The sequence below is a fragment of the Carya illinoinensis genome, chromosome 15 (assembly GCF_018687715.1).
Source record: "Carya illinoinensis cultivar Pawnee chromosome 15, C.illinoinensisPawnee_v1, whole genome shotgun sequence".
Taxonomy (NCBI): domain Eukaryota; kingdom Viridiplantae; phylum Streptophyta; class Magnoliopsida; order Fagales; family Juglandaceae; genus Carya; species Carya illinoinensis.
In genome coordinates, this window is record NC_056766.1 from 22,314,765 (window position 1) to 22,386,853 (window position 72,089).

The 72,089-nt window shown below is 36.1% G+C and overlaps 1 protein-coding gene across 3 annotated transcripts; it reads right to left on the minus strand.

The window, feature by feature from the left end:
• Positions 1-10,740: 10,740 nt before the first annotated feature.
• On the minus strand, positions 10,741-56,103 carry LOC122295991 (myosin-15). Of its 3 annotated transcripts, none has more exons than XM_043105304.1 (39): positions 55,945-56,103; positions 55,615-55,743; positions 55,374-55,520; positions 52,974-53,119; positions 52,689-52,845; positions 52,306-52,364; positions 48,340-48,496; positions 47,989-48,138; positions 46,999-47,135; positions 46,310-46,456; positions 46,108-46,209; positions 43,199-43,256; positions 42,979-43,080; positions 42,689-42,726; positions 42,470-42,596; positions 42,200-42,373; positions 41,687-41,818; positions 37,168-37,277; positions 36,898-36,958; positions 36,620-36,797; positions 35,386-35,591; positions 30,000-30,119; positions 29,815-29,913; positions 19,730-19,951; positions 18,487-18,626; positions 18,113-18,224; positions 17,940-17,990; positions 17,749-17,838; positions 17,416-17,586; positions 17,041-17,193; positions 15,830-16,009; positions 14,540-14,674; positions 12,602-12,672; positions 12,407-12,506; positions 12,264-12,320; positions 11,910-11,966; positions 11,722-11,802; positions 11,559-11,641; positions 10,741-11,342 (listed from the first exon to the last, which is right to left on the minus strand). In XM_043105304.1, the coding sequence occupies exons 1-39, from the start codon at positions 55,948-55,950 to the stop codon at positions 11,219-11,221; spliced, it is 4,569 nt and encodes a 1,522-aa protein (XP_042961238.1). In that variant the 5' UTR covers positions 55,951-56,103; the 3' UTR covers positions 10,741-11,218. The 3 variants fall into 3 exon arrangements, with proteins under 3 accessions (XP_042961238.1, XP_042961237.1, XP_042961239.1); XM_043105303.1 differs by having other exon boundaries at positions 17,416-17,592; XM_043105305.1 differs by lacking the exon at positions 55,945-56,103 and adding an exon at positions 55,812-55,832 and having other exon boundaries at positions 17,416-17,592.
• Between the last annotated feature and the right edge of the window lie 15,986 nt (positions 56,104-72,089).

The following is a 72,089-nucleotide window of genomic DNA, read 5'->3' on the forward strand; positions in this document are numbered from 1 at the left end:
TATTCTAATGACTTTAATAATTTTATTGGAGGATCCTAAACATCTTATATACATGTTATATTATTATTTTGAAGATATTTGATATTAGTTTCAAACATATGAAATTTTATGCAAAGAGATATTTAGATAAGCCAAAGTGTGGATATTCTTGGCTAAATTTATGTTTTGGTTAAATTCTTTTCATGTGATCTTGAATTAGAAGCTAATATATGTTTTAGGACATTTTTTTAAACCATGTAATGGTTTGGTTTGAAAATCATATATTTATAAGTTATAGATCAAGAGATTTATCAAAACTAGTTGAGGAAAAAGTTTATGTTTTTGGACTAAGTGTAAAACCAAAAACTCCAAATGTTATTTTGTGATTTTGGTGACTTTACTTTGATGATTTAAAGCATGGTTGATGTTAGGATGATATTATGAATATGTTAGAAGTAAGATTTGATTTTTGAAATTCTTGGAGATATTTTGATTTAAGGTCAAAACTTGTGATTCAAGTGCTTGGATTTTTTTACAAAAACGTTTGGTGTTGATTATTAGCTTTTTCTAAATGGATATTTTAAGTATGGTTTTGAACTTAGGATTGGAAGATGTTTGTTGCAAAATTTTGGTTTAAGCATGAGTTTTGAACTTGAAAGGAATTGCAACAAAAATCAAGGGAAATGGCCTATGGATGTTTCGGCCATAGTGTGTTCTTCATAGTTGTGTTTTGTTTTAAATTTTTCTGAGTTGATATTTAAGTTTAGGACAAAATTTACATGAAGAATGTAAATTTTAGAAACTTTTGGAATTAGTATGCAAAATCCTTAAGTTATGGGTAAAACGGTCATTTTCCCACATGTAGAGAGTAAAATAAAAATTTTACTCTTTAAGTTAGTATTTTTCATATTTCAAATATTTAGTGATTTAGTTCTAACTTTTAGAATCACTAATTACAGTTCCTCGTGGTCGCACTTGAAGTTTTATAAGAAACGCGGAGATCGAGGTAAGTTAGCTTTTAACTTACTAGCAGTCTACTGTGTATGTGTGCTAAGTAAAGGAACTACAGTGTATGTATGTATGTTATCATATATGTCATGCCATGCCAAGTTATCACATAATTGTCTATTATCCAGAATTTATTCTGTCGTCAATTTTTATCTGTTACATAATATATTCTATCATGTATTACTGTACCTTACAAGTACGTCATGCTAAGTATGACATCTATTACACGTATGTCAAGTCATGTAATATTCACTGTTGCAAATATGTCATGTTAAATATGTTGTCTATTATATGTTATGCAATGTTACGAAATATTTCTATCTCAAGTTGGTCATGTATTTCAAGTTATATTCAAATCACGTTATGTTACGTCAGAGCTTCAGTCATTTCGTATTCCAGTCACGTTTCATCTTGATTACTTATGTATGGGGTCACAGCAATTGTGACACATACACTACGCGAGACACAGCAATTGTGTCACGTAGAATACATGGGGCCACAACAACTGTGGAGTATGTATTTAAGCAGTTAAAGAATAAGTTTTCGTAGAATACATGGGGCCACAACAACTGTGGAGTATGTATTTACACGTAGAATAAATGGGGCCACAACAACTGTGGAGTATGTATTTTTCATGTTAAGTCAAGTTTGTGTAGAATACATGGGGCCACAACAACTGTGGAGTATGTATTTACACGTAGAATACATGGGGCCACAATAACTGTGGAGTATGTATTTTTCATGTTAAGTCAAGTTTGTGTAGAATACATGGGGCCACAACAACTGTGGAGTATATATTTTTCATGTTAAGTCAAGTTTGTGTAGAATACATGGGGCCACAACAACTGTGGAGTATGTATTTACATGTAGAATACATGGGGCCACAACAACTGTGGAGTATGTATTTTTCATGTTAAGTCAAGTTTCAGATCAAGTTCATGTCAAGTCAAGTTCAGTTCATGTTTCAATTTAAGTTATGTCAATTATGCTATATTGTACGCCAAGTTATGCTTTAATTACTTATGAATTTGATTATGCATTTATGCTTTTACTGTCATGCATGCATCATTAGCTTGTGTGGAAGTTTTTTTGTTAACTTACTAAGATTTGTAATCAAATCTCACTTTGGTAGTCCCAACTACCATTCCCCCCGAATGGTAGATCTTGTTACAGGACCTGAAGGAGAATCAGGAGCTGATCAACTAGACACAGTTGACTAAGCGACGGTGCGATGTCAATGTTAATATAGTAGTTAACGTAAATTACTACTTGTACAATGGAGTTGCATCTTTAGTATTTTTTGGATCATAACCATTTTGGACTAGTGTTGTGATCTACTCAATGGGTCTTTATGTATGAAGTATGTTTTAAACATTTGGGATATTTTCAATTTGGTGCATAGTATTGCTAAAGAAAAAAATTATCCGCTGCGAATATTGCATAATGTTAGATGCATGTTAGGAACATTGCATCTTATATGTCATGAACGGGGGCAGGTAACCTTGTGTTGCATGTCTCGACGCTTCAAATGTCCATCCGATCCCAAACGGAATTTGGGGGCGTCACACTCTCAACCCAAAACAAGTTGGATACGAGTGCCAAGTTCAGGACGAGACGCAACTCTGGGAGTACGGGAAGCTGTTCACACAAGGGATGAGGGAAAAAGGTCATCTCAATGGGATTGAACTCTCAGGGAACTAGGCCACATTAATTGCTTCATCGGAAGGCAACACCACATTAAATGGGATCTAGTAGGGGGCACCCATCCACCCACTCACAAGTCATGGGCCTCTGACCTCGAACGCAGGTATAAAAATGGCCCCTAGGCACCGAAACAGGGGTTGGGCTCTCAAAACTCTGCTTGTTACAACAGCCTTGGACTTTCCCCTTTGACCTATACTAACTTAGCATTGGAGGCTCCACCCGGTCAACACCTCGGCCACCGGACTTTAGAGTTGCTTTGTATTTGCAGGCTCAAGATTGAAGGTCCAAGTTGTCGAGGGTGATGGGCTCCAAGGTGGACTGAGTCTTAAAGATCCCTTGTAAGTTTTAAATGGGGCAATCACAAGATCAAGAGCTAAGAAGAGCAAGGAAGCAATATAAGGATTGGTGCAATCCGAGACGTGTCTAGCAAGAGCGCAACATTCAAGATGGGCTTGAAGAATGAAGAACCAGTTTTGATTCATTTGATAAAAGCTCTGGAAGAGGGCAATAACATGACTTAAAGGCGTTGGGCACTTCAAGGCTTTCAACTTGTTTAATTCATTTAAATGACTTATTTTATTAGTTTAGAATAATTAGATTTATTATGAGAATGACTTAAAGGTATGTTGAAAAACTTATTATTTTGTTGAACTAGGGTTTCAAGAGGGTCACTGTAGCATGGCACTATTCACTCAGGGGTATTTTTTGAAAATTAGGCATTAATTTGGCCTAGTGTTATTTTTGTTAGGGAGTATTTAAACATCTTTGGCTGTCCGTTTCAAGTTTAGACAATATTGAATTTTTACTGTGAATTGAGTTTACTCTTCTTGTTTTTTATTGAACTTTTGAACTTATTAAAGGTAAATCACAACTTTTGTAGCGTTCCTTCTTGTAATCCGGGTTCTTGAGACGAGTTCTTCAACGGGTCTAGATTCTAATATAATCTAAGTTCTTGAAACAAGTTCTCAATGGGTCTAAATTCTATATCCATTGACTTGATTTTAACTTTCTTAGGTAAGTTTTCAAATTGATTGTCGGTTCAAGAAATTCCAATTCCGCGAGTACATATCATTTGGTATTCAAAGCAAGGTTTCCAATCAGGTCTGATTCTATCTTTTAATTCTTGCATCTTTAAATTTAATTCTAGGGCTTCATTATTCTAGGATAAAAAAAAAAAAACAAGGGGCTGCCAAAATTCCATCTTATTAGGACTGCCTTGTTTCATCCTAGTGCTAGCCAAATTACTCTTTATCTTAGGGTTCTAGGGTTTGGCTGAAATTTGTTTTGTCCTAGGGTTTTGAAATTCTAGGGTTTCTTGCATCTCTAAATTATTCAATTACTTCCTTGTTAATTTCGTGTGTTTGAATTCAATTATTTGATTTTTCACAATTGAATATTGTTATTTGTGGTTGAATTAGTGAGAAAAGAAAGGAAAATAAAATAAAATAAAATAAAGGAAAAGGAAAGGAAAGGAAAGGAAAATAAAATAAAATAAAGAAAATAAAACAAAATAAAGGAAATGAAAAGAAAATTTCAAAACAAAATCGAATTTTTTTTTTTTTATTAAGCCTTATCATCAAAAGTGAGGAATAAATATCATTATAGCTAGTATCTTGTCATGTGATTACTCTTTTCCTCACATAATTTCCTTGATTCTCATGTCATTTTATTCCTTCCGTATTTCTCTTCTTCTTGTTTCTTGGATCTAATTACTAGTTGGAATAAAATAAGGTTATATTGCCTTAATTAAGTTCAATTAGTTCTTAAAAAACTTGAGTGTGAAAACTCTTGAGGTAAAAAGCAAGAGAGTGTGAGATCATTATCGGGAAAGAGTCAATTAAAAGTGAAACACGAGTGAAGTGCCATTATTCGAGCGTAAACACGTAAAGGAGTGTGTAAGGATTTTTTTTACCACTACCATTCTTTTTGTACAGTGCATACAATATCTCGTAAAAGTGAATCAACACCGAATGGGGTGGCAGACAATTCATTCTTTGTGTTATAGTCCATGCAACAAAAGTTTGAAAAGTTAAATTTAGCGTTGGGGGAAGTGAGAGATAGGATGGATCAACGAGATACATTGATTAGAAATCTGCAAAGTGGGGAGATAGGAGGAGACGTGAGCCTAGTATTGAACATGAGTATAAAAATTATGAGTATGGTGGGTCTCTCTTGTTGTCAGGCGTGTGCTCTCAATACACAAAGTAGAATGGATGATACAGAGCAGCAAAGAGAGAACATTTTTCATACTAGATGCCACATTAACAACAAAGTATGTAGTATGATCATTGATGGAATGAGTTGTACTAATATGGCTAGCACTACTCTAGTTGAGAAATTGAATTTACCTACTTTGAAACACCCTAAACCATATAAGTTGCAGTGGTTGAATGATTGTGGGAAGGTTAGGATAAATAGGTAAGTGCTAGTTTCCTTTTCAATTGGAAAGTATAAGGATGAGGTGCTTTGTGATGTAGTGCCTATGCATGTTGGCCATATTTTGTTGGGGAGGCCATGGTAGTGTAATAGGAAAGTGATCCATGATGGGTTCAGGAACATGTATAGTTTTGAAAATGATGGAAAAACAATCAAACTTGCTTATTTAACTTCAATACAGGTCCACAAGGACCAACTGAAACTAAAAAGTGAGATTAATAAAAAAGAGAGTAAAAGTGAGATTGATAAAAAAAAAAAGAGTAAAAGTGAGGTTGAGCGAAAAAGAAATAGTGAGAGTAACATTGAGGAAGAAAGAAATTGTGAAACCTCAAGAAAAAGAGGGAATGAGTTGAAAAACAATTGTGAGGCTGAGAGTTCAAAAAAAAAGAGTGAAAGAAAAAGAGAGAGTGAAGAGGAAAAAGAAAGTGAGGAAAAAAGAGAATGAGGCTGAAACATCAAGAGAAAGAGAGAGTGTAAAAGAAAATAGAGAAGTGGCTAAGAGTCAAGAAAAACGAGTAAGCCACGAGAGGAAAAAGAAAGAGAGATTGTAGACAAAAAAGGAAAAACAAAAGTGAGTTTTCATGCTAAGGCAAGCTTTTATACTAACAAATTTAACGACTCGTTGTCTAATGTTGTTGTTTCTTTGTTGTAGAGATATGAGGTCATGATTTCTAGCGGTGTGTTTAATGGATTGCCACCTATTAGAGGAATAGAGCCTCAAATTGATTTTGTGCTAGATGCGAAAATTCCTACCCAACCTTTCTTTGAAGAACATAAGTTCTTGACACATTTAAAAGAAAAATGTAAGTTGTTGACTAGAATGCATGCTAAGTGGGAGGAATGTATTAAGACTTTTCCTCATGAATCAAATACACACATGGTAAGGAAAATCTTGTGGTTGATGCATTATCAAGAAGGTATGTCCTTATCTTCATTTTAGATGCAAAGCTATTGAGATTTGAATATGATAAAAAATTGTAAAGTAATAATGATGACTTTGCTAACGTGTATGAAGTACGTGAGAAAGCATCGTTTGGTAAGTGTTATAGACTAGATTAGTATTTGTTTAGAGAGAATAAATTTTGTGAGCCTACTAGTCTTATGCGTGAGTTGCTTGTACATGGTTGTAGTTTGTTGGGACATTTTGGTGTAAAGAGGATTTTAGACGTGTTGCATGACCATTGGTGGGAGTATTGTTTCCCATTCATTGAGTTTACATACAGTTGGAGTGATCACTTTAGTGTAAAAAAAGATTTTAGGAATATTGCATGAACACTTTTGGGAATATGGTTTGCCATTTGTTGAGATTGCATATAATTGGAATGGTCATTTTGGTATAAAGAAGACTTTAGATGTATTTCATGAACGTTTGTGGGAGTATTATTTGTCATTTATAGAGTTTGCATATAATAGGACCATACATACTACTACTTCATATTTTCCTTTTGAAGTTGCTTATGGTTTTAATCCACTTACTCCTTTAACTTTGATGCTTTTGCTTATTGATGACAAGAGTAGCTTGGATAGACTTTATCAAATTCTTGAGAAAATTAATTATACTTCATATCTAGTGGATCTTCCAAGTAAGTATTATGTATCTGCCATTTTCAATGTTACTGATCATTTTCCCTTTGATGTAGGTGGAGATTTGAAGTCAAATCCTTTTGAGGAGAGAGGACATTATGGGCTCCAAGGTGGATAGATTCTTAAAGATTCATTGCAAGTTCTAAATGGGACAATCACAAAATCGAAAGTTAAAAAGAGCAAGGAAACAATGCAAGGATTAGTAAAATCCGAGACGTGTCTAGCAAGAGTCCAACATTCAAAATGGGCTTGAATGATGAAAAACCAGTTTTAATTCATTTTATACAAGCTCTAGAAGAGGACAACAACATGACTTAAAGGCGTTGGGCACTTTAAGGCTTTCAACTTGTTTAATTCATTTAAAGGATTTATTTTATTAGTTTAGAATAATTAGGTTTATTATGAGAATGAAGTAAGGGCATGTTGGGAAACTTATTATTTTATTGAATTAGGGTTTTAAGAGGGTTATTGTAGCACAGTACTATTCACTTAGGAGTATTTTGGAAAGATGAGGCCTTATTTTGGCCTAGGGTTATTTTTGTTAGAGTATTTAAACATCTTTGACTGTCCACTTCAAGTTTAGACAATATTGAAATTTCATTATGAGTTGAGGTTACTTCTCTTGTTTTTTAGTGAACTTTTGAACTTATCAAAAGTAAATCACAACTTTTGTGGTGTTCCTCCTTGTAATCCGGGTTCTTGAGACAGGTTCTTCAACGCGTCTAGATTTTAATATGATTTAAATTCTTGAAACGAGTTCTCAACGAATCTAAATTCTCCATCCATTAACTTGATTTTGAATTTTTTAGGTGAATTTTCAAGTTTATTGTGGGTTCAAGGGATTCTAATTTTGCAGATTCATATCAGAAGGCTTGACCCAAAAGCTTACGAAACACACCGTCAACACTTAGCATAACAATGTTTGGCCTGTTTTAATTGGATTGGAGTTGCTATTAGGAAAATGTTTTTAATCTTGAGGTTGTTTCAGTTGCTATTTTGAAGATGTTTCGTTGTAATTTGTTGTTGGTTTTGCTAATCCTCTATTATAATATGTTGTTTTGGGTATCAATATGACTGTGAGTACATTAATTGATATTGTTGAAGGATGAACATTTTGTCCTTAATACAAAGGTGTTGTTTTAGTAACATTTTGTCTTTCAATATTTTGTTAAAGGATAAACACTTTAATTGATGATGATACCTTCTTCACCACATTGTTGGAAAGTGGTGATGGTGGTATTAACAACCCCTTATGGATACTACAAATGTTGATGTCCAAACAACACAACCCCAACACACACAAAAAAAGACACCTAAATAAAAATCCCGATAGGATGTTATTTACTATAAAGAAAGATACTCTCCTCATTTCAGTTTGGCTTAACGTTAGTATAGATTCCATACGGGGGGATTGACCAAACTTCCACACAATTGTGGAGTAAAATTTGTTATTACTACTTCCCCTATAAAAAACCTAACAATCAAGAACGAACTATACCCTCTTTGACCAATCGGTGGTCAACTATTCAAAAATGTATCAATAAATATTGTTGTTCCATGGCCCAAATTGAAGGAATGCATTCAAGCGGTGCAACCGAGCTAGGTAATATTTAATGGTTTTTTTCTAATTCTTATTGTTCTAATTATTAAGTATTTTTTCCACTAATTGTTCCACTATTTTATAGATTGATGAAGCTAAAATTTTGTACTGAGAGACCTAAAAAATCAACTTCAACATGAATCATTGTTGGAGTCTTTTGAGGCACCAACCGAAATGGCAAGCACACGTGGAAAGCATAAAAAGAAAAGACAATGTCTCACGTTTAAGTATTACTCCAAACTCAACACAATTAGAGAAATACATGGAAAATGTGCCCATGGATTGTGAGAGATCTCCGGGCAAAAAGACTGAAAAAGAAATAGACAAACAAAGAAAATGTAAGTAAAGATAAGATAATGAATTTAATGACGCCTTAAGGCAAATAAAAGATGATAAGCAGACTTGTGTATTGGAGAGAAGAGAATCAATAATGAAATTTGACAATAATGGATCTAAGTTACTACTTGTTAAGAAGAGAACTTGAAATGAAAATCAAGGCACAAGAAGATAGGTCTAAATTAATAGTTCTTAAGAAGAGAAAACTGATATGGAAAAACTAAATTATGTGCAATAAAAGTATTTCCTTAATCTTCAAATGGAAATCATTGAGAAACAAAGAAATAAGACCATATCTTGTAAATAGTTGTATGTTTGGATTTGTGCAGTTTTTGATAAATTTGTTTTAATTGTGTGGTGACATGTTTTAAGTATTGTTGTATGGCTAGCCGCTATCAAATGGAAATCATTTTTTGTACCTCTTGATAGAACTGTATTTTGTTAGTGGTTGGTTGCTAGTTGGTGGTTTCGATTGGGTTAATTTTGTTGTTGGTGGTTACTGGTTTTTGTTGTTGCTTTTGGTGGTGAAGCCGTTGAAGGACTTGTTGGTGATTGCTAGTTTTTGTTCGTGGTTAGTTTTTGTTGCTGCTTGCTAGTAGTTGAGCTACTAGAGGACTTCTTGGTGGTTGCTAGTGCTGCTGCTTGTATTCCATTTTAGTGGTGCTTGAAATTTGTATTGCAATGAACTTGAAGGAATTTGTATTAAGTTTATGAATTTATATCAAAATCAACTTTTTGAAACTTGTATTAAATTAATTTTAATACATGGAATTTGTATTAAGTTAATGGCACAAACTATTTTTTAAATGTTAATATTTATTGATAATATTGGGCACATGTTATAATATGTGCTATTTTTTAGCACACGGGATTCATTTTTGGTGTATTATAAATTTAGTCATTTTTATGTATAAAATTGGTAAATTTGGATACATGAAATTTGTGTTTTTGGACATAGATTAAATGATGGAATTTGTAGTGAGTGCTAAAAGCAAAATCTATTTTTAAGAAAAAAAAAAAAGCAAAAATTAACAACAAAATAATAATATTACTATTATGACTCAGATGCATAATCTAATATGGGAGTTTACGACAAAGTCAATCTCCAAACAAGTGTTTTTGCATATACATAAACCAATGCCAATACTCTTACAAAGTATTGCTGCCTATTACACCCTTGAAAAAATGACTCTACAGTGGCCAACTAATTTTGTCACAGAATTTGGTGAGAATAATTTGAGAAGACAAGTCTTTTGAGAAGTATAGGTTAGGTATCAAAAGCTTAATTTCCCGTTAACCAACCGACATTTTTCTCTCAATTTTCCACCCTACCAAACACAAGGTTAACAATAATTTCATAAAATATATTTTCGACCAAGACAAACACAACAAAAATAGCTTCACAAATGAATTTGACCTCTTGATAGTTATTTCATGGAAAAATATAGTTGTAAGCACAATTGTGCACCAATGTGATGTGATTGGTCAAAAAGTAAATTTTATTCAAAAGTGTTAATTTAAATTTTAAGTATGAATAAATCAGTATTGGTACACAGATTAGTACGCAACTGTGCTTGTATATAGCAAAACTCTTATTTCATAGACATCAGTTTCACGTTGACAACATATATCTCCCAAATACAAAATTTCCATATATTTTTATAATCTCCCTTAAGGTGTATGGAAAGCATATCACGCACTGTTACCCAGAAATACAATATGATAATCATCAAACAAATTTAACGAATCCGCACAAAATACCTAAACAGTTCCATTCTTTCCATGCAGTAGGACTACATTAAGCAAAAATCATGATTTTTTTTTTTTTTTTTTTAATGAAGGGAAACCTCTTCAAGGCAGGACCTTTGGACCTACATCTGCAGAGTATACCCTGGTCCCATGCACCACACACTCGGAAGTTTCCCTACCCAAAACTGGTTAAATTGCTTTGGTTAAATCGCTGGCTTTCACTACGGATATGGCCCTAAATGATTGTTTGCACCCATGAATTTTAGATCCAAACTTGCCTCATGACAATAGTAGGAACATCTCCCATGGCATTTGGGGTTATATGTATTGAATGGCAATGATACTGAAATAACCAATGAAAGACTGCCCACCTTAAAAATGATATACAATATATTGCATATTTACAGCAAAAAACCAATTCTGTTCTAGAATTAATGTACGTAGAACAGAAAACTATATAATTGCACTTAGAATACAACATATAATTCCTGCGTTAATATATACAAACTTAAAAGGACAACTTCATAGAAAAAATAATGAATAAAAAGAAGCCTTCTAAGTGAAGAGAACAGTCATCCATTCCATCACAAGCCTGGATGGCTAGTTGCCAAACCAACAGTACGGAGGAGAGCTACTGATTCAGTAATCAGCAACAACTATCTATCTTATGACTAATTGCTTAGATTTCCTTCTGAATGCTAAGTAGGGAGAAAACCTCTGTCCTACGTGTAAAACAATCTCTAAAGCCTACAATGAATGCATATCAGGCTAAAATAAATGCTATACGGCAATTTTTGCAGCTTTGAGGATTGCAGAGATTATTTACTTTTGATGCGGGACGAGAAATTGTGCACAAGGATACTCGGACAAGAATGTTGGAAGTTCAACATCTGAAGTATCGATAGCAGGAATCGCAATATCTATATCTTCAGTAGAGAATGGAATGCTGTAATGTGAGAGAGAAATTTAGACTCAAGTATATAACGATGCGGCACAAAATTTATTAACCTAGTTGAAAAAAAGGCTTTGACAAACATTAAATTTTGGTAAAATAACATTTTTATCAAAAGGAGCGAATCATCCATTGCTGATTTATTTCTTTTTAACAACAATTATGTTATACATACACTGCCCATATAATTGGGACAGGCAAGCATATTACCTCAGATCATCATCCAGTAAGAAGGAATTAGAGGTCAAATTTTGATTGTCTCTGTTCAAGATTTCTCTCATTTGTGCAACCACCTGCAAACCCAAAGGATTCAAAGGCATACACAACTCATATTAACCAAATTTACTGAACTAGAATGGAAAATGAAACTTGCCTCGTTTGACACACTCTGAGTACCGTATTTGTCATCCCAATACATGGTACTTATTCGATAGATTTGCCTAACAGTTAATGCCTGCCCAAGGATCACAATTTCAATAATTTGTTTATGGTTCAAAATGGTTTTTCCAAGTTAAGAGAGGACAAAATGAAGAAATAGATGAAAGATATGTGACATATTACCGGACAAAGATCCTGCATTATCTCTTCCAAAGATTTTTTCCTTTTCTGATGTATTACCTAAAAAAATTCAGTAATACATTAAGACGTTGTTTGGTTACGCAGGACAGATGAGATGTGATGAGATGAGAAGTTTTGTTAAAAGCTGAATAAAATATTGTTATAATATAATTTTTTAATATTAGTTTTATTTTGGAATTTTAAAAAAATTGAATCATTTATTATATTTTGTATGGGAATTTGAAAAAGTTGTAATGATTATATGAGATGAGATGAGATAGTTTGGTTTTTATTATCCAAACCAGCCTAAATAACATATCTGCAAGCTTGTAAAATTAAAAAACCCATCACTTATACCAGAAACCCAACAGCTTGTCTAATATAATTTAGCTCATGCCAAGACGTTCCTGCAAACTACAGTTTAGAAAATTAATCAGGCCCTTAAACATATAAATTCAGCTACTGGAACGGCTCTCATGTCAAATCAAGATTGTATTTACCTCCTCTTTTGCACATACAATCCACTTCTCCAGTTCTGCTAGACCAGATTTCACATATTCTCCATTTGAAAATGTGCAACATTCACGTCGGAGGAGAAGACTACATCAAACCCAACCAAAGAAAAGGAATAACTCAATACACAAACTAATTATTCATCCGAGGACATAACAAACAACACAATAAACGATGATTACCTGTTGAAAAGTGAGATATTGATGAAAGAAAAAACCTGGGTAATTAGCTTACGGATGAAAAATGAGGGTACCTGAATGAGCATTTGTCAGAAGGCAAAAGAAACCAAGTTCTTAAATGCTGTACAAATGTCTTTATGATGCAAACCAAATTGTAGAAACTCTTCAACATCTAAACTTGTCTGACAAGTTTTAATATCCTTCACTTATTTTAGACACTTCCACATCACAACTCTGACATGCAACAGAAGCTGCCAAATATTTATTACTACAATTCTAACACTGATATTTGAAAAAGAGAAAAACTAACACAATCCAGCAGATTCCAAATCAGAAAAAGTGCAACACAACAGAGGTATAATGAGGGATAAGGCAGAGAAAAACTACCGTCCAGCAGATTCTAAATCAGAAAAAGTGCAAAGCAACAAAAGTTTAATGAGGGACAAGACAGAAAAACCAATACTGTCCAGCAGATTCTAAATCAGATGAAATGCAATGAAACAAAGGTTTCATGAGGAATGAGGCATTAGATCTATACACGCATTGACTTGGGACTTTTTTTTTTCCAAAAACGAAACAACCTTTAATTAATGCAGCAGTCTTCACAAAAGCTTTTCAGCCAAGCACAAATTGACTTATAATTTATGTCCATTTATGTCCATACGGAGCATGGCTTTATATATGTTAAAATAGAACCTTAATTGTTGTGTTCCTACTTATTTGTGTTGTTCCAAACCAAATATTTTGCTAAAATATTTTTTCAGCATTCCGCACCTGCTTGTCATTTTTTACAGGCAAAAGAGATTTTATTAATACTAATAGAAGAATAGGCATAGCTCAAGTGCACAAAGACATTACAAGAGAAAACTTCAAGCTAGAACTAGTATATGGAAACCATCTTCCACACAACTGCAATTTGCAAGATGCCATAGAGACCCCCTCCAGATGGCAAGAAGATTTATTGTCAGGATCTTCACCAAAGAAGTTCTCCATACAAAGAAGGCAACCTTAAGAGGCATCTCATTTATCCAAACACTTCTCAAAGGAAAATGATTATCATCCTGATTTGTGATGACCTCAGAATGAGAAAACAATGGAGAATTTTCCTTTCCTAGGAATCAAAATTTTATCTACCTCTTCGTTTCTTATTCCTATGGAGTACAGTAAGTTGAAGAATTATGAGTAAACGATTCCCAACTGATGATAAAATGCCACATTGGTTTGGGGGCAGGATGCCACCAGCAGGTACTCTCCCCAATCATCCCATCTCAGTGTACAATTGGAAAGCACCAACACCCTTGCTCCAATTTTATTTTCTACTGTGCCTCATCCCACACGTTGGACAGAACTTAGCTTAGCCATTTCTTCCAATTCAACAGACCATGCACAAAGTTCCTGAGATTGGGGAGTATGAGGGCTAGAAACTCCTGCCAAAAATACACCGACAAGCACTTGGTTAAATTTGCAATCTTTTGCTGCGTCACACATCTGCATCCTCCCTCACCAACATGGATTCCGGCAACAACACACTGCCTAGGCATCATTGCCAGCCGACAAACATTTCTGTGTGAACCAAGGGGGCTGCACAATCAACAGTGTTTGCAAGAAGACACGAGGTAGATTTCTGTTTGTATATTGATTGACCTGACATCATCAGTGATCATGTACATACCTATGTCTAAGGTTGATGCCCGTGCATAAAACATCTCATGTGAAAGATATGAAGACCATATTCAATCAAATTGTCTTTGTAAATAATTGTGATTAGTTCTTTGAACTACTGTTGTGCTAAAGCATGTTATCTAATACAAGTAGATATGGTGAAGAACAGACAGAAAGTGAAAATTATGCTCCCAGATGTGTTCATCAAATAGACAGATACAAACAATAAGCATATATAAAAAAACAATAATGACAAAGGGAACGTTGCTTTGAACATACATGATTGCAACGTAATCGACTCATAAGAGAATCCAAAAATTTGATGATATTGTCCCACTGACTACTAGGTAGTTGCTGAGGAACACCTCCAGGTGATCTAGATGATTTTCCAGCATGTACTCTTACTTTGGGTGCCTTAATAATTGACAAAAGATAAAAAGACGAATGTAAGAGGTGACTTGCAAGATTTTGCAGGTTATCATAATAACAAAAAAGAGAGAAAAAAAAAAGGCCAAGTAAAATCAATCGTATAATGTCAAGACTAAGCCTTGAAGAAACTGAACTCGTATAATGATAAGAAGATTTTTCCACCAGATTTCCTCAAAACATAAATAATACATTCCTGCAGATGTCCTCTGTCATTAAATAAAAAAATCAAAACTGCAAAACAAGCCAACCTAGCAATACGCTAAGGGATTGCTAAAAGTTTATTTTATGGGTAATGATACACTTACCACTCTTTTACCACTATTTTACCACTTATAGTGTATTTAATTTTTTATCATTTTCTTTTAAGTATTTTTTTAATATCCTTAGTCATTAAGAAAAAATTTTAAAATATATAATTTTAGTTATAGTCACTTGCTTAATCATTAAGTAAAAGAAAAATTTTTAAAAAAATTAAAAAATTAAAAAAAGTGGTAAAAGAGTGGTAAAATAGTGGTAAGGCTATCATTATTCATTTTTTTAATATCCTTAGTCATTAAGAAAAAATTTTAAAAATATATAATTTTAGTGATAGTCGCTTGCTTAATCATTAAGTAAAAGAAAAATTTTTTAAAAAATTAAAAAATTAAAAAAAGTGGTAAAAGAGTGGTAAAATAGTGGTAAGGCTATCATTATTCTTATTTTATAGCCTTCTAATAACCTAAACTTCTAAACGCAATTCAATTAACCAACTCAGAAAGATAAACTCATGTATGTGAATTAAAAAAAGGTAGCACATGTAGACTAATGTTAATGTAAACAACTAATGCATGTCAAAATATTTGATTTGGAGTAAAGCATATCAATAACACCGGGAGCTGTACACCTTAGTTTTGGGTGCTTTGTAAATCCATTACCTATATAAGATAATCACTATATGAAAATACTAACAAGTAATAGCCATTTGCAGCCATCATTTTAAACACAGTTTTCCATTTGCACTGAAACTGTCACTTAGATTATGTATTAAGCACCAAAAAATAAAAATGAGAAAACAAAATAATAATTAAAAAGATAGCTGACATATGACACACATTGGCACGTATCATTCTACATCAAATCTGACATAATGAGAACAATCACCTGAATGCATGAGCCCAATAGTGGAGATAATTCTTTTTTCAAATTGTCACGGATCAGACCAAAAATCTTCTCCACACAAGCAGTCAACTGTTGTTTGAATAGAATAGCAGGATATCTTGCTTCTATATGTGAAATGCCATCCTCAAATCCACCAATAAATTTGAAAGGAGATTTCAGACCCTAAGAAAACAGATTTATCTCATACAAAAATTATTCAGCATGTACAAATGGTACAGCAATATTGAAAACCAGAAACACACAAATCTCTATGCAAGAACTAGTTCAGGCAATGAGAGACAAAACTTGTCTTCATTCACCATTAAAGGTACATGAAGTTCTAAGCTAAACATAGAAAACTTACATTTACAAATACAAAATCAACTCTATAATACATATCTGTTATCCTAAAAAAGCATGTCAAACATTCGAGAACCAGCATGTCAATATCTTAAAAAAGAATAAGTGAATAATAGATAGCTTTAATCATTAGTAGAAAGACAAGCTACTAAGTGACTTATAGAAGTATCATGATATGCACATAATGGAGTAGCCAAAAATGCTCAAGTTTAGCCCCAGGCAATCACACTCTCTGCTTCTTTAAAATAAAAGAAGGCATATACAAATGGAAACAATTACAATACCTCAGTCTAAGCCATTAAAATGTGTATTGGTTGAAACCTACCCAGTTCAACCGTTCTTGTAAACTCTTTAGCCGGATGTGGTCTTTCTTGTCTTTACTGCAGTCCTTCCAACACCCAGCTCCCCCATCCCTCCTCTTCTCTTACATCCCTCCTCTTCTCTTACATCCCTCTCCCATGTCTTTTATAACTTTGTTTTCAATAAGTCATTTTAAATTTGGACTTATTAAAAAAACAAAAAACAAAAAAACAAAAAAACAAAAAATAAAAACAAAATACATTAAACATATCAACAAGCTAACAATTTGAAACCAATTTAGCAACAATTCTTTGTTGCTAAATTTGCTATACACACATAACTTAAACGCATACAAAATTTTCTATAAAGCCATGTTTGTCAAATATATATATATATATATACACACACACACGCATATATACACATAATCTCTTCCAGAAGATAATGTACTCATGAATATTCACCAATGTTCAATGTAAATATATGTATATGTAATCACGTAACTTAAACACATAAAATTTGCTATAAGGCCATGTTTGTCAGCATTAACTCACATGCCCAACCCTGCTAATTAACCCAGCAGACCCGGCAGAACGCTGAGTAGTTGTCGTCAGAAAACCATTGGATCTTAAATTTCTCTGCAGGAGGCATAAAAGTGCTGAGGCATTGGACAGCCAATATGGCAACGTAACATTCTCATCCCCGACCTGAAACAATGTTTTCATACCTCAGTTCACAAATCTTTGGAAGCAAATACATAAGATGAGCCCCACTCATCATTCTGGATTGATAAGATTCTAAAATAATTGTAGCTATCTAATCAAGTAAAGAAAACAAAATCCGTAAACCACATTGTAATATCAATCAGACTAATATCATCCCAGTTTATAAATAAGATTAAAAAATGACAATTGAAGCAAGTGAACCACCTTCAGGACTTCATTAATTCCCTCGATTATGAAGTCAAAAATTTGTGTCCGCTCAGACTCAAAAGCATGCCAGTGAAGAAGGCATTTATATATGATGCATGCTGCCAGCGGTTTACCATCTTTAAACCCCAAGTCTTCTTTAATACACCTTGAAAGGAATTCATAATTCTCCTGCACCTCAAATGTATATTTCAAGTCCCATGAGTGACAAGTAAAATTAAAATTTTCATTGTTTGGGAATGTTATCTTTCGAATAAACAATATTACTATGTCATCGGTTTACAGTAAGCTGCAAAATCTAAATAGGAAGGCTACAGGAAAAAGAGAGGAAACCTGGTGCCTCTCCACTGTTAATTTTGATCGTCGTGACTCAGACAAACCATGTGAAAATGGTGCAATTAGCTTTGTAGGTGTGGGTGATTCCTGCATCAATTACAACGTACATTGAAAGAAAAGCAAAATAATAATCAACATGATGCAATGTGGATCATCTTCAACAAAAACTGATATAGATGTTATCTTACAAACACAGGCTTCCGGTCATTTTGGTGAAGAACAAGCGCACCAGAGTATTTCTGCCCCATTTAGAAAATCACAGTTTTACAACAACGGTACATAGCCATACAAATAAACACACTGAAACAAAGCGGAAATACATTTGTTGTGAAACAGTTAATTAGATGCAAAACCCACTTACCTCTGAAAATGACTTTGAAAAACCAGGACGGCTGTGCTTTGGAGACACACTCAAAGCTTTTTGTCGTAGGACATGATTCTCATCCTCTAAAAGTGAGAGCTTCTCCTCAAGACTATAATTCAAATAAACAATGCAATCAATATAATCAGGATATAAGAACACAAAAACCATTCAAACTGAATAAACATAGTGGAAAAAAATAGTTAACATTATTGATGTCGAGAGTTTTTATAAGAGAAATGAGATAATGAACAAAAAGCACAAGAAGATAACAAAGTTCCAATCCAAAATTCTAGTTTTATCAAGCACCATAAACTGTGAATTAAAGTTTGAAAAAACATAATCAGAAAGGCTTCCATCAAATGAAATAAAACCTTTTAACATTCTGTTGGAGCTCAGAACACTTATGTTCAACTTCCTGCAGCTTTTCTATGCTTTCAATACCATCTTTTTTAGCCTTTACAAGCTCAAGCTCCAGTGCTGAGTTCTTCTTTTCCAAGGCATCCAAAGCACTCTGTCAGAAAACAAAGCAATTTTCATGGAAATATTTCTCCAAATGAAAGCAAGATATGGCATAACTGGAAAACAGGAAATGTGAGACTTATTGAGGATCCATGGTTGCGGAGCAACCCAATTTCCCCATGGTGGCCAGAACCCATCCACATGTGGTGGCTTTAGCCACCAGCCACCACAGGTGACTCTCAGAGCCTTTCTTCTTTTTTATTTTTTATTTTTATCTTTCCAGTTTTATAATTTAAAACTGTTTTTTAACTAAATAAATAAATTTATTATTTCATAAAGAACATTATTTTTTGAAGAAATAACTTGCCACGTGGCACTCTAAGATTGGTTCACGTGGCACTTTACAATTGGTTCGCGTGGTTTCTGTTAACGGTGATGAAAGGAAAAAGAAGGGAGTGTCCTATTTCTAATAAACGTGTACCACGGGGTTATTGCTTAATAAAGGCAAAGGTGCTAGATCAAAATAAGCCAAAACTCAAGGGGTGTCCCATAAAAGTTTTCTACTTTATATAATGATATGTACGAACTAGTACATGTGCATGTTATTTTGACCTAGAAATAATACTTTTGGCTCTAAAAATGATATTTGTGCTAAAACAATATACATTTGTGTCACAAAACCAACCATCCCAACATAAAAGGGCCAAATCAAATACCCCTATGAAACCGAACCGAACCAAAAATAACCATAAAACCCAATCAATTCAATTTTCTTGATAAACCAGTCGGTTTTGGTTTTGATTATTACAAAATCGACCAGTTCAGTTCAGTGCGGTTCGCCACTACGCTTAAAACCAAACCAAACCAATTACAGCCCTATTCATCATATGCCTAGATCACATGCTATAGACAGAAATATGGTATCAACTAATCCAGAAAAATATAGTCAAAATCATAAGCAAGCACCATCATGCGCTGCTTTCATTTGAGTTAACAAATTGTTTAGTAATTTAATCAGGCTTAAATGGCTCAACGATAATCCTCAATGGCAATACAAAGTATTTGGAAGGACCAACTTTTGCAGGAATGCTCATCTTAAAAAAGGAACCATTAGGGTAAGTAATGAGGAAGAAATCAATCAAAAACATGACTTACTTTTAAAAATGAATTTTCCTTTCGCAGTTCAGCTGTTCCAATGAGTTCTCTTTCCAAAGCAGATTTCTCTTTCATCGAAAACTCCAATTGACTGTGCAGCACTGCATTCTTGTTGCACTCATTGATTGTGGCCAATTTAGCCGCATCTAGTTCAAGGTTCAATGATTCCACTGTTTTCTGAAGTTTTGAAATTTCTACCAACTTGGACTCTTCATGAGAAACCTGCATTCCAAAGTACTCACAGTAAGGATTGTACTTCTAATCAGCCACATGATCCGTCAACATAAAATCATATGGTCTAGTACAAAAAAAATAGGGAAATAAGTTGGTTATGGCAACGCTAAAAAATACTATCATGTATTCATCTACTGGCCTTTTCCAAATGGATTCTCTTTTTTGAAAGGAATAATTACAAAATCAGTAGGTTTTCACGTTTTCCAAATCAAGGCCTAAGTTTTCAGCTTTTGCAAACTTGATACTTGAACTTCCAAAAACTCGCAATTAAGTATTTCTGTCTATCTCCCATTACAAAACTGTCAAAACTAATGGAGAAATGCCACATGGCATACTAATGAATTGTCGATTTGCTAACGTATGGCGTCAATGTGTCATGTCAGCCAATCAAACGGCAATCTCCAGTTAGGTTTTATCAATGTTATGGAAGTTGAAAAACTAACAGAGAATTTCCACATGTTGATTTTCAATTGGCTAATGCATGGCATCAATATGCCATGTCAGCCAATCAAATGGCAATCCCCCGTTAGCTTTTGGATAGATTCCCAAGTGAATGTTTGGGAGAGAGCAAGCTTCAACTGGCAATGACAGAATTCTCTGAATGTATTTTTTACTTGAACTTGGTGGACCTTCCGCCTATGGGGGGTACAATCACGTCGTCTCAATTGGATAGATTTTTGGTCTCACCGGAATGGTAAAGTCATTATCCAGATGTACGTCAAAAGAGACTGCCCTATCTCTGTTCGGATCATTTCCTATCTAGTTGGATTGTGGAGGTCTCCAAATAGGGCGTCGGTACTTTTAAGTTCAAAAATATGTGGCTGAAAATTGAAAGCTTTGTGGACAAGATCAAGCAATGGTGGTCCTCATATCGGATACATGGTACCCATAGCTTCATATTAGCAGGTAAAATGACAGCTCTAAAAATAGATTTAAAGTTTTGGAATATTCAATCTTTTGGTGACATAGGGGAATGCAAGAAAGTCAAGTTGGAGGAGATTCAGGAATTAAAGAGGATACAAGAGGAAAGGGTTCTCTGCCAAGAAGGGCTATCTCGAAAGACAAAGTTGGATTGGTAATATATCTATGATTACTACCTTTATCAAATTCTATTTTTAATTTATAAACAGGAGTGATCTTAAACTGTTTAGAGGGGATTATCTTATTAGAGGAGATTTCTTGGTGCCAAAAATCAAGAGCATTATGATTGAAAGAAGGGAATTGAAGCATGAAGTTCTTCCACAGAATTGCTAACTCGCACAGGAGAACCAATACCATTGAGATGCTGAAAATAGATGGCTTGGAATGTAAGGCGGGCAAGGTGATTCATGAACATGTTGATTTTTTTGAACATTTGCTTACAAAACAAGACGGGTGGCGACCAACGCTTGATGGCCTCAATTTTGAGTCTATTGAGCAGCATGATGTTTCTTGGTTGGAGAGGCCATTTGAAGAGGCGGAGGTATATGAAGTGGTGAGGAAAATGGTAAAAGACAAGACACCAAGTCCAAACGATTTTCTATGGGCTTCTTTCAAACATGCTGGGAAGTAGTGAATGAGGATCTAATGAAGGTGTTCCCAGGAACTGTTCTTGGTCGGCAAGTTTGAGAAAAGCCTTAACGCTACTTTTATTGCATTGATACCTAAAAAAGTTGGGGCATCGAAGGTAAAGGAGTTTTGAATGGGGTATACAAAATAATCCACAAGGTGCTTGCAAATCGCCTACAAGGATCCTTTGCAAAAGATTGTTACAATCTACGACTAAGGGAGATATTGGAGAAGATTGTTACAAAACCTCAAAATGCATTTGTAAGGGGCAGACAAATCCTAAATGCAGTTCTTATCGCTAATGAATGTCTGGATAGTAGACTAAAAGCTGGCACTACATGGATCCTTTGCAAGTTGGATATGGAGAAGGCCTACAACCATGTTAACTGGGACTTTTTACTATACCTACTTGAGAGGTGCAGATTTGGGGAGAGATGGAAGTCGTGGATTAGATGGTATATATCAATGACGAAAATTTTAGTTTTGATAAATGACAGTCCAGTTGGCTTTTTTAGTAGCACCCAAGGTTTAAGACAAGGGGACACGTTGCCTCCTCTTCTCTTTGTCCTTGTCATGGAGGCGCTTAGCAAAATGATTTCAGCACTGGTTATTAATGGCTTTATGGAGGGTCCCAACAAGGATACTATTAACATTTCTCATTATTGTTCACATATGATACATTAATCTTTTGTAAGGCAGACCAAAACCAGGTTCGGACACTAAAGGCCCTCCTACTCTGTTTTGAAGCAGCGTCCGGTTTGAAAGTGAATTTTGACAAATCAGAAATGGTGCCAATTTGAAGTGTTAACAACATAAGGCAGTTGGTTAGCACGTTGGGATGTAAGGTTGCCTCTCTCCCCATGGAATACCTTGGCCTCCCATTGGGGGCTGCCTCAAAAGCTATTCCAATATGAGACACGGTGATCAAGAAGATAGAGCGGAGATAGAGTTCGCTGTCTAATTTACCTACTTCCTGTTTCTATTCCCTTTTCCTGCAAGTGTGGCAACCCAAATTGAAAAACTTCAACATGATTTCTTGTGGAATGGAGTGGGAGATGAATTCAAATTCCGTCTAGTCAGTTGGGACAAGATATGCTCCCCAATCTCCTCCAGTGGGTTAGGTATTAGAAATATGAAAGTTTTTAATCGGATGTTACTTGGAAAATGGTTGTGGAGATATAATATGGACAGAAGCAAAATGGAAGACGGCGATTGAGTGCAAATACAGACTTTTTTTTTGGGGGGGGGGGGGGGGGGGGGGGGGGGGAGGGGGGTGGTTGTACTAGAGACGCATGTGGGGCTAGGAGTTTGGAAGCACATTAGACGAGGATAGGGGGTCTTTCCTCAACATACAAAATTCGTTCTAGGCGAGGGCACTAGGATTAAATTCTGGAGCGACATATGATGTAGAAATAGCACTCTAAAGGAAATATTTCCTTCTGTGTTCTAGGTGGCATGTGAAAAAGAAGCTTCAGTGGTTGATCTCATGGTGATATCGAAGGAACAAGTCCAATAGAACATCAATTTCAATAGGGCGGCCCAAGATTGGGTAGTGGGCAGCTCTGAGAATTTTTTCAGCCCACTGTATTCCATAAAACCGAGCAACCAGCGAGCTGATGTGTTGTGGTGGATACCGGCTGGGTAAAGGTAAATTCTCGATGCACTCTTTCTATAAGTCTCACACACTCGCCGAATAATCAGCTTGGGTTATGCCCGCTACAATGACCCTATTGGCAAGATGGACAAATTTGAGAGGCATTCAACAAATCAAAACTGTGGAGAAGATGGTCTCAAAATGTATTATGTGGTGTCTATGGCAAGAGCACAACGAACGGACGTTTGAAGACAAGGAGCGCACAATAGATGAATTAAGAGCTTTGTTTACTAGAACTCATACATGGGCCATAGCTGTAGACTTTAATGGCCTCGACTTTCATGGCTTTCTTGTCTCTATTGCTTCAACATAGATAGGGCATACATTTGTATATCATCTTGTGTACTCAGGCTATGCCTATCATTATTCAATAAAAATGTTTACTTATCAAAAAAAAAAAAAAAAAGCTTTTATCAATGTTATGAAAGTTGAAAACCTAGGCCTCGATTTATATCAGCCTTAGGAATTAAGTTTTTTTCATCCTTTTCAAGATAGGGCTATTATTTTTTTTTATCGGTAGTTAGGGTTCTTTTTTTTTTTGTTTTGATAGGTAAACGGTAATATTAATAAGAATAGGCAAAGCCCAAGTATACAAGATATATTACAAGAATAAGACCTATCTAGATCACTACAGCAGAAAGAAGAAAATTGTGTACATTTTGGCCATTAAAGTCTAACGTATTGGCCCAAAGAAGTAAAGTAGTGAAAAAAAGGGAGCGAAGCTCCTCTAGTGTCCTCTCCTTATCTTCAAAGGTCCTTTCATTGCGCTCTCGCCAAATACACCACATGATGCAGCTAGGAATCATCTTCCAAATTGCATTAACCTGTGGGAGTCCTCCCGGTGTCACCCAACAAGCCAAAACGTCCACTACCGTAGCAGGCATCACCCAGTTCAACCCAACTCTGCTGAATACTTCACACCACAAAGCTCTAGCTGTCTCACAATGTAACAAGAGATGTTCCACTGACTCACCGGCTTTCTTACACATACAACACCAGTCCGCAATAATAATCCGACGCTTCCGGAGGTTGTCGGTAGTCAGAATCTTCCTCAGGGCTGCCGTCCAAGTGAAAAAGAGTGCTTTGGGAGGTGCCTTATTCCTCCATAATTTTTTCCAAGGGAAGTGAGAGTTTGGTGAAGCTATAAGGGTCTTGTAGAAAGAGCTTACCGAGAAAATTCCTTTACTCGCAGGTGTCCACCACAATTTATCATCCCGCAAGCCATTTAGTTTCCAAGAGTAAAGTAGGCTGAAAAAAGCCTCAAAACAATCAATTTCCCAATCTTGAGCTGCTCTACTGAAAATAATGTTCCAATGAATTTGGTCTCCTGACCGAATTAAAAGGTCCTTCACCGAAGCATCTGGCTCGCAAGCCACTCGGAACACAGCTGGAAAGGCCTCCTTCAAAGCCTTCTCCCCACACCAGATATCCCTCCAGAATTTTATACAAGTCCCATCCCCCACCATGAATCTAGAGTGATTAGCAAACACTCCTCATCCCTTTCTAATGTGTTTCCAAAGTCCCACCCCATGAGGCTCAATCCCCTCTCTAGTACACCAACCCCCCCATGTTCTGCCATGCCTGCAATCAACTACTAGCTTCCATAGAGCTTCTGGTTCCATATTGTATCTCCAAAGCCATTTACCAAGAAGTGCCCGGTTAAACGTTCTTAAATTCTTTATTCCCAACCCACCTGATTGGAGTGGTCTGCACACCTTATCCCACCTGACTAGGTGGAACTTAAACTCCTCCCCCATCCCACTCCATAATAAGTCCCTATAAAGTTTTTCAATGCGTGCCGCCACACACGCAGGTATAGGAAATAATGACAGAAAATAGGTTGGTAAGTTTGAAAGAGTACTTTTAATAAGAGTCACACGACCTCCTTTCGACAAATACAGTCTCTTCCATCCTGCCAGTCTTCTTTCTACTTTCTCAATGACCGAGTCCCAAATGGGTAAGGATCGTGAGGTAGCTCCCAACGGTAATCCCAAGTAAGTCATGGGGAGCGAAGCAACCTTACAACCAAGAGTGCTAGCCAACTGTTGAGTACCACTGACTCTCCCTACTGGCACTAACTTTGACTTATCAAAATTCACTCTCAAACCTGAGGCAGCTTCGAAGCATAAAAGGGCCTTCAATGCCCTAAGGTGTTCATCTCTGCTTCACAGAAAATTAACGTGTCATCTGCAAAAAGCAAGTGAGAAATAGAGATAAGGCCATTGTTCACGTCACCCACTGAAAATCCAGTCATAAAGCCATGAGTCACCAGAGCCGTTAACATCCTACTTAGAGCCTCCATGATGATAACAAAGAGAATGGGGGACAAAGGGTCTCCTTGTCGTAAACCTCGGGAACTATCGAAGAAACCCTCCGGGCTGCCATTGATCAAAACTGAGAATTTTGCCGTTGAAATAGACCATCTGATCCACATACACCATTTCTCCCCAAAACCACATCTCCGCAACAAATACAGGAGGAAGTCCCAATTAACATGATCATAGGCCTTTTACATATCTAGCTTGCACATAATCCAGGTCAAACCAGATTTCATTTTACTATCCAGGCATTCATTAGCAATTAACACAGAATCCAGAATTTGTCGACCCCTTACAAAGGCATTTTGGGGTTTTGAAATTACCTTGCTTAAGACTTCTCCTAGTCTATTAGCTAGAACCTTAGACAAGATTTTGTAGATCCCATTAATGAGACTAATGGGTCTAAAATCTTTCACTTTCGAGGCCCCATATTTCTTTGGAATAAGAGCAATGAACGTAGAGTTTAGGCTTTTCTTAAATTTCCCTGCGGAGAAAAATTCCTTAAAAACATTCATGATGTCCTCTTTCACAATCTCCCAACATGTTTGAAAGAATCCCATGGAAAAGCCATCAGGTCCAGGTGCTTTATCTTTCCCCATTTTTCTAACAACTTCAAAAACCTCATCTTCTTCAAAAGCTCTTTCTAACCAAGATGCTAATTGAGGCTCAATCGAATCAAAACCGAGCCCATCCACAACTGGTCTCCATCCCTCTTGTTCGGAAAATAAATTTTCAAAAAAACTCACCACATGTTCCCGGATCACCTGAGCATCTATGCAAGCTCTACCATTGATTTTTAGCATATCAATGGTATTATTTCTCCTATGTGAGTTAGCCACTCTATGGAAATACTTCGTACTTCGGTCCCCTTCTTTTAGCCAAAGGGCTCTTGACTTCTGACTCCAGGAAATCTCTTCTAAAGATAGAATCCTTTCCAATTCAGACCCCAGCTCTGCCTTACGCGCTAATTCCTCCGGGGTGAGGACTCTAGCTGCAATGATACTATCAAAGTTCTAGATCTCCTCCACCATGGTTTTCTTTCGTAGCCCTACATCTCCAAAGATTTGAACATTCCAAAGCTTTAAGTCAGTCTTTAAAGCTTTTAATTTGGCTGCAAAAATATAAGATGGAGTACCCTGAAACTGATAAGAAGACCACCAACTTCTGACCCTATCCATGAAACCCTCACTTTTGAGCCACATGTTTTCAAACTTGAACGAACGCTTACCGCCTCAAATACCGCCTCCATCCAATAAAATGGGAAAATGATCTGAACAAAGGCGTGATAATCTCTTTTGAGACACCTCTAGATAGTGACGCTCCCAGTCCGGCGATATTAGGAATCTATCCAAACGGGACCAAGTCTGGTTATTCGACCAAGTGAAAGGGCCACCTACAAGAGGGAGATCCACCAAGTTCAACTCAAAAATGACATATGAGAATTCAGACATGGCTGAGCTTAGACGACTGTCTCCCGATCTTTCGCTCGGAAACCTAATGACGTTAAAGTCACCGCCTATGCACCAGGGGAGATCCCACCAACTATGTAAGCCTGAAAGTTCTTCCCACAGAAGCCTTCTGATGTTATCAACATTTGGCCCATAAACACCTGCAAAAGCCCACAAAAAGTTATCTTCTACCGTCTTAAAAGAGACGGCCACTAAATATTCTCCTATGAACTCCTCCATTTTCTCCACCACCCTTTTATCCCACATCACAAGAATACCCCCTGAGGCCCCAATCGACGCTAGATATATCCAATCTACGTATGGGGAGCTCCATACACTTCTCACTAATCTTCTGGTCACCAACTTTAATTTAGTTTCTTGTAAGCAAACTATATCCGCCCTCCATTGTCAAAGTAAATTTTTTATGTGAAGACGCTTATTGGGCTCATTCATCCCCCGGACATTCCAAGACACAATTTTTGGCTTCATAAAGAAAATACTGTACCCTTTCCTTTACTCCTATCACGACTTGAGCTCCCCTCATTCAGAGACCAATTAAGTCTCTTGAGCTCCCTCTGTTTCTTGGAACCAAGTTTCTTTGATTGTGCATGGCCCGCCTCTATGGCCGTAAGAAGTGCCATAAACTGATCTTCATAGCCCACACATTTCATTCCCACAACGTGTTGGATGTCCTTAATCTTTTTGAAAACCCAGTCTGACATCTCAAACTCGCTGGGTAAAACACAGTTTAACGGAAAAGGATTCCTATCCCCATCATCAGAGTCATCCCCAACCAGCTTAAATCCTCCCCACTCAATCGCCTGACCCACACTGTTCTCAACCTCAACAGAAACCAGTTGAGAATTAGGGACCACACTGATAACAGAGTCATCCCCAACCAGATGTACAAGCTCTTCACAGTTTGTAGCCCTCTCTTCCTCACCTTCCAAACACAGATCCAGATGTTCCTCCGAGGCTATGGGGCCCACCACAGGGGAAACATCTTCAAAAATCTGTGGAGTCACTTTCGAAAAACTGTGGGAGTCACGGGACAGATCAACCGTGGGAGAGGAGGAGTCCAGTTGTGCGTGCGTTGAGTCATAACTCAAAATCGGGATGTTCTGTGCGTGAGGGAGCGATAGAGATTCAAGCACTACACCGGGGGTCTCCATCGGTCTAATCTGTGTCTCTGGATCCCGAAAAAAGAAGTAAAATGCAAGTTTTCAACTTGCTCTGCATCTCGTGCCGGAAGAATTTGCTCTACCAAGCTCGCCGGCACCGTCTGGTTCGCCTGAGAGAGGTGCGCCGATGAACCCATTTTTTCCGGTCCACTTTCTGTCAACCGAGAACTGCTTATCAGGTCTAAACCCGCTAGTCCATGACCCGGCACCCCGACAGGCTTCATCCCTCCGATGGACAGGCCTTTGGGTGGGGCTGGGCTCACGTGTTGGGCCTTGGAAGGGCCCGAGGCTTGCTGGCCTAAACAGACTTGAAGAGCCTGTGACTGGCCTTTGGAAAGGGCCAGTTCTTTAAACAAACCCGACGGGCCTGCTGAATGGCCCAAGCCCACTTCACATACACTACTTTCCTGCAGGCACCTTTTTAATACAGCCATATTAGACTGTAGGACACTCACCTGCTTCTCCATCTCAGCAATAGCGTGCAACAGAGTTCCCATTAATGGCCCCGACATACCCCTGCTATCAATCACACCCTCATGATCTTTACCAACATCAGAAAGATCTCCTGCCAATTTTGTGATTTTTGGCCCTCGAGATAGCGCCTCTTTGTACGAAATGGTGCGGTGCTCTTGCAGCTGAGGTAAGGCCCTCCCTGCGTTTCTTCCTCTGTTTTTTCCTCCCGGAACAAAGTGCAATGCCGATAAATCCTGTAACATCTCCCCAAAATTCCTCCAGCCTTCTCCCTTGCTTCCTTCAGGAATAACAATCAGACCTCAGCGTTTTACTTGGCCAAATTCCGAAATAGAGAAAAATCTCCCATAAGAGTTCCTCTTGCCTCTGGATCACCAAAACCTGAGGCCCTCTTCTCCTTGTTTTGATGAAATTTGCAGGTCCTGCATCAGCTATGCCTGCTTTAAACATGGCAGCCAACCATCCCATAGAGGCTTGATCCAAAGAGATATAGTTTACTGCCCGACAACTACTCTCAGTGCACCTCCACCACCATTCATTCAACTTCTTAAACTCAAGGCATTTTTGATCTATAAGAATATTCCGACTCGATTCCATAATAACAGCCACACTAGAACAAGCAGAAAAACTGACAAAAGCGTGAAAAAAGGCTAAAAAATCATCCCCGGCGAGAAGGGCCAGAGTTGATAGAGTGGGGGGAGAGGGGTGTACGGAGAGAAAACATCACTAAAAAAATTTTACCAAGTAACATAGATAATGAGACCAAAGATTAGAAACTGTTAGCGTTCTTATATACTTCCCACGTACTGCCATTTCACCTGTTCCACTTTACAAACTTTAACCAGTAATAGATCATCAAAACCCATTATTAAATGCTGACTGCCAATATTGTGAAAACATTATTATTGGCTACGACAACAATTAAATTACCAATCCAGAAAACAAAATGCATCCAACAAAATGTATCTTTTTTTTAGTCCCTAAGCCACTACATCATATATTAGCTATATCTTTAAAGATTGTCAGACATTTAGATTCATACACATGTTACAGAAATTGGAACCAAGAGAACATTTCCATCTAACTTTTGAAGTGACTCCATTGCTAACAAAGTACCCAGATAGATTTGCAGAAGCAGAACAGCAATAGGACTTTCTGATACGAACTTTTCAGATACTGACAAAAGTCAAGGACTCATCCAAAACAAAAATATTGAAATCAAAATCAATACCCGCAATCTTTTCTCAAGCTGCAACCTCCATGTGAAGTCTTCTAATTGCTTCTCGAGTTTACTTTTAGCCAACCGCAAGGCGCCAGCTTCATTAGCCTCCTGCAAAAATGAATGAACAAAAGGCTGAGAACATATAGAATTGATGATTGTATGGCATTACTTTACAGTAAACAATAAACTCTCACTTGTTTTCGTATCCGGAGCTCTCTTTTTGCCACTTTCTGCCTCCAAAGACATTGTAGGGCAATAATAGAAGTTTGGCGATGTTGGTAAGCCAAACGAACCTTGCACATCCTCCAGCGAGCCTTAGAAATGCATATTATATGTCAACACATATGACAGAGTGAACTCAAAGTAAGCAGACAACCAGACAATTGTATACAATATCAAGGCAACTCAAAGATTATAAAGACAACTTCACCAGATTTTTGTCAAAGGAATTAGCTGGCCATTTAAAGTCAGCAGATTCTATTCCTTGTACAGCTTTGACAGCTATCTTCTATATTTGTAAATCTTTTATTCTTTCTTAATTAGGATATACTAGCTGTATGCTATCTTTCGGCAGATCTGTATATGGTAGTTTAGCTGATTTCAAGGGCTGAAGATTAGCTTGTATTCGATATATTAAAATGGGAATTCTCCACCAAGAGAAACACACTTTTTGCTCAAAGATCTCTAAGTTTGTCATGGCATCAAAGCCACAATTCTGAATTATCATGTGTCTCTTGTCCAACTCAGCCCTAGTTCAGTCTTTGTTCTTCTCACGTGTCTCAAGTCCAACTCAGCCCTAGTTCAGTCCCTTGTTCTCGGTTATTCTTGATCAAGTTCTCTCGACCTCATGTCTTTAGATAAGTCTGATGCCTTCCTGGTTTGTTTTAATAGAAAAAACTACTCAGCCTGGGCATTCCACTTCAAGATATTTTTCAAAGGCAAGGATCTATGGGGCCATATTGATGGCAGCAATCCTGGTCCTGACAAAAACAAAGACAAGGATCAGCACGCCAAGTGGAAGGTCAGGGATGCTCAAATCATGGCGTGCATTCTAGGATCTGTTGAATCCAACATCATCTTGAACCTTCGACCCTCCAAGACCGCAGCCAAGATGTGGACTTACCTCAAGAAGCTCTACAATCAGCACAACACTGCTCGTTGATTCTAGCTTGAACATGACTTGGCCAATCTCCAACAGGACAGTCTCTCTATCTCTGATTTTTACTCTAGCTTCATGAATCTTTGGGCTAAATATACTAATATACTCTACGCTACCTTACCTCCCGAAGGTCTTAGTTCTGTTCAATCTGTCCATGAAACTACTAAGAGGGATCAATTTCTTCTGAAATTAAGATGTGAATTTGAAGGCACCAGGTCTAATCTTACGAACCAAGAACCTGTCCCCTCCTTGGATGCATGCCTCAATGATTTGTTTCGTGAGGAGCAGCGCCTTCTCACTCAAACCACCATGGAACAACGTAGATCCTCCTATGTTCCCATGGCTTATGCAGCACAAGACAAGCCAAGAGGAAGGGATATGAGCACTGTTCAGTGCTTTTGTTGCAAAGGATCTGGCCATTTCGCTTCAAACTGTCCCAAACAATTCTGCAAATACTGCAAAAAGGATGGCCATATTATCAAGGAATGCCCTATCCGACCCCACAAGAGATCTGAAACAGCATATACTGCCTCAGCTGGCATTCTAGGTACTGGCAGTTCTGTGGATACAGCAACTCTGACACAAAGTGCTCCTGCTCCTATTCAACCCGTTCCCCTGAAATGATTCAACAAATGATCATTTCTGCATTCTCCACTTTAGGACTCTCAGGTAAACCCTTCTCTACATCACCTCCTTGGTACTTTGATTCTGGGGCTTCCCATCATATGACAAACAATGCTCATTTCCTTACCGATATAAATAAATATTCTGAAAATCTCAAGATTCATACTGCTGATGGCAACCATTTACCTATCACGGCCACCGGTGATGTTTCTCCTTCTCTAACCAATCTCTTTGTCTCTCCTGCTCTTACCACTAATCTTGTTTCTATTTGTCAGTTGGTTGACAATGATTGTAAAGTGGAATTCTTTAAATCTGGTTTGTGTTGTGCGGGATCAACAATCAGGGAAGATGATTGCGAGGGGGCCTAAAGTAGGACGTCTTTTCCCTCTCCAATTTCCTTTGTATCCATGTTTTTCTTTGCCCTTTTGTCACTAGTAATTCTGCTCGTGTTGATTACCGAGCATGGCATAAAGGTCTCGGGCATCCAAACTCTAATGTACTTCATGATTTGCTAAATTCGGATTTACTAGGGAATAAAGAATTAACATCTCTTAGTGTTGTTCAATTTGATTGCAATTCTTGTCGACCTAGCAAAAGTAAAACTCTGCCATTTCCCACACACACCAAAAGTAGTCAAGCTTTTTGATATGATACATAGTGATGTGTGGGGTATGGCACCGGTTACTTCTCATGCTAATTACAAGTACTTCGTCACTTTTATTGACGACTATAGTCGTTTCACGTGAATTTATTTCCTGCAGTCTAAAGATGAAGTATTTTCTGTTTTCAAGCTCTTTCAAGCTCATATTCAGAACCAATTTTCTACCAATATCAAAATCCTTCGCTCTAACAATGGGGGTGAGTACATGTTTCATTTGTTTCAGGACTTTCTACAAATTAATGGCATAATCTCTCAACGGTCTTGTCCTTCAACCCCCCAACAAAATGGGGTGGCTGAAAGAAAGAACCGTCACCTTCTCAATGTTGTTTGCACCCTTCTTTTAGAGTCATATGTGCCCTCTCGGTTCTGGTGTGAAGCTCTCTCCAATGCTGTTCACCTCATCAATAGATTGCCTTCTCCCTCGTTGAACCACATCTCTCCTTACACTCGGTTATTTGGTCACACTCCAAATTATTCTAACTTTCGTACCTTTGGTTGTGTGTGCTATGTTCATCTTCCTACACACGAACGCACAAAACTCACGGCTCAGTCAGTCCAATGTGCCTTTTTAGGATATTCTGTACACCATAAAGGTTTTCTTAGCTATGATTCAAATCTACGTCATATTCGGGTTTCTAGAAATGTGATCTTTCTAGAAAACCAATATCTTTTCTCCTCTCACCATGATCCCATTTCTCCTTCATTTTTTGTTCTTCCCTTGTTTATTAACTCTTCTACAGATCCCGTACCTTCTAAGCCTATCCTAGTGTATCAGAGACACTCCTCTGCCACATCAAATCAGACTTCCACACCTCCCGAGCCCCCTCAAGTTCATTCCCAGACTACTAAGTTTGTTCAGCAACTGCACCTGCTCCTCTCAAACATAGTACTCGGGTTCATAGACCCCTAGATAGGTTTGGTTTCACCCATCCTTTATCCTTGACAAACCACCTTGTCTTCTACTCATATTCCCTCATCTTATAAGTAGGCAATGGAGCATGAGTGTTGGCGGAAAGCTATTGAAACAGAACTTCTAGCACTTGAAGAAAACCAGACCTGGGATGTTGTTCCATGTCCCCCAACCGTGAAACCCCTTGGTAGTAAGTTGGTGTTTTCTATCAAGCTTCGTTCCGATGGATCCATAGACCGTCACAAGGCTCGGTTGGTGGTTCTTGGCAACAAGAAAGAGTATGGCCTAGACTACGATAAAACCTTTGCACCGGTAGCCAAGATGCCCACCGTGCAAACCCATACTAGCTCTTGCTCCATCTCAGTCATGGCCTTTACATCAAATGAATATTAAGAATGCATTCCTACACGGTGATCTCAAGGAGGAAGTTCACATGAAACTTCCCTCTAGTATGCCTACTTCCTCACCTAATGATGTTTGCAAACTAAAACGCTCTTTGTATGGTTTGAAGCAAGCACCGAGAGTATGGTTTGAAAAGTTTTGATCCACTCTCCTTGGCTTTTCCTTCACTCAGAGTTAGTATGACTCCTTCCTTTTTCTACAGAGGACATCTAAGGGCATAGTTGTTCTCCTTGTTTATGTGGACGACATCGTTATCACAAGTTCCAATATGGAGGGCATCTCTGAGATTCAGAAATTATTGCATTCTACTTTCCACATTAAAGACCTTGGCCAGCTCACCTACTTCTTGGGGTTAGAGGTGCATCATCAGCCTCAAGGTATCTTCTTGAATCAGCACAAGTATATTCAGGATCCAGTTCAGTTAGCCAGACTCACAGACACTACTTCTATTAACACCCCCATTGAACTTAATGTGAAGTATCAACATAACGAAGGGGAGCTTCTTGAGGATCCTACTTTCTATCGGAAGCTAGTTGGTAGTCTTATCTATCTAAACATCACCCGACCGGACATATCTTATCTTGTTCACATTTTCAGCAAGTTCATGCAAGCCCCTCGGCATCTCCACCTATCCGCAGTCCAACGTATCATTCGATACATCCCTAGCACACCTAGTCGTGGCTAATTTTTCCCTATTGGTTCTTCACTCCAGCTACAAGCCTTCAGTGATGTTGATTGGGCCAGCTACCCAGACACCAGGAAATCTACTACCGGATGGTGTATCTCTTGGAAATGCAAGAAGCAGGATTATGTCTCCAAATCATCAACTGAGGCAAAGTACCAAGCCATGTCTGATGCATGCTCCGAGATCATTTAGCTGCGTGGTCTCCTCACAGAGCTTGGTTTCCCCAAGTTCAACCTGCTCCACTACATGCTGACAACACTAGTGCCATCCAAATTGTTGTCATCCATGTCTACCATGAACGCACGAAGCACATAGAGGTTGACTACCACTCTATCCGTGAGGCCTATGACCACCAGGTTATCACCCTCCCACATATCTCCACTACTCTACAGATTGCGGATATCTTCACCAAATCCATGACACGTCAACGCCATAATTTCTTTGTTAGCAAATTGATGCTTGTAGATTTACCAGCATCAATTTGAGGGGGGATGTCAAAAGAATTAGCTGGCCATTTAAAGTCAGCAGTATCTATACCTTGTAAATATTTGACAGCTATCTTCTATATTTGTAAATCTTTTATTCTTTCGATAATTAGGATATACTAGCTGTGGCTATCTTTAGGCAGATCTGTATATGCTAGTTTAGCTGATTTTAAGGGCTGAAGATTAGCTTGTATTCGATATATATATATATATATATATATATAAATGGGAATTCTCCACCGAGAGAAACACACTTTTTGCTCAAAGATATCTAAGTTTATCAATTTTATCTACAACACACAACAGCCTAAGTTGCACTGTATATTGAACTTTTGTTCACTTAAACACCAGTTACAACCATGACTGCCAAGCAAGTCTTATATTAATTAAAACAAACGAGATCAGAACAAGAGCATTGCATGTACTCCCATAATTTTTTTTCCAAAGTAAGGAATAATCTATGCAATTTACCAAAAAAACTAAAATATGCAGCAGGTCAGAAGGAAAGAATACCAATATAATCCAAGAAATGGAAAAGGCAGCAAAGTAACCATAAGATCACTCACACACAAATGGAAATTAAGCAATGATTTACAGATTTCAACAACTGAAATTCTACTACACAAAACATATATATCTTCAGTTAAAGTTTACCTGAATCAGAGTGGCAGCCCTATGTTTCTTTCCGTGCAAAAATTTTTTGCGAGTTGAGAAACCACGAATGTTGGACTGTATAATAATTGCAGCTGAACCTAGCTTCAGATAAGAACGTCTTAACAACGAACTGCGCACATATTTCTGTATTGAAATAGCAGCGGCTGTCTCCCGTTTTGCAGCATACATCTTTCGAGCAAGGCATCCTGCAGAAATATTAGCCATTTGGAACTGAAACAAAAACAAATTTTATGCAATGAAGTATGTTTGTGTGTGACCATGAAGCTAATTATCGTTCCACTCAGCAAAACAAACAAAAAATCACAACAGTTCAATGACTCATGATAAATGAAATTTAGACACCATACATAAAATCAACCCCCCACAAATTATGTGCAGCGAAAGAGCCTTCCACCACTATTAATAGCAATTTTACAGCCTCTCAATGCAAAACAGGTGTGAAGTAAGCAAAACCATATTTTACCTCAACAAAATAACTTTTTTAAAAGTGTGATAAAATCAACTCAACTCTTTTATGCCCTAATCTGATGATAAAATAAATCACTAATATATGATGACTACCATTTCGTCACCAAAACTACAACCAGTTTTACAGCCACCCTCACATAGTTGGGGCCCAACAGCCATGTGGAACCCACAGCAGGTAGCAAAGCACAAAATGGATGTGAAAGTAAGACCATTATTACTGCAAGAAAATAAAATAGAACAAAACAAAAACCAATATTTAGGTAGTGACTACTAAAAGATGGCCATGGTGAAGTTTCTTGTGCTGTAAAGCAACAGAACTTTGCATTATAAGGAACAGATGATGCTGGCAGAGTGCAAATTAGTGACATAAGTAATGGTCATTTGGTAGTAAAGGTGACATTGGAGGTGTGGAGATAGACGCGATGCAAACAGTAACCAAAAAACTGCCAATAACAAGTATGCTGCATGTGACCAAATCATGAAGACGTGACACAAGCCTTGGTAATATTGATAATGGGCAATCAAAACACCATATTTGACAAGCTCATCATCGGCTCCACTTTCAACCTCAATCCACATAATGACGAAGTCTATGTTAACAAGGTTTTCCTTTCCTTCTATCTATGGGAAAAGAATGGGTAGGGATTTTCCAGGTAAAAAAGCAACCAATAACAAACCTAATATTCAACTAAAGAAAGATGTTAAATCAGATAAAGAAGGTCCAACTAAAGCAAGTAAACAGAACCTCTACAGTATGCTTGGAGAGCAGATGCAGCAGCTCGAGTTGAAATAAAATCTCTGCGAGATATATATGTTTGAAATCGACGCTGAACCCGTTTTGCAGCATTTTCCAAAATCTCAGCCCGCCGGGAATCTAGAATGCCAATTTGACCAGCTCTAAGAAACACTTTTGTCCTGCCCAACTGCAAAAGAAAAAAAGAGATTTGGATACATTTAAACTAGTGCGCACATATATTGCAAGAATATTTTGAGAATGGTTTCACTATTAAATTTTAATCATACCTGAAAATTTTCAAGCTTCAACTTTCTTAGAATATTCTCTGTCACAGCTTTTTCTTCATAACTGTAAACACATAGGGAATGTTTCTGAAAGGAAGTTCAGGAAGAGAGAGAGAGAGAGAGAGAGAGAGAGAGAAGCAAGAATGGACATAAAGATAACCACATGATCTCTACAAAAGGGGAATATATAAGCAAATCGAAATGTACAGAGAATCTTTGGAATACAAATGACAACTAAGGTAGAGTACTACAAAATAGCATTATTAAACCCACCTTCCATCTATCAGCTCAGGAGCTAATAAACCAAAACGATCTATAAACTCCGAATAGGTCCTTCGAGTAGGATAACCTGCCAAACTTATCCGGACAGCCTCTAAAACACCCTGCACCATCACAAGCCATCATCAACAATTAGAGTTGTAATTGCCCAGTTGATAAGCACCACATTAATAATAGCTGTCATCTTATCCTCTAAGCTACAAGCCCTAACCCTTGCCCACCAGATCTATTCTTGAGAGGACCCTAAAATTTAATTGTGTTGTGTAATCCAATCTCTTTTTATTCCAATTTGATCTGAGTTGAGCTGAGAATTGAATATTCATGCTATGTTAATTCAATTTTGTCTTGAACACAAGACAAGCTTAAGCTTACTAATGAACTAAATTTTACATTCAAAATCAATTTATTTATTCTTTTATATATATATAAGTAAACAATTATATTGATATGAATAGGCATAACCCAAGTACACAAGATGGTATACAAAAGGTCACACCTAATTAGAGAGAAGTAATAAAAAACAAGACAATCATGAAAATCGAGGTCACGAAAATCTACATCTGTGGCCCAAAGAAAAAGAGTGCCAAGAAAAAATAAGCAGAGTTCTACTAGTGAGCACTCCTTGTCTTCAAATGTCCGGTCATTTTGCTCCTTCCACAGGCACCACATGATACAAATCGGGACCATTTTCCACACCGCTGCAATTTGTGGGAGAACACTTTATTCCATAACATTCCAGCCACCACACAATGCAACACTAAATGATCCACAGTTTCACCATTTTTCTGACACATGCAACACCAATCTACCATGATCACCTCACGTCTTCGTAAATTATCCGTCCTCAAGATCTTACCAAATGTTGTTGTCCATACAAAAAACTACTGCTTTGGGAAGCGCCTTGTTTTTCCATATCTTTCTCCATGGGAATTCTGTATTTTGTGGTTGTGTAAGAGACTTACTGAAAGTGCGGACTGAGAATGTATCTTTGCCAGTGGGAATCCACCACATCTTGTCTACTCCTTGGATTCTCAGCCTCGTGGTGTATAGAAGAGCAAAGAACTCCTCAATGCTACCAACTTCCCAATCTTGGGCGACTCTAGTGAAATTCACGTTCCATTGGATTAGGTCCCCAAATAACTCCATACAATCAGCGACTAATGCATCTTTCTCACTTGTGATCCTAAAGACTGCTGGAAAGGAATCCTTTAAGGCTTGGTCTCCACACCATAGATCAGTCCAGAATTTTAATCTAGATCCATCACCCAACACCATTCTCGTATGCCACTTAAAGACCCCCCCCTTCGAATGTGTTTCCAAACTCCCACTCCATAAATCCCGTGAACCTCATTAGTGCACCATCCCCCCACATGCCCCATATTTGCAAATTGCAATCAATCACTAACTCCCATAGGGCTTTCGATTCCGTATTATATCTCCACAACCACTTCCCAAGCCAGGCTCGATTGAAGATCCTCAAATTTTTAATACCCAACCCATCCGAAGAGACTAGAGAACATACCTTACCCCACCTAACTAGATGATACTTGAATTCTTCTCCTATCCCACCGCAAAGAAAGTCATGATACAGCTTCTCAATATGGTTCACCACACTTCCTAGAATTGGGAAAGCAGATAAAAAATACATTAGTAGATTAGAAAGAATACTTTTCATAAGGGTGATCCTACCGCCTTTCGAGAGATATAATCTCTTCTAACCTACCAATCTGCGTTCAATCTTCTCCACCATTGTATCCCAAATCGATATAGATCTTGCAACTGCCCCCAAAGGAAGACCAAGATAGTTCATGGGAAGCGACAAAACCTTACATCCAAGGATACTAGCCAACTGCCTGATGTTACGAACATTGCGCACAAGCACCAATTCTGATTTATCAAAGTTTGCTTTCAAGCCGGATACCGCTTCAAAACAAAGTAATATTGCCCAAAATGTTGTTGTTCAAAGAAACCAACAACATGATCGCTAATTAAAGGGGACTTGGTACATGATGCACCCTCTATATTCAGCATCTCCATAATGTTGGTTCTCATGTAAGAATTGGCCACTCTATGAAAGAATTTTGTACTTCGATCCCATTCTTTCAACCACAAAGCTCTGGATTTTTTGTGCCAAGAAATCTCTTCCAACAAAATGACCCTCTCTAATTCAGTAACCACCTGACTTTCAAGATATTTCTACCAAGGAAAGAGCTCGGCCCTCCTATGTCCTCTCTAGCTCCTGAAGCTCTTCCAATATGGACTTCTTCCGTTCCCCCATGTTGCCAAAAGACTGTGTTCTAAATCTTCAAGTCATTTTTTAGAGCTTTTAGTTTACCTGCAAGAATGAAACTAAGGGTTCCATCAAACTGATATGAGGACCACCACTGCCGAACCCTATCCACAAAATCTTCAGTCTTCAACCACATATTTTTGAATTTGAAAAACCATCACAATCAAGCGAAATGGTGATGCGAGCATAGACAAGATAGCCTCCTTTGACATACTTCCGGATATTGAGCTTCCCAATCCAAGGATACTAAAAATGGCCAATCTAGACCACATGATTTTTTGACCATGTGAATGCCCTTCCCATAATAGGGATGTCCACCAGATTCAAGTTGAAAATAAATTCAGAAAATTCTATCATTGCTGGTCACATTCTACTATCTCCTAAGCATTCACTTGGAAATCTTACAACATTAAAATCACCACCTATACGCCATGGTAATTCCCACCAGCCATATACTCCAGCTAATTCTTCCCATAACATACTTCTATTGCTGTCCAAGTTTGGCCTGTAGATACCAGCAAAGGCCCACGTAAAGTTATCTTCCACACTTCTAAAAGAACATGCCACTGTGTACTTCCCTATAAAGTCCTCCATTCTCTCCACCACTCTTCTATCCCACATCACTAATACACCTCCCGAAGCCCCACCAACTGTAAGATAAGCCCAATCCACATATGTACAGCTCCATATACTTCTAACAATTCTTCTTGTAACATATTTCAATTTAGTTTCCTGTAGGCATATGATGTCTGCCCTCCACTCACGAAGAAAATTTTTTATACGAAAGCATTTATTTAACTTGTTAAGCCCTCGGACATTCCAAGAAACAATTTTAGGCTTCATAAAACATGTACTATTCCCTTCCCTTTAGTTCTCTCTCGACTTGCACTGCCCTCATAATTAAGAGACCACATTAGCCTCTTTAGCTCCCTCTACTTTTTAGAATCTGATTTTTTAAGATCAACATGACCAGATTCAATGGCTATAAGCAGTGCCATAAATTGCTCCTCAAAACCTTCACACTCCATCCCTACACAATATTGAATTTCCTTTATCGTCTGCAGAACCCAATTCGAAACATTAGACTAATCTGGAAGCATACAGTTAAGAGGAAAGGGTTCCCCCTCCCTGTTAGCCCACTGCAAAACCAACAGCGTCCTCAGCTCACCCTCAGAAAAGTTCCCATACTCCCATTCTGAAGGACCTTGTATCGGTATAAGTTAATGAGGTATTTCACAAAGAACAAATTGCTACAATATTGAATATATTATTAAAACCACTTTTTTCTATCAATCTAAACTTTTGAAACTAGTAATAACATAACATGGTATCAAAACGAATGATTATGAGTTCCCTAACCCAATCTGCTTTTTAATTAAAGTTAAAAAAAGTCATGTGATCTGGGGATTGAGGGGATAGAGAATTGTAAGAATAATGATTAATACATTAAACTCGTTCCTAGTAATTTAAGCTTTTAGATTAGTAATTGAACACAAACATTTACTAAATAAATCATACAAACTAAACACAAAGCACAAAGAATTGTTGTCCAACACAAGTAAGCCACAAGACTGATGTACATTGAAGACAAAGACAAGATCAGACCGGCACTAGGTAATCATACTACTCTCTTCATTTTGGGAGAAAATGCTAAACTATTGATAGAGAACAAATGTTACTAAAACAAAGATGAGAATCTTGCCAAATTCATATTTCAACTCAAGCACATTCGCTTTCTTGACGAAGTTTAAGCTGCTAGTTTTTCAGTTATGAGTCTAATTTTTTAAAGGTAAGATAAAGGTGTATTAATTGAAAAAAGGGGACAACCCCAATACAAGGAGTAAATTAAGTTGGCACTCTTTACCAGTCATGCAACTAACTCAAGTACAACGATAACTCTTCATTTACCAGGAAAACACCAATTTTCTATTAACTATTAAAATTTAAATGGAAAAAAACTGTAACAATAATGGCCACCACAATGGAGGATAAGCAGAGGTAAGCGTAAAAAAATAAGTAATGACCACTACACGCATAGCTCATGTAAACAGAACGTATACAGGAGAAAAAAATAAGTAATGTAACTAATCGATACAAAATGTGGAACCACACAATACAACTGCCATGCAAAATGAACAAACGAATGACTACATGGACGCTTATATGCAGTTAATCAATGCAAACAATTTCAGTAAAAGCAGGTAGAAGTTCAGTGTTACTAACCCCACAACGTAATTGGTGTAAGATACTCAGATTCTCAAACTTTTGAGGCCGATTCAAGGAGTTTGGCTTCACACAACGAATGTAGTGAGGCTCTGTTGAGCTGAGGGTTTCCATGAGTGCTTGGAGTTGTTGCTAGAAAGACAAAAAAATGGAAAATAAATCCATTCAATCAACAAAAGATTGGCCATGTAGATTGAAGATAGACGTAGACAAAATGCAGTATTATTTCCTTCTTTTGGAACAAAAAATATAAACAGAAAAAATAAGCATGATACCTCGGCCTTGTAGTCATCACAGAAACAAAATCCAACAAATGCTGGTTTTTTTTGGTTAGTATAATGGATCTAGGCACCTTGCAACCTAAAACTACAAAGAAGTAAACATATAGCCTAAAAATCTCCACTGTCTACTGTATTCTCGTACTGTTACCTAATCAAAATCATATGCAGACAGTAAAGGTTAAACATTTTTTTTATAAGTATAAAGGTTAAACATAGATACAAATTAGGATACCTTAAATCTGGAGGCCACAGAGGAAAATTTATATGAGGATCTTGATGATTCCTCTGGCAGTGAAGGGAAAAGACCAGCAACAAAGGGGCATTTGGAAGAAGACAATAGATTGCAATGTTCCACCACAACATAATCACGGTTTTTATCTAAAAAAGTATCTGTGTGATAGGTAACCTACAGGAAAAAATAAAATAAAAAACTGGGTGAATCTTTGTTAAGATTCTCTATATCACAAGACTAATTGTAGAAATACCGTGACATATGACATGCCTTTCCAGCATAATGTGATATGGTAAAATCTGTCTCGGAAAATTTTGCCTTTTCCAACCTTAGATGGGCCCGAAAATTCTGAAATAACTTTGTTGAAAATGTTTCATGAGTTGATTTTGGGAACATGCTGCAAAAATTAAAAAATCAGGATAAGCTTTAAGTGCAAATACACTATTTATAAAGCAAGACGCACCAATTTATATAGAAATCAAACTGTACCAAGCTTCATCCAAGAGAGCAATCATCCCAATAGGTTTCTGCAAATGTGTATAAAATAGCATAAGGCCTATGAGTAACTAAAATTGAAGCCATATCAAAGGAAAAAAGAGAGAACAATCAAACAAAATATTAATATGCAACACCAAACAATTTAAATCAGCATCAAATGCAAGCTTGCCTCTGTCCCCTATACATAGACCTTATATAAATACCTGCATGATACTGAAAGTAAACAGGAAAACAGAACAAGAAACGACAAAAGAATATATCAATATTTCGGGGGGTCTTACCTTCTCGATCAAATCTAAAACATCTTGGTTGTCTATAAATTCAATGTAGCTCCAATTAATTTCTTCTTTGCTATATTCCTCCTGCTCCATTTTGAAAACATGCTAGACAATGGGAAAAAAATAAGTCAACAAAGCATCATCTTGGAAATACTGACTCCCAACGGACCAGTTGTATGTATATGTACATCTATTAAGCACTTCACAGAACATCACTACACACCTCATTGAAATGTTGCTGAAGCTTTTCGTTTGCAAAATTAATGCAAAATTGCTCAAAACTGAGGGAAGAAGTGTTAATCAATCAGCAAAAAGGAGGATACAACAAGATTTAATCCAATGCAAAAGAAGATTAAAAATGATAAAGTGCACTGAACAAGTCCAACCAGAATTTGAATAATCACCCAAGTGCAAACACCAACCAAATCAAGCACACATAAAATAAATATAGCAAAAGTATGTACAATTGACCATTCTGTTTAAACAAAAAAAAAAACAACAGATATTCATGCTTTGGAAAAAAATGTCATAAAACCACCCTGCAACTATATCCAATACACTAGCAAACAAACAATATTCAACAGTACTAGCAAACAACACAGACGAATTGGATTGAATAATATCATCCACCTCCAGAAAACAAATACAGAGGCTGGATATCTCTTTTGGATTTGGATCCCCTGGAGTTCCTACCCAAACTATGGGCACAAAGTAGGAGAGTGACAGACACAAAAGGTGGGTCCCACAATGTTTATTGAGAATTTAATGTTACCCGAGAAATTCACTAGAGCAGCCATAAGTGTTGTGGAACCACTTTATGTGTCTCTCTCTCTCCTACTCTAGGGGATCCAAATCTCTCTCTTCTTATAATACTCCAGACTGAATGGAGGAGTAGGTGAACGAGATCCCACATTGCCTAGATGAAGCTTGGACTTTCCTCAAATCATTACAAATGGTACCAAAGCCAAGTTCCCACACAAAAAGTGTGGGAGTTCAGCCATGCCACCTACAACAAAATGGCTTGACAAGTATGTCTACAATTTACGGAAGCGACATTGTAATATACCGAATAGAATATAGGTGATGAAAAGGATCTCACGACCTAGGAGGGAGAAATCCTTATCCTTTAAAATAATTCCAAAAGGCACTAATTGTAACATTTGACTCAAGCTTATGGAGTATAAGCCAAGATCTGACAAACTCCTTGGGTCATAACACTTTAGCATCAAATTCAAGCCGCATGGCTATAACCTCTAAAAGGCATCTCTGTAGCAAATCTTTCTTTTATTTCATTTATGTAATGCAATGGTAATTCTAGGAAAATTTTCAAATCCTTTGTGAAGCTTTCTCTAGATATTCCACAAAACTATGAAAGTGGAGCATTTATAAAGGAATATAATTTAGAGATAACTAAGAATTCAGCTGGAAAATGATATCAAAATCAGAAGCTTGAGACTATGCTGTGGGAAGTTTCATGCCCCAAAAAATTACAACTGCTGCTCCTGCTCAAGCAAGACAACAGGGCAGCAGCCAAAACGCATTCATATTACCTTTCAATCTCTCTTTTGGAGCAACCAAAAATCCCAAGCATCATCACCGGAAGGACAAAATGCCAAAGCTCTCAAGCTTCCGATTACAACAGAAAACCACCAAGTGAACATTTATCTTTCAATGCAGCACTAGTCAGAAAGGTCTTACAAACATTTTGCAGTTAACTTTTTAGAGCCTCCATAAATTTAGTTTCCAGGAGCCACAAAGGGGTAGTATATTTGCATATTAAAGAACTCAAAATAATCATCCATACAACAGTTATAGAGATGTCCTCCAATCCCCTTTTGCCACGCAGTTTTTTTATATAGATCTTTCATAACTGTGTTTCTTGTATATCTTTGTCAAATCACAGTAAACCTTCATGAACTTTGAACCAACATGAAATATTTATCTATTTCATTCAAACTTACAAAAAACTTGCACCTGGTTTCCCTGTTATTTATTAACTGACTGCACCACCTTATTATCGGTCTTAAAAAATATAGCGTAATATTTTCTTCCACCTCTTCTAAACTATAAGAAATGAGGGTAGGGGATTATAGGGACTAAAAATTGGAAGAAAATAATGGATAAGGATAAAAGTTAGAGGGCATGTGTGGATTATTAAAAACAAAATCGTGTTTTCTAAATTTAGAAGGAAAAAAACATTTTCCATCCAAACATGTTTAGACATGAAAACAAAATGATCTCACAAAAGAAATAATCTCTTCTATAGCCCTTATTCATGAACAAAAACAAATCTTGCAAAAATCTTCTTCCCAGCCATTCTCTACGAACCCAACACTTTCACAAATACACAAAAAACTACACTAAAAAATTCTCTATTTGAACATATTCTAAATTGTTCTCATCACTATCACAAGCACCATAATAAAAGGTCTCAAATCAAGGGTTGGTGGCACTTCTCTTAGCTTCAATTCAAGTGCAGGAGGGTGGCTGGAAGAGAGGAAAATTAGGTGAGGAACTAGAAAGCATTGATGGGACTTTACCCAAGATATCAGAAGCCCAACACTGCCACAAGGACTACGTCCCTTGAAACCAATGACAGCAGTGACCGTGATTTAGATGTAGAACATGTGGAAATGAATAGGCAATGAGGGGTCGGCACCAGAACAACACCCTGAGTTCGGTAAAATTCGAAGTGGTACTGGCAGTGGGTCAACATAGTCCTTGCTATGGTGGTATTTGCCCAGGTCCAAGGAGTACGAATTCTTATCTGGCTTGCATTGTTGATCACTCTACTTTGCTAATTTTTCATTTAAAAAAATTATAAGGGAAATGAAAATATAGTGTATTGAGTGTTTGGCCAAAAATAGGACTAGTAAAAATATAAAGGGGCAGGAAAATGGCAGCCAATGCACGCAACTATACACTTTACACACAGAACATCCTAGAGACAATATCACTGAAAGCTAGTACTAGAAGCTGTTACCAGACCTCCTACATGGTCGAGAATAATCAAGAGACCAAGCCAATCAAATAACATACCGGCATTCAATAATAAATTAAGATGCGCCCAAACGAAGCCTTTGTTGTTACAGGAAAACAACTCAAACAAAGCTCAAATATGTTAATAATTACCTGTTATCCTTAAAGCATTCAAACCCGTAGATGTCCAATACTCCAATTTGCACTCGGGAATTCAGGTCTTGCCCAACAGACCTGTTGATATTATCAACAAGCCTGAAAGGAATATCAAAATTAGTAATAGATTCCATATCCAAAAAAACATTTGCATAAATTACAGAAATGGTTCTTGATTGTGCAGTAAATAAAAGCATACCAATCAAACAGCCGAGCATAAACAGTTTTTGCCAATGCATCCCGACTAGCAACAGCAGAATTACAGTCAAGCGCTTTAACAATACTTCCTTCACGAGTTTGAATTGAACGAGTACAAAGTGTAGCTAGCAAGAGGTTCACATCACACCTGATTCAAGAGGTTCACTTAGAAACAAGACCAAAAGCATCTATCGAACTCCAGGGTTATTACATTGCAAGAAAGAATCACTCTAGTCCCCAACTCAGCGTGCTATGGTTCACAACCCAAAATGGTGACCAATGCTTGTGTGTTCCACATAATGACTAACTTATCCATTGGTTACTCCAAAATCCTGTGTCACTCAAGGGATTTTAACATACAATTACAGAACAATATCCATATTTCTTGCTCATAAAACCATATTTCTTGCTCATAAAACCACGATCCCAATAATTGAGGCCAGTCACTTATCAATAAAACCAACTCATTCTCTCGAAACCTCTCCATATTTTCACTTGGATATCATTCATATCTTCTGCCTCTGAAACCGTCCCTCAACAAATAAGAAAAAGAGATCTGTAAAAGCTCCAAAGGATTTAAAAATTCCAATTAATAATAAAAGTCAGATCCTGGAATGGTAATTAACCACTCGGTCTGGTCAACACTGATTCAAGCAAAAAACATTTCCCATTCTCTTGTAAATCACCAACCTGAAAAGATTAGCTGCCATCTGCATATGAAAGCTAGATTTCTGATCCTTTATGACAGAAGAGTCATGCTCCTTTCCAGGAGAAAACTCAATGTTCCCTAAGTGGAGAATTGCAGCCAAGGTGCAAAATATAGCTTCCTAATAATGGACATTAAAGGATAAAAATTAAGAAAATAAACAAACAATATATTTTCAGTGAAATATATGACATGAAGATTGATCAGAATAGGGAGGATAGTCTGCTGTGGGTGAAAGCTAATAACTCCAGATTTTCAGTTAAATCTTTTTACAAGGTGTTAACTAGTCAGGGAGCTAAAGACTATCCCTGGAATTGTATTTGGAGGGCAAAGGTGCCTAGCAAGTTTGCTTTCTTTTGTTGGCTGGTGTCTCTTGGGAAAATATTAACCACGGATAATTTGAAGAAGAGAGGTTTATTGGTGGTTGATTGGTGTTATACGTGTAAGAAGGATGGTGAATCTGTTAACCATCTTTTTCTTCATTGTGACGTGGTGACGACGTTGTGGAATGAGTTGTGGAATGAGATTTTTGCAAGGGTAGGTATTGCTTGGGTAATGCCTATGCATGTGGTGGATTTCTTGGCTTGCTGGCAAGGTCTAGTGGGGAGTAGAGGCAGTGCAGCAGTGTGGAGTATGATCCCCTTGTGTTTATTTTGGTGCCTATGGTTGGAGAGGAATGGGAGGTGTTTTGAAGATTGTGAATGTTCTATGGGGGAACTCGGAGTTTTTCTTTAGCACTTAAAGTTTTTGGGTGAAGAATCTTGTAAGGGATGGGAACATTTGAAATGTTTTGCTTTAGTTGTGTTTTGTTTTAGCTTGTATTTAGGTGTACTCACTTGTATACATCCTGTGTACTAGGACTATGCCTATTTACTTGGAATGAAATTCTCTTATTAACTATCAAAAAAATATAATCTCAAAGGGAGAAATAATTATGCAATTATAAGAACCATGCTACATATAATTTTTCAAACCTGATCTTCATAACTTATACCAACAATGTCCATGGCCCTCCTGGTCTTCATGTATTCCTCTAAGCTGCTCACACCATCTAGCTCAAAGGTCTTGCTTTGATTTAAGTAGTGAAAGTGGCTTGGATGATCTAACTTATACTTCTCTGCATCCTAGAATTAAAGATACATCTCAAGACAATGTCCATGACTTGGAAAATCGAAGTAGAAGAAGATTAGACCATCAAAAACACAACTCAAAAAAGGCATAAGCAAAACCATGCACACTTTAAGATAATATTAACATATACATAAGTACAGTATGGGCATGTAGAGAAGGATAGAGAGAGAGAGAGAGAGAGAGAGAGGGATCACCCTTCCAGATGCACACAGCTGATAGAAGCAGTGATAATTCCTTTCAGGATCTGTGATCTGAACAACACGGGACCGTTCCAAAAGGTAAGTTCTGATCGCAGCACCTGATATTCTACCACTTGCATCAAACTGGATTTCAACAAACTTGCCAAAGCGACTGCCATGGAAAATAATCAAAATGAAGTAAAAAAATAATTATTATGGGTTTAGTATAAATAATGGCAGACAACGTTAACGAATGGAAGGATATAATAATACCATATCGAATGAAATATCATCCAGGGATAACATGACTGATCCAATATATTTCACAATTTTTGCTCAATCATTTAGGGCCTGTTTGGGAACACAACTGTTCTCAATGAAAGCAGTTTGTGAATAGTAGTAACAAAGCAACCTTACAGCCCAAGATATTGGAACCATTTCAGACTTCAAGAGATTCACTTTCAGGCCCGAGACAGCTTCGAAGCAAAGTAATACAGCCCTCAAATATTGCATTTGACCACAGTCCAGCTCACAAAAAAGTAAAGTGCCATAAGCAAAGAGAAGGTAAGAAATATTAACACCTCCCACTGAAAAACCAGCAAGAATACCTCCATTCACTGCCACTCCCAACAAGCGACTCAATGCATCCATAACAATAACAAACAGAAAAGGGGAGAGGGGATCTCCTTGTCTTAATCCCCTAGAGCTATTAAATAAACCTTCCATAGCTCCATTCACCAAAACAAAAATGAACAGTAGATATGCAATGCCTAATCCAAGAAATTCATCTAGCCCCAAAACTGCACCTCCCAATAACACAAAATCCCAATTTACGTGATCGTAAGCCTTCTCCATATCTAACTTGCACAAGAGCCCAAGTGAACCCTACTTAATTCTCCAATCAAGGCATTCATTAGCAATCAATACCAAATCCAAGATTTGTCACCCCTTCACAAAAGCATTTTGAGATTTTGAAATAAAACTACTTTTAAACGTACTCATGCGATTCACAAGCACCTTAGAAATGATCTTATACACCCCATTAATAAGACTAATAGGCCGAAAGTCCTTCACCTCCACAGCCCCAACTTTCTTGGGAATAAGAACAATAAAGGACGCATTAATACTTTTTTCAAACTTGCCAAGGGTATAAAGAAACATCTTCAAAATATCCTCACCAACCACATCCCAACAATCATGATAGAAAGCCATAGGAGAGCCCATCCGGACCAGAAGCTTTATCCTTAGCCATCGCACACATCATCTAGAAAACCTCATCTGCCTCAAAAGGTCTGTCCAACCAACTAGAACTTGACTGATCAATATACTCAAAAGGCAAACCATCAAGTTTGGGTCTCCAAGAGAATTTAGAAAGATCTTCATAAAACTTGACAATATGACCCTTGATTACATCATGATCAGTACACATATGTCCATCCACCTGAAGCATTTCAATGGCATTATTCCAACAATGAAAATTTATTTATTTTTTATAAGTATTCCTACAATGAGAATTAGCCACACTATGGAAAACTTTAGTACAACAGTCCCCTTCTTTTAACCAAAGGGTCCGTGACTTTTGTCACCACGAGATTTCTTCCATTAAAAGCACCTTTTTCAGCTCCAAAGTGATAGATGATTTCTTACAAGAGTCCTCCACCGAAAGAGGAGTGCCCACCTCCCTTTCTTCCAAATCCTTTAGCTCTTCCATAAGGGTCCATTTTTTACTATCAAGATGTCCAAACACCTCAGCATTCCACATCTTCAAATCCCTCTTCAAAAGCTTTCAATTTCCTGGACAGTATAAACCTTGGTGAACCCTCTAAATGATACAAAGACCGCCACAATCTAACTTTTTCCACAAAACCATCAACTTTCAACCACATATTTTCAAACTTGAAGCATCTTTTACCCTCGTGAATGCTCCAGAATCTAGAACAATAGGGAAATGATCCGCGAACAAGCTCTATCCAATCTTTTATGGAGCAAAGTAGAATAATGAGACTCCCATGAAGGAGACACCAAAACCAATCCAAACAGGGCCAAACCCGATTATTGGACCAAGTGTGCAAGCCACCAACAAGAGGTAGATCCACCAAATCCATTTCAAAAATAAATTCAGAAAACTCCTTCATTGTAGGGCTAAGTCAAACTTGTCCTTATCTTTCACTAGGGAATCGAGTGATATTAAAATCACCACCAATATACCACGGTAAGGTCCACCAGCAAGCTCATCCCATAAATCCTTCCTATACTTGTCCACACCTGGCCCATACACACCCACAAAACTCCAAATAAAGCCATCTGCCACATTTTAAAATAACAAGCCAACATATAGTTCCCAATACATTCCTCAATAACCTCAATCACTCTCAAGTCCTACATAATGAGAATACCCCCAGACACACCAATAGAGGCAAGATACACCCAATTCACAAACGAACAACCCCAAATACTAGTAGTGATGCTTCGATCAATAAATTCAAGCTTTGTTTCCTGCAAACAAAAAATATCCAATTTCCACTGGCGTAAGAGATTCCTAACCCAAAGACACTTATTGGGATCATTAAGACCCCAAATATTCCAAGAAATGTTTCTAGGCTTCATGGGAAGAAACAGCCTTTCCCCTAGATCTTCCTCTATTGATACTCCCCTCCCGCCCATTATAATTAATCAAACAAGTAAGATGCTTCAGTTCTAGATTTTCCCTCAAAGCGGATTTAGGGGATAGAAATCGGCCCACCTCAATAGCGATGAGTAATGCCCTGAATTACTCCTCAAACTCTTCATAAGAAATCCCCACACAATCTTGAATATCCTTAACTTTCTAAGTCACCCAATCCGATGAACCGCCCTTAGCAAGCTAAGGGGACAAGGTACGTAGCAGCTTTGGATCCACCTTAGCCTCCTTATGCACCAACTGAAGATTATAATCCACATCCACGTGTGAAATAACGTCCTAACTAATCCCGAGAGTGCACAGGCTATCAGCAAGGAGTTTCCCACAAGTGCACCTCAGGTAATTCAATGAGAAAATCTCACAGTTCAATGGCCACTAGAGATTGTTTGCATCCAAAGGGATTTGAAACTTAGACCTACAAGGAGCATACTCGCTAGCCCAAGGCCTTTACCAAGGTTCTCAAAAGGATTTACTAATGCATAATATATCCAGAAAAGCCCTTTAAGAGGCTGATCTCTACACCCGATATCATATAAAGCATCATCTTGATCCATCACCTACCTCGTATATAGTATGCTGTGAAAACTCCCCCCAAGCTCCTTCGGATATTTTCATGGCCCAACCCCATAGGGCCCATTCACCTCATTAGAGCTCTATCCACCCCATGCACTATTATATTTCATATAGATCATTGCTCTCCATCAACTCTCTCATTGGCACATTGTCATAGACACTTTTCCAACAACACTCAATTGAATGTCATTAATTTCCTGAAACTCAACCCATCCTCAAAGATTGGGAAGCACAACTTGGGCCAATTCACTAGATAAATTTCAGCTCCTCCTCACCAACCCATGAAAAATCTCTTTGAAACTTCTTAATGCAATTTGCAAGAAGGGAAATAGAGACATAAAGTAGGTGGGTAGGTTTGAGAGTGTTCTTTATCAAAGTTATTATACCTCCCTTAGACAAATACATCATCCAGGCAACTAACATTCCTCACCAATAATAGTTATAAAAATTTACGACTTGATATAAAGGAAAATAGAAATGAAATACTAACATATAAAGCATTTTATCACAATGCAACATTTTGGATGAATGCAAATCAATAAAGAAATCACTAATTAATAAGATCCTTTTACGATCTTCAAACGGAATATGATTAAATGGTGAATATCAAGCTCATTTCTTAGTTTGTTCGAGATGGAATGGAGAAACACCATATGATGGCAAGCAATTTAGAGCTGCAACTTGGTGAAAAATGAGTAACATTTGAGGGGAAAAGGAATAAAAACCACCTTGAATTGTCATTTCTCACAGTCCTCGCATTCCCAAATGCCTCCAAGAGTGGATTTGACTGAATCATGCAGAAAGTGGAATCAGGACATGTTGAAATCAAAAAGTGCAGAACACCACAATTTCAAAAATGTTAAGAGAAAAAAGTGGCCAGTCACTTATCACAAGCAAATGGGACCCACTCCAGGTTCAACAAAGGTTCAAGACAAATTGGGCCATTATATACAAAGTCCCTGGCAACCTAGCCATAACTTCTTAGCTATCAATTTTTATATGCAGTGACCAAAAGTACTCTACCAACCAACAAATAAATGAAATTATGCTAACGAAAATTATAAACAACGGCTATGCTTGCTAATTCATTTGACACAAGGATAACTCTTACTTCAAGAACTTGCTGCTCAACTGTTCGGTCATCTCCAGCAGCACGACCACCCACATAAGTAAGATATTGCATAATCAATTTCGTAGTCTCAGTCTTTCCAGCCCCACTTTCTCCACTAACCAGTATAGATTGGCTTTTATTGTCATACATCATTGCTCTACAACATATAACCAACAAGGCATAAAAAAATACAGCAAAATCTATCAGAGATCACCACTCAGTTTATACAACATTAGAAGTAACAAACCTATACCTACCCAAAAAAAAAAAAAAAAAGTAACAAACCTATATGATGCATCAGCCACAGCAAAAACATGAGGGCTTAGCTCTCCAAATGGAGCCCCTTTATACTGCTCCATCATATGAACATTGTACAAGTGGGGCAACTTTGTGAACGGGTTCACAGCAATCAGAATGCTCCCTGTGTACGTCTATCAAAAGAAATAAATAATTCACATCTCAGTTCAAAAAATGAAACTTCCACTTATTCATCTGAAGTAACAGCATCTGAAACTGCAAGATGATGTTCTCTCATAAATCAATCACTTTACAAAACTACAAATTATATTGAGATATATCAGGCTGCAGACTAGAAGCATCAGATGAGTGCTGTTAACCTTTTTTTAGAGGGGATGATGTGTCAGAATCCCCTTGTGTTTATGTCTTACAACAATGGTCTTTTTCTTGATGATTGTACCATCGCATAATTGATGAAATGATATTGCTCACTTTACCCAAATACAAAAATCCAGTAAAATAGCTAATAAGAATTAAATTGCAGTTAAAAAAGATGATGATCTACTAAATCTGGACTCTGAAGTATTATATATATATATATATATATTTTGAGTACTTTGAAGCATGGACAGAAATAGGATTTGATGCGCACACGCACGCGGGGGGGGTGGGAATTAGCAAAGTGTGTCGTATGTATGGGTGAACAGTAACAGACATTTTAGGTAGCAAAGTGTGTAACCGACATTTAACATTAACCATATAAGGTAGCTATCAAGGGACAAACTAAACTATTAAAGCAGCCAATCTAACCTCTCACTTGAGCCCCATCAGATTCAAGTGAACGATAAAAAAATTAAGATAGAAATAGCTATGTGAGATTTGTTGAAACAAAAGATAAAAATTAGCTATGTGGTTATATCTTTGCCTTCACTCCTAATTGTTAACTCCAAGGTAGTATATATGTACTTACTAACAAAACTAATCCAAATTAATAAGATAGCTACTGGAAGACTTGAAAAGAAAAGTGCAAAAAATAAATAGAAAAATGAGGTTGTAAATTTACCAAATAGCTTATAAAAAGAGACCAGGATATTTTCTTGCCTCTTATGAGATGTGAAAAAATGAAAATGTGAGATTTTATTAATGACAAAAAATAGGTGTAAGTATGAAAAAATTGTTGAAAAACTAAAAGAAACCTAGACAACTAAGTACTAAGTCTGGTAAAAAAAAGTACTAAGTGAGATTTTTTTTTTATTTGGGGGGGTGGGGGGGTGGGGAGGATTATCTTTATATTAGGTCCTCCCCTGCTCTGAAGTATTATAAATTTTTTTTATGAGTGCTCTGAATTATTATAATTAAACTTGAAAGATATTCGGTCTTCAATATTATTTTATTTTTTTAGTCATTTACCAATCAGGAAGGACAAAATGCCATGCCTGACAACCAGAAAAAGCACTTCCATTATTTTAGCCATAAATAAGAAGTGTCAGCCCTGGCAATCATATCAGCATTCACATCCCATTCCTAAAATTTCACCAAACTTTTAACTATCAAATCCAGTTTTTCTATTTTAGCAAACCACTATTCAAATACATCATACATCTCGTTCCCTAAATCTTTCCACACTCCATCTAATTATTTTTTTATTTATTCTTTTTATCGAATGTTTAAATAAAATACGTAAAAATTAATATTTGGGATTGCTACAATGGCTCTCCAAAGTCACTGTAGCAATCCTAAAACTTTTCCCTAAAAAACAGAATGTGATGTGAAGTTGTTTTAAGACATTTTTGTCAAAATTTAGCTAAAAAACAATTTTTGGAGACCGGATGCTAATGATCTAACTACTTAAGATGACTAAATTGAGAGAGGAAGACATTATTAGCTAATACACGCATATCTATGCACAACAGAATTTTGACAAGGAAAAGAGCTTTCTTCTACACATGGTTGTCTGTAAGCCAAAAATTAAAATACAAGAACACCAACTTGGCATGCCAAATCAGAATTTACTAGATTTCACGACTAAAGAGTTTTGCTATTTAAAAAGTACTCAAAGAAATGAAGGACTGGTAAACGTCGCTATAACCAACAATAGAGATTAATAGGCAAGAGTAGAAGACATTACAGCATTAATCACATCCATAACTCAAAATGGAAATGGAAAAATGCCGATCTGCCATGTCAGAAACCAACTCAGACTTCAGACCCTGATTTTGACTATATTTTAATCCAATCTACTTGAAAATTTCGCCTTTTTTCTGTCACTTTAAGTCGAAGAACTTGAATTCGAGCATTTATCAGCATCTATTTAACCAATACATACAAATTGCATTAAAGGCGCAATGACCAACAAATCCACAATTAACTAGACTTGGCCATTAAAGTAACCAAGCCCCATCTTGCAACTGGCATTAACACCCCAGTATTGAGACTATTACGACTCACATATATGTCATTAAGTGAATATCTCCTCTGGAGATTGTAAAGCACCCCAGGCTCATTCAAATAGGTCAACTTGGTCATGTCGTCCACTCCACCATGGTCCTCCTCATCCGCATCCCTCGGAAATAACTTCTCCGGAGAAGCCAAGACCTACAGAAACCATTCAAGAAAGTAAGTCCAAAAACCACACGAATTTCACAATTCCGTTAGAAAATACATCCTCCGAGAAAAACAAAATTTTCACCTTCTTTCCCGAAGCGGTTAGGACTCGAACTTGTTTGCCAACAAATTCTATAGCTTCAGCGGGCACCCAGGCCAAATCTCTGTCCTCGGCCCAAACCTTGGAGCCCTTACGGAGGCTCATCTTTGGTTCCTGAGAAAGAAAGCAGCGTGAAGAAGAGCCAAAAATAACCCCCCCACCCCTTTTTCCCCCACACCCACCAGAATTTTGTCGGTTCTGGAGGAAACCTCCGAGAGGGAGCAAAGATAAAAGGAGAGAGAAGAGTTTGAAATTGAAAGTTGAAACCCTAGGAACCAAGAGGGGCGAGAGAGAGACAGAGACAGAGAGACTTACGGGCATGTCTTTTAGGTGAAATTTTGGGTTCCCGCCCTAACAGGGGTGTAATACTAGGCGTCAAAATGGCGAAACTTCAGAGTATTTATATGCTATTAGGACACGTCGCCGCTCCGGTACAGAATTTATGTTCGTGTGTGTGCATTTCAACAGTACAGCCACAGGATTCGTTGTTTCCTTATTTGCTCACTGTTTGGCAATGGAGAAAGTTTAAAAAATTAGAAACAAATGGAAATGGCAGTTTACACCATGGTTACGTTCTGATTTTCATGCATTTTTTCATTTCAACGGTTGTGTCTGGATTGAAGATTCAAGTTTTTGAAAAGCATTGATTTAATATATATAAATTTACAATTTTAATAATTTGAAGTATAAATTAAAAAAAAAAAAAAAAAAGATGAGACTATTGTGGAGTACAAAGTCTATTTATTTTCCAATCATTTTTTTAATATTATTATTTGAGTTTTTTTAGAGCATAAATTAGAAAGTAATGTTAAATACAGTTTTATGATATCTCATTCTTTATCAAAAAAAATTGAAAAAATTAATTTTTTCATAAATCTTGAATGTATCCACTTTTTTTAAAGAAAACACACAAAGCTCGCACACCTAAAAATACAAGTATTATTTTTTTAAAAATCTACAATGGTTAGTAGCGTTGTTTTTCATTTTTTTATTCTTTTATTCTCAATTTACTTCTCGATGTGCTATATTTAAATGACAAATCTATTTATAAGTTTGTGTATATAACATATTTAATAGAATATTAAGATGTGCAAATCGGGCATGCTCTTTATAAAAAAAAAAAAATAGATTAATATGGTAATCAAGTGAAAATTTTATTTATTTTTAATTGCGGACATCACTTTTATTCAAAGATAATGTGTGAGCCTTATATATTTAGAACTGTATCTAACATTATTTTTATAATTTAACACACTATTTTAAAAATAGAATGGCTATATCTTAACTGTGTTATCTCTGAACCATTTAAATGGCAAATACTTATTGGGAAAATTTTCGTACTTAAAATATAAAATAGATTTATTAAGTTACTCATCATCTCAATTCTCATCATACTTTCATCATCTCATAATGTGGCATTAAATGATTGAAAACTATTTATTATATTTTACTTATCATATTCATATAATCATGTACAAGATTTCTAATTTCATATTAACTCTTTTATACATTTGAGAACAAAATACTAAAAATGCTCATTACTATACCAGTCATGACAAAAAAAATATTTCAATTTCATGCTCAGATTACAAACAGTCCCAAAAAGGTGACCAAGATTGTTTTTATAACAAGACATGCAAAGACTAGCATAAAAATACTATATACCTAACTCTTGCAGTGTATTATCTAAATCTTGGGTTCTACCTCTAACAATATCACAACTTAAATTAGAAAACATTCACTAAAATGTTAATAATCCAAACAAGCACAAAATTAACTTTACTAATGAAAATCCATAATTTGAACTACAGATTCAGCATGCACAAATCCATCACAACATTCAAGAATTCACCACTTCCAAAAAATTAGTCCATCCTCCTCGAATTTGCTTAATCACTTACCACAAGCTCACTACTGCTCGTAAACTTATTCTAGACAAGTTACACAAACAGTCCACATGGTCAAAAATAACTTACTCGATTTATCAAATAATTAAACAACCCACAAGCTGACATATCAACCATTGTGCACATTTTCAAGTCCATTCTTTCCTCAATCTACAACAATACCATAAAGAGAACTACCATACCAACCCACGATACAAACAAAGCCCCTTAAATTTCCAACAACCATCAATCATATGTGTCACAAAGTAACAGTGCATAATGCTAGATTCTCAAAATATTATACCTAATTTTGTGTTGTGGCTCATCAAATTAGAGAGTGAAGTGATGCTGTCTAAGGACATAGGAGATGCCCTGTGACACAAAGTAGCGGCCTCAAAAATTGAGTTCGCATAGTAAGGTATTACATGACAGAGGAAAACCAAAAGGAAAACCCAGAGGCGTGAACAAAGGCAACAAATAACACTTATCAATGTCAACGAGAGGAATATGGTGGCGGTACCTTGGCGGATGAGGTGGGGCTGCTAGTTGCGATTCTGCCCACATCATAGGGAGAGTAACAATGAGAGGGGCACCGACAGAAAGAGCGAATCAAAACTATGATAAGGATTGTGAAGGGCTCGTCAGCATTGAACTCAATTGAGGGAACTCATTGATTACAATAATCCTAGAAGAAAAGGTGTCAACGCACTAGGTAATCAACGAGAAGATAAATCTCGAAACAAAGGAGAGAGAGAGAGAGAGAGAGAGAGAGAGAGAGAGAGAGAGAGAGAGAGAGAGAGAGAGAGAGGAGATGCTTACTTGTTTAGCAACATGCAGTAGTGTGTAGCGGCTGGAATTGAATAGAGGTGAGGGAGATACAGACATCGAGAAAGAAAATAAGAACTTACTAACGTGATGAAACTACAATTGGCGACAATAAGGGGTTGCGATGACAAGGAACATCAACAGAAAACTCATAATAGAGAGAGAGAGAGAGAGAGAGAGAGAGAGAGAGAGAGAGAGAGAGAGAGAGAGAGAGAGAGAGAGAGGCTGAAACTTGAGGGGGGTTGCCAATTTGACCTCAGGGTTGAATGGCACGAAGGTTGGTGGCGACAATGCGGGACAACAACGAAACAATGTGAGAAAAAGGCAACAAAGCCCACACTAAAGAGGGAGAGAGAGCGAAAGATAGAGAAAAAGAGAGAATCGGTTGGGGAGTGAGGTGCATAGAGAGAGCAATTATGGAGAGCGAGGTGAACTGGGAAAAAAAGTGACGAGGAAGAGAGAAAAACTGAAGGGAAAATGAAACAATCGGGGAATGGGATAGGAAAATGTGGTAATAGAAACCCTCACAAGACTAAGGTTTGGTTTGGCACATAAGAATTTTCATCTAAATTTTAAAATTTTCATTTTATTATTATAACTTTTTTAAATTACAAAATATAATAAAATAATTTAACTTTTTTGTTAACATTTTTAAATTCCAAAACAATAATAATATTAAAATTTAATATTTTAATATTTCATCTTAAAACTTAAAATTCTCTACTACCAAACCGAACCTAAACTATGTGTTTAGCATTGTCTCCCCCTTTTTTTTAATATGGGTTGGGTTTAAATAGTCTTGGGCCTAAATTTTGGATGGGAATTACTTCTCCCAAAGAAGGTGGTCATTGATGGTGGCCACCGACTGTTGTTTTTTATTTTATTTACTTAACAGTTAAGTAAATATTTTTTATTGAATTTATGATTTTTATTTTTTTAAAAATATTTAATGAATTTTAAAATATATTTAAAAGAACAAAAGAAAAGAGAAAAAAAATTTAATTGTTTAATGAGTGTTTCAGTGGAATCCTTCTGTGGGTGTAGCACCGTCCATTTTGAATTGGGTGTTGCAACACCAGCTTATAAATAGAATGATTCTAGCCAAAAATCATAGTTATGTTTGTATAAGAAAGTTTTCAATCATTTTGATAAGGTTTTGAGACATGTATAATTTTTTGTGATAATGTTTTTTCTTATATTTGTGAAAGTGATAAGTGATTTTTTGAGTTTTTGAAAGTATGTAGATCGTTAATAATCAGAGGTATTTTTTCACGAAAGGCTAAAATTAATTTTTTAATTCAAAATACTTTTACACAAAGTAACAAAACTGATAAATATTTATTAGCATTCATTTCGGTAACAAATTTTGCATAGGTTTTTTTTTTATCTCTTCGCAGCAATCAAACATAAAATTATCATTCATATTTAAAATTTAAAATTATATTAATTCATGTTTCATATTTTAAGAAAATAAGATGATTTATGAATATGATTAATAAATAAAAGACAAAGGCTGAGTTTAGATTGAGAAAAATACTATGAATCCATATCTTCTTATATCATTATTATAATTTTTACATAAAATATAATAAATAATTTTATTTTATTAAATTTTAAAATAATAATAATATCAATAATAATATTTTTTTAAGTTTTAATTTTAATTTCAACTAAGGGCAGGTTTGGCAAATGAAAATTCTCATCTCAAATTTAAAATTCTTATCTCATCGTTAATTTTTACATAAAATATAATAAATAATTTAATTTTTTTAAATCTCAATTTAATTATTTAAAATTTTAAAATAATAATAATATTAAAAAATAATATTTTAAAATTTTATTTTAAATTTAAAATTGTTATCCCTACTCTAACCTGCACCAACCATCACAATCTAATTGAAGCGGAGCCAAAAAGAAAAAAAAAAAAAAAGGGCGTGAAACGAGGGATTTGAACGGATTTGCTTTTTAAAAATGCTTTACCAGAATACTTTTTTGAAATTTTTTATCAAAAAAGGAGAAGGGCATTATCGTCCAGTGAAGAAGTGTGGTTACCGCGTTATCGGGCCCACAAGCAGATTCCAATCTTGGACTTGCCTGTGCGTCTGAAAATGATGCTGAACCGCCAATTATGGCGTGAGATTCATTGGGACTTGAGAATTTCAAATTTGGGCCATCTTGTCCGGATTGCATAACTTTTTCTGGGAGCGGGTTTATTTATTTATTTTTCCTAATGATGCACTGTAAAAAGTTTCAAAAAGAAAATCATTTTAACTTTGTTTTTTTTAAATATGTCACGTGCAAGATACCAAAAAGTAATTCCATTCAATCAAATCTTATTCAAAATCCAATCGATTTTAGAAATTTTTTTAACCGTTCATGAACCGTTTAAATCAATTGATTTATGCTGCATTTGAATGATCAGATACTCTTAACACTTCTTATTACTATTTATTATTTTATTATTATTTTTTACATATTTTTATTACTATTTATTATTTTATTATTATTTTTTACTACTATTTACAACTCTTATCAATACCCAAACCCACCCTTAAACTGTTTCTATTGTATTTGAACAGATTTCAACCGATTAACAAATGTATTTTATTTTTTAAATTGTATTTAATGACTAAGTTATTTTTATTACTTGTAAGAACAATCATAGAATTAATAATATATTAACTTTTTCATCATTACTAAAATACGGATGGCAAATCGTGTTAGCTGATCGTATTTATATCGTGTCAAGTTATGTATATTATACTATTTGGATCAGTTCGAGTACGACTTGTTAAGCTCAATGGATGAGACTTTTAAATCCAAACACTACTTATTAAAATAATAGATTAAAATGACACGACCCGTTATTAACTAATTAGAACTGGGTTAAAACAACACAATCCATATCAACTTGTTGTATGTAAATGGGTTAAACTAACCCGAATAATCAATTTAATCTGATTAACATAATTTCACATAAAATTTAAAATCAAAATAACTTTTAAAAATATAAAACTAACTACTAATGAACAATATCAATATTTTTCAGATTTTAGAATATAATAAAACCAATATTATAATTCATACAATAAAAAGAAAAATTAAAATTAAAATTCAATATTACAGTCCAAATAATAAAAATGCCAAAATAAAAATTCTAATAATACCAAATATGAGTATAACTTCATAAGTCCAAAGTTACAATCCAAACAATAAAAACATAAACATATTTTAATAATATTAATGTTACAATCCCAATAATAATAAATCTAAATCTAAAAATTTTAAAAACTTGAAGAAGGAAGTGAAGCGTCCTTCTTGCTCTTGTTGATATCCAGCTCTATACTATCTTTAGTTAGCTCGTTCAATTTTATTTATTATGTTTCTATTAAAAAATTGGTACAAGTAAAGTTCGATGTCAAATAAAATTATTATACTGAAAGCATTATAACTAATTATTTAATAAAATAAAAATAATGTTATATTGCTCGTCACTATATAACTAATCTCTTTTGCAAACTAATGTTTTAACAATATTTGCTTTTAGTACACTCCTAAACTGATCAATAATACGTTCACCAACACTAAAAATATATTCAGATGCAACTCTAGAAATAGGAACACTCAAAGTGTCAAGAGCTATATAAACAAGATCCGGATAATAAAATTCTTTTCATTAAAAAAATCAAGGTTTGCATTTCTATTTGCACTAGGTTAATCTAAAGAAAACTCAAATTGACTTTTTATTGTACATGGGCAGCAAGATTATCAGTTTGAAATGAATCAAATTCCTATATACAGGAAAAAAAAAAGTTTCGAGCCAACATGATATAAAACAACAATACAATATAAATCATTAAATAAAAAATATTATTTGAATTTATCTTCATTACTTGTCTAGTTTCTCTACTAAAAGATTTGAATTGATTTTCCACTCTACTGACATTTCTTTTAGACTTTGGGGTAGATTTGTAGGAACACCATAACTATTTTTTTTTTTTGATAGCAACTCACATTCATTAAAAGAGTCATTAAGAGAATTACAAGCTGGCCTCATGCCAAACAATCTGGGAAATACACCCGGGAATTGATTCCCACCAAATTGTTAAATCCTCTACAAATCTTGCCATTTTTGCTAAGCCATCAGCTGCTGCATTGTGTTCTCTGCCAGCATGTTGGAAAATCACTTTGGGAATCTGTTTTGAAAGGCCAAGGATGGAGTAGATCAAGTTACCATGTGGAGACATAGACTCCCCTTCTGTTGTTAAGGCCCTAACACTAAGCATAGAATCGGTTTCCACAATCAGATCATTGATACCCAACGGGACACATATCTGTAGACCCCTTAGAATGGCCAGAAGCTCCACTACCCAACGGAACACCATAACTATATTTCATTAAAAGAGATATCAATTTTGTACGAACATTCAAATACTCTAGTGAACCATTTCCATAAAACTTCTTTTAAGAAAATTCAACAAATGGAAGCTTGTATCGAGAATCCAATTCAATTTCCATAGCAAACTTAGCAAGCATTTGATAAGCCATTTTTCTCATGTAGTCATCTTGACTCTCACATTATTCCTTTAGTGTCAAATAAATCATAAAAACAACTTAAAAGTACAAATTAACTTAAGGGTATTTGATCCCAGAAAAGTCACAAATGACATCATAAAAAATAGCAAATAAAGTGTTAATCTTCTCTATTTTATTCCACTCATATGTGGATAGAAAATGCTTAAAATTTGAAACAGTCAACTCCAAAATGGCAAAAAATACGATGATAAAAAAGATCACTCTTAAGCATAAGAAAAGTAAAATTTTACCAGTATGGACATCTTGTCTTAGCCCTTTAGTACTATCTAAATATATTTGATTGGTTGATTCTAAAAATTCTTGTTTCCTTGTTTGTGATCTTTTGACATATTTGATATTTTCATGAACTTTTTAGATAGCACAATTAATCTTTTTTAACCCATATTGTACTACCAAATTGAGGATATAAGTATAACAACGAAGATGAAAGAACTCGCCATCACAAACAAGCTTTTTTAATGTTCAATAGAGTTCTTAACATTTTCACTGAAACATTATTAGAAGAAGCATTCTTTAAAGTCAAAGTAAAAATGTTGTTTTCAATTACCTACTTACATAGCAAATTATGAATTTTTTCAAACAAAAATATGTCATTATGTGGTGGTGGCATAAAAGAAAAGTTCAACACCCTTTTTTGTAACACCCAACTCTTATCAAGAAAATGTGTTGTAATGCACATATAACCATTAATAGTTATAGAAGTCCACAAATTGGATGTCAAACTAATTCTACCGGGAGCATTATTCAACATGCATTTAACTCTTTTTCTTTCTCAATGATATATCTTAACCAAATCAGCCTTAACAATATTTTCATATATAATTGGAACATTTAGACACAACTATTATAATAAATATCACACACTAGAATATTAGACAAATAGAAAAGGCAGTCCCATGCTTCACAATTATGCCTATCAAGATGTCTCTAAATTTTTCAGTGTCAAATTTAGAAGTGCTTACCGACATAGATTCACTATCTTGTGCTAACATTAACTGACTAATATCTCGTGAATTTCTTCTAGTGCATGTGTCAATGTAACGCTTCAAGTTTTCGGCTTTATATTTGCTCACTGCCAAGTATGTAGTTCACATATCTTGCACTTGACTCATGGCTTACTATCACGTTCGTCAGAATTAGGAACCATCTCAAAAAAACTTTACACATTTGACCGTTTCCTTTGTTTCGCTTTAATTTTCCCATTTTGAAAACTTGCTCAAACATTTTTTAGCGCATCCAAATCAATCAAATCGTTACTTTCGCATCCAATGTACAGGTCATTATCTGATGCATCACTCATCTGACATTTTTAAAAAAAGTCAACATGAAACCAATAACTATAACACAACAATATAATGTTCACACAATAACTATAGTAGACAAACAGCCAAAACACAACAACTATAGCATATGCATAACAACTATTGTGCATATATATTGCGCAACTATAGTAGAAAAACAATCAAAACACAACATTTGGAGTATGTCATGTCTATTTAACTCATTTTGAGGTCTGAAATTTAATTGCTAAGTATATAAGCCATGAATTTCTTTGTCTTGTATACATAATAAATATATAGATCCCAAGCTAATTTAATCCGTAACGACTTTAAGAAAGCAAATCATGAAAAAAACAATTGAATGTCGTCTTGGCTAATCACATCTCTGTCTAGTTAATGATGATACACACATGTGTGTATATATATATACGTAGCTGAGCATGTGTGCACACACACAAACACATATATACACACATTACTCCATAAATAAGCTCTTGTTGGCCGTCTAACACCCTCAAACCGCAACAAAACAAAAATAGTGCTAGCATGTGTAACGACTCGTAAGAGATTCAATAGATGAATTTCTTTAAGCTTTAGGAACAACATGAAATCCCCAAAAAGATCTCACGGGTCAAGCAATTGCGTAAGTTTTAATTTGTTAGAATAGTTAGTTTTCAGGTGTCAAAAAATTGATTTTATTTATTTGAGATATTTAAGAGCGTGAGAATGAGAAAATGTTTACATCATTAGTCTCAGATGAATATTTATAATTTCACAATGCAATAGAACGATTTTCATTTTCCAAACAACAGTTATTCAAAAACGTGTTTTGATTTATTCGAAGCACTTAGGAGTCAAATTTTGCAAAACAAAGTGCACTCCTAGTTTCGTAAGATTATTTAGGATTTCATGATACAAAGTTATTTTCACCATTTTTTGAGTGAATAGTAACTTCTGTCTTAGCGCCATGTGACACGCAGTCCAGTTGTTTTTAGATCATAGTTTGAAATGTCCAAATCAATTTAGAGAAGTTTTATTTGGACACTTGATAAGATCTTAACCATACTTGGTGAATAGTTTAGGAAACTTGGCACTAAAAGGAACCATGAGATAGAAATGTGAATGAAAGGAAGGAAAATCAAGCATTATGATCAAGTCACCTAAGCAAAATACTATTCCATCCAATCAGTTATTTTTGTGCTAAACCAAAGAGAGTTTCAACCCTAGTAAAACCTCAAATATTTGAGATCCAATTGAAACCCCAAATACTTTGTACAAACCAAAACCCTAAATGATTTCCCAAACCCTAAATGAAGCTAGTTTCAATTTTGTGTTTAATTACTTAATTATATTACTTTCACATCCTATTAACCATTCAAATTCATGTCATTACATCCTTATCCATTATTTTCTACCATAGTATTTTCATATGGCTGAGAAAAGTTGAATTTGGGCTTGATAGAAACCGAAACCCCAAACCAAACCCTATTAAAACCCCAAATGAGGCCCAATAGATTTAGGCCCACCGAAAAGCTCCACCTATGCAAGGCTTCTTGAGAAAGTTTTTATACTGCTATTTCCTATGTCAGTCCCAAAGGGAGGGCAATCAGCCACCTCACCACCACCCCATTACATGGCAACTTCTAGGCACAAAGCCATGTGTTGTAGTCAATGATTTTGGGCATGGTTTTGGCTAATAACACATCACCAAATAATCACCCTCATACCCCCTCTCAACCCTCTAGCAGTATATGAGTCATCCATGACTTGTCCTTTAGGCTTTGTCACTTTTGAAACATTTTCTAGGTGAGAACTCAAGAAGAGACTTTAGACAGCTTTGTTGGCCTTTCTTGCTCAAATTGTTTGAAGCCTTTTTAAGTAGATTCTCACAAAAATATCTTCACATAATTGTTCCTCTTTGAGGCTAGTTTCCATTGATCTATTTTTTGTAATTTTGCTTGAAATTTTGATTAGTGAAAAGTCTGTTTAAGCAAGCAAAGGTCATACTAGGCGATAATCTAGCTAGTGTGTATTTTTTGACTTTTTGATGAAGTTATTGGTAAGATCTTGGTACGATATTTTTATGGTTTAGAGTTAACATATTAACATGCAAGGTGGATTTAGATTTATTTCATATTGAGAGTTTTTACTAAGAGTTTTGCATGATATAAGAAAGTTAGAAACTGGAGGAAAAAAACAATTTATGTTTTGACTAAACTTGGATCTTTGGTTATGGAAGTATGCTCCTATGGTCTTGATATTCACGTATGTTATTCTTAGGACTTTGATCTGTGTTAACAAGTTATTTTGAAGATTTATGGTTGTGATCTTGAGGGAATGAATTTTTATGTATGTTAAGGTTCGATTGGAACACTAACTTGAGTCTCACAGGTTGTGTTGTATTTGTATGAAATATTTACCATGTGATCTTGAGTTTAATGCTTAGAACAATTTTAGTACTTGAATATGAAACATATGATGCTTTTTCTTGATAGTTTACTTCATGTAAAATTCAGATCTAATGGTTTGATCAAAAATCAAACATGTAGTACTTGATTTTGGAGTAATTGCGCAACCCGATTGTGTTAGATGATATTTTGTGACTTTTGTGGTCTTTGATTTATTTGTTCAAGCATATAATAATCCTTATGATTGATTTATGAACATGCTAATAGTATGTTTTTGAACTTTTGGAATTCTTGGATTTGATTTGAAGAAGGATAGACCAAGAACATCGAGGGACTTGATGTTTTGGCACGTAAGAAATTATGGTTTTTATGATATGTGTTTTGTTAATTTCCTAGAATGATACTAAAGCATATGAAATTATTTTTGTATGTGTCATGATTCAATTTTAGATTGAAAGTTAGAATTTGAAAGAATTGCAACAAAAATAAAGGATTTTAGCATTTGTGTTTCGGCTTATGCTTGGTTCTTATAGCTATGTTGTATTTTAAAATTTTCTAATTAGATATTTAAATTTAGGACAAAGTTTATATGAGAAATGTAAATTTTGGTGAGTTTTGAAGTTAGGATGCAGAATCCTTAAATTAGGGGCAAAATAATCATTTCCCACATATAGAGAGGTCAAATGTTAAGTTTTTTCACGAGTCTGTGATTTTATATTTCTAAGTATATGAATGAGGAGTTTCTAACTTTTAGAAATATCTCCTTACATTTTTTGTTATTTCACGCCTTATTTCGTCATGCTACAATCATTATAAGTAAGCCTTCAATTTTTTTTTTAGGGTATCTATGTGTGTTTGGTGGTAAGAGAAACCATCATTTATGTTAATTATGCATATGTACATGTTACATTATGTCATGCCATGATTTACTTCAGGTACATATTTATCTATTGCACATTATCACACGTTTATACCATGCTTAACTGTTGCATGTTCCGATTATGCCATGCTTACCTGTCATGCATCATGTTATGTCATATTACTAGTCTCATGTACACATCACATAAGTCAAGCCATGACATTTTTTTTTTCATTTCACACCATGTCATGTCATGAGTATGAAGTTCGTCACAAAAAAATAATATTTCCAAGTCGGTTGAGTATTTTATGTTTATCACGACCTCAAGTGCTGGGATAAGGGTAATCTCCTAGTGGAACTTCATTGTTCACGCTAGAGTGTTTAAACTGGTGTAAAATTCTCTGGATTGACAAAATACCGTCAACAGATTTCGAATGGGGCCTAAGTAACTGGTCGTTGGAGAGAAGTCAGGCACCAACATCGATGGTGCCAAACCCCAGTACAATTTCATATTATATAAATTTGTGTAGATACTTGTCATGGGATGTGTACATTATGTACTTGAAATCGGTGTAGATACCTGTGGTGTGATGTGCGTGTTAATGTACTCATAGCTGGTACAAATACCTGTGATATGATGCGGTTCCTACAGGGACACACGACTTAAGGGGAACTGTGTATCATCCATAGTTCATGTTTAATCAAACACTTATTATGAGAACAAGATTCTAAGTTCATGTTCAGTTTTAAGTTCAGTTCACGTCATGTTTATTTCACTTTTAGTTCAGTTCACGTTAGTTTAGGTCATGTCAACTCATGTCTTGTTAATTTCCAAGTCATGTCATGTTCATGCATGTTCACATTCACTCATGTTAACGTTTGCATTCATATTTTTATTGTCATGCATGCATCTATACACTATTAGTTCAAGTTATTTGTTGATTTGCTGTGATTTGTAATCAAATCTCACTTAGTAATCCCAACTATCATTCCCCCCTAAATGGTAAATCATGTGCCAGGATTAGGATATGTGGTAGAGGGACTACTGGAGGAGGTCGATTAGACGGCAACGCAACGATGCGGAGCTCATCGCTTCCTTGACTGAGTTGTGTGAACTACTCAATGGACTAGCTTAATAGTTATATTAGTCTTTGCCTATACTTTAGAAGTGTTGTCTCCATTACTCATGATGTTATAGATCTTTTAGACATATACTATAACTTTGAACGTCTGTTATCTTAAGATTATGAAATATGTTTGGATGTTTGAGATATATCTTATATTGTATATAGTATTGCTCAAAGAAAAAATTATCTGCTGCGAATATTGCATATTGTTATATGCATGCTAGGTGCATTGCACTTTTTATTTGTCATGAATAGGGTAAGGTAACCTTGTGTTATATGTCCCAAAATTTTAGAATTTGCCAAATCCCAAGCAGAATTTGGGGGCATCACAACATGTCCTCGGTTCATGTCCTTAGTTCATTAAACTCATAATTATACAAGAAAAATTGTAAGTCAAACAAATAATGCTAATAATTTCTTCAGGTAAGAAATGCTCTCCCATTCCATCAAACCTATGGATGACAGTAAAAAAATGAAACTACATGATTGATATACTAGTGGAAAATGAATCTATAACTAATTCTAGCAAAATTAGCCCAACTACAATTATAATGAAAGTAATAAACCAAGAAATTGCAAGTAACGATTATAATCCAAGATTATAACCCATAAAAAGATAGAGAGTTACCTTTGGCACTTTAGAGAGAAAGAGATTGAGAGAGGTGGGAGTAGGGGATGGTGTGAGGCTTTGAGAGTGGTGGGAGTAAACCGAGTGGGGGCGGTGTGAGGTGAGGCACTAAGGGTGCAATTTGAGAGAGAAGAAGACTGAGAGAGATGGGAGTGGGGGTGGGGTGAGGCTTTGAGAGGTGGGAATGTGGGCGACATAAGTCTCTAAGATGTGAGAGAGGGGGCAGCGTGAAGCTCTGAGAGATGGAGGCATGAGAGAACATGGCAAGCCAATAACTTGGAGTTGAGGGAGAGTGAGGTGAGGCATTAAGCTGTCGTAAGAAAGAGTGAAGTTTGAGAGATAATTAGTGTTAGGGAATTTTGGTTTTAGAGAGAATATAAATATAATTTTGAATAAACGAAAATAGTCACGGAAATATAATCTATTTTTTAAATGGGTTCAAAGAAATTTGTTTAACAGATTTTTTATTTTATAAAATAGTTTTAAGTTTTGACAAAAAGCAAGACCAATAAAGAAATGAAATACTTTTTTAGGAAATGAGAAAATTCTTTTGATCCTTAAAAAACCTGGATGCAAAATGAAGTTCTTTGCTCAATTTCTCATCATACCAGCATGCCCTCAAGGTCTTGACTTCATCCCTTCAATATTTGATTGAAAATTACTTTAATTTTATATTGTTATAATGATGATAATGAATGAATTAGATCAACGGTCTAAATCATGTATGAGCAATGCTATAATCATATTTAGAATTTCAATTATGAAGAAAAATTGTTGACTTGTGGTTTAAAAAACTCAACAACTATCATTGAGTAATCTTTATATTTAAAAATAGTCTGGAAGTTCAAGTTTCTTTAACTTGTTGACAAAAAACGACGACATGACACTCATTTAAAAATAATGTCTACATTCAAGTTTGGTTAACCAATTGACAAAAGAAAAATCATGAGCAGTTATTTTTATTCATCCTAAATTTTATCATTTTTCGGTCATATTAACTTATGTAGCATATTTAAGGGGTCTAATATATCTATCACTTAATAGATTGACACTTCAAATATTTTATATCAATAGATGTGAATAGGAATTATAAAAATTAAGAACTTAAATCAAGCTATTAATATTGAAGGGGATAAAATATCCAAGGCCCAGTATGGCCTTCTAAGCCCTGCCCAAGGGTAGGAGTCTCATCAGGAGGGAAGAAAGAAAGATTGAGAGGGGGGCACAAAATACTAATGAATGATAGTGTGTCAGGAGGAAAAAGAGGAAATGTGACATAAAGGAAGGTGATAAGTCACGTAAAGAAAGGAGGGGGCAAAAGAAATAAGAGACTTTCGGATGATTTCGGGACATCTTATTCAACTTCTTCAACCTCACAATGAAAGCTCCAGAGAGAAGATCTTATCTAGAAAATAGATCACAGATTTCCATTGTACACGGGTTTTTGTCTGCATCGCACCGGCCCTATCCATGGGGCCATGCACAGTGCACCTAATGGGTGCATGCTGTCGTGCACCTAGGAGGCTCATGACAGACCGTCGTGAGCCCAATGAGCAAGACCAGTGGCCACCACGTGGTCTTCTAGAGATTTATGTCCACCCCTCAAGGAGATTCGATGGGGGGACGTGCACGTTGGGCACAACAGAACAGCTATGCGCCAGCTAGCGCATAGCTTGAGGCTCACAACGCAAATGCATGGCTTGCCTAAACTGCATGCAATGAAAAGACTCCATGCTATTTTCATTTCATGCAGTCCATTCATATGCGTGTTAGATGACAATCTACATGCATACATAATTTTAACATCATTCCCATTCAAGTGCATATGCGACTTAAAATTAAAAACGCATAAAACTACCCTTGACTTATACTTCCTTTACTTAATTCAAGTCACACTTCCAACACTTGACATTCAACTTTATGTCCTTAAACCATAAAGTGAATCTCCGTAGTTCATTTTAAAGGTTAAGGCACAATCTCTTCAACTCCATCATCCCTTCCTTTGTTCATGCATAATCTAACAAACACTTTATCATAATCCAAAACGAGCATAATATACAACTTTAAGCCAACCTTTTGGCTTAAACATCGTATATTCATACTTAAGACAAACTATCCATTATATATGGTAAATTTGTCCGGCACATGCGTCTAACTAATTTACACATGTAGCCTACCCCTAAGATCAACATACAGTTCATTGAAACGTCCACTTGTGTAAACAAGCTTCATACATACCGACACTAATATTCAACTAAAATTACATGGACCTTGCCATTTCATCACCTAAGTTCAACATGTAGTCTACCCAAAACATCCACTTATTTTTACAAGCTTCCTACAAGCCACCACAATTCCAACCAACATAAGACTTCACACAGCACATCTAAATTACATGGCTTATCCCAATATTTCACATGACATACAACTACATCACAACTACACCACATCCCATCACTTCACATAGTTTACAACACATCATATTTCACAATACACAATATCCCATCACTTCATATCATACTACCAAATTATAAACTACATCACATATTGCAACTTCACAAACACAACAGTTCTAAATGTAAAGGATTGAAAATATACCATGACTAGGGTCTGAAAATGCTGCGTGTCGCTTGTTGTCCGGTGGTTTAGTTGTGCGTGGAGTGAAGGTGAAAATGGCTAAGCTTCACGGCTGCTGTGACAGTAGGGCTTGGTTGTTCCCGATGTGAGGTGGGGATGGAGGCAGTGTTTGCCATGGCTAGGACACTCATATTGGTGGCAGGGGCTATTTCATGTAGCATGAACAGGGGAAAGGGGAGGATGATACAGTGGAGGAGCTAGGTTGTGACTTGGA

Coding starts and splice junctions, on each gene's coding strand:
- LOC122295991 (XM_043105303.1), bottom strand. Junction 30,120..35,385: donor GGGCTGCCACTCTGATTCAG/GTAAACTTTAAC, acceptor TGCATTTCTAAG/GCTCGCTGGAGGATGTGCAA. Junction 19,952..29,814: donor AGCTTGAGAAAAGATTGCGG/GTATTGATTTTG, acceptor TTTGGAATGCAG/GTTTCTCATGAAGAGTCCAA.